The sequence below is a fragment of the Pinus tabuliformis genome, chromosome 6, assembly GCF_031772625.1.
Source record: "Pinus tabuliformis cultivar Carrire ecotype Pingquan chromosome 6, CPIR1, whole genome shotgun sequence".
Taxonomy (NCBI): domain Eukaryota; kingdom Viridiplantae; phylum Streptophyta; class Pinopsida; order Pinales; family Pinaceae; genus Pinus; species Pinus tabuliformis.
The window spans coordinates 884,718,491-884,790,579 of record NC_142292.1 but is presented as its reverse complement, the minus strand read 5'-3'; the positions used below and the strand labels follow the sequence as shown (position 1 = coordinate 884,790,579).

General features: G+C 37.2%; 2 protein-coding genes across 2 annotated transcripts; one reads left to right on the top strand and one right to left on the bottom strand.

The window, feature by feature from the left end:
• The first annotated feature begins 24,641 nt into the window (after window positions 1-24,641).
• LOC149261730 (alcohol dehydrogenase 1-like) lies at window positions 24,642-26,649 on the top strand. Its single transcript, XM_089370773.1, has 8 exons — window positions 24,642-24,771; window positions 24,945-25,081; window positions 25,277-25,323; window positions 25,453-25,778; window positions 25,888-25,970; window positions 26,152-26,227; window positions 26,367-26,428; window positions 26,515-26,649. The coding sequence occupies exons 1-8, from the start codon at window positions 24,732-24,734 to the stop codon at window positions 26,647-26,649; spliced, it is 906 nt and encodes a 301-aa protein (XP_089226899.1). The 5' UTR covers window positions 24,642-24,731.
• Window positions 26,650-26,671: 22 nt separating this feature from the next.
• LOC149261729 (EIN3-binding F-box protein 1-like) lies at window positions 26,672-54,843 on the bottom strand. The gene is made up of 3 exons (XM_089370769.1): window positions 54,785-54,843; window positions 51,117-51,184; window positions 26,672-28,323 (listed from the first exon to the last, which is right to left on the bottom strand). Exons 1-3 carry the CDS (start codon window positions 54,841-54,843, stop codon window positions 26,672-26,674), a joined length of 1,779 nt encoding a protein of 592 aa, XP_089226895.1.
• Between the last annotated feature and the right edge of the window lie 17,246 nt (window positions 54,844-72,089).

The window sequence follows — 72,089 nt, the reverse complement described above, 5'->3', positions numbered from 1 at the left end:
TCCCAACAGTTCCAGGATGTGAGCATCCCGATGACCCGGGGGTTTCTCAGGAGGTTGCTTCCGATGGACATTGACAGTTTCTTTGAGCTGTTTTAGGATTTGAGCTATGATGCTTTGAGTTGAGCTAGATTTATCTTTGAAGATCCTGTTGTTACGTTCTTTCCAAACATCCCAGATCAAGAATCCTGGAATCAGAGCCTAGGCTGTGTTTACTGTCTCATTGTCCAAGAAGTCCTTCCTCCAATTCTTTAAAGTGTCAGTGATGTCACTTTCGTTCCTGTCTGTCTGCTTGAAGATACCAGCTACCCAATTCCATAAGGTGGAGGTGAAAGAGCAGAGGTTGAGGAGGTGATCTATAGTTTCTTCCTGCTATCCACATAATTGGCATCTTGATGGCCTAACAAAACCTCTCTTTCTGAGATTTTCCCAAGTTAAAATCTTTTTGTGCTAGACTAGCCACCTGAACAGTTTGATCTTTGTCTAGTGTGGGTTGTTCCATAGGTCTTTCCATGTCTTATTAGGGCTTGGGTAATTAAGCCCCGTGGCTATTCTTTTGGCTTCTTTGAGGTTGAAGATTCCCTCGTTGCTTTTACCCCATCTTAGAATATCATTCGAGGTAGAGGTCAAAATTTGTCTTTTCTCCAGAATAGCTGTCAGCACTTTAGCTTGGGTCTTCAAGGGGGTTTCTTCACCATAGTCTGGTACCTTCCAAATCCTCCATTTACCAATGTCCCTTGACTAATCCCAATAGTCACTTAATTTTTTCAGTCCTTTGTTAATGGTATTGATTTTGATGATATCTAGTCCTTCTCTACTGAGGTTATGTTCCTGCTGCCAGTTGTCCTCCCAAAACCATGCAAGATTCCCATTTCTGATCTCCTAGAAACTGTGTTTATGAACTAAGGCTCTATTTTCCCATGCCTTGTTCCAAATGTGGGAACCTATGATGTGGCCTGTCATTCTGATGTGATATGTTTCTTGCCAATCCCTTGCATATTTTTGTTTCCAGAGTTTAGCCCAGGGGTTTCTTATTTCCTTTAGCCATCTCCACCAAAGTTTTGCCCCCAAAACTTTGTTTAAAATGTCCGGGTCATGGAGACCAAAACCACCATGGGTTTTGGGTTTATAGAGCTTGTCCCATGCTACCAGAGCCCATTTCTTTTTCTCTTCCGCTTTACCCCAAAGAAAATCTCTTTTAATGTTCCTGATTTGCTGTAATACTCCTGTTGGTGCCGGAAGGGTTGATAACATGAAGATTGGAATGGTTTGTAGCACAAATTTTGTGAGAACTACCCTCCCAGCTAAATTCAAGGATCTGTTTATCCATTTGCTAACTTTATCCTTCAATTTATTGATTGCAAACTCCCAGATTTCCTTGCTCAGCGATTTGTCAATGAGGGGTATTCCCAGATATTTCGAGGGAAGATGATCTCTTTGAAATCCTAGAATTCTGGAGAGATTTCTTTGAATTGAAATATCAGTATTGAAAAAGAAAACTTTAGATTTTGTGAGGCTTACCTCAGTACCCACAGCCATTGTGAACTCATGCAGGATTTGTTTGAAAGCATTGGCTTCCTTGACTATTGGTGTGCCCTGCAGCATAGTGTCGTCCACAAATTTTTGATGGGTCAATGTGTCCCCATTTGGAGTGAGTCTAAGTCCCTGGATTATTCCTTCCTCCTTGGCTGAAATGATCGCTCTGCCCAATCCTTCCATCATGAGTATGAAGAGGAAGGGGGAGAGAGGATCTCCTTGTCTGAGGCCTCTTGATGGCTTGAAGGTTCTAGAAGGAGAGCCATTAAGAAGAATTGAACAACTGGCAGTGGTGACGAGAGCCATGACCCATCTTATCCAGTTGTGGTCGAAGCCATATGCTTTAAGAACTTCCCTTATATAAGACCAGCTTAGCTTATCATAAGCTTTCGCTATGTCCAGCTGTATTATCATACCTGCTTGCTTATTGGTCCTGAGGGAATGCACCACTTCATGAGCTTGAACGATGTTATTGAGAATTTGTCTACCTTCCACATAACCAATCTGCTCTTCTGACACAAGCGTTGGAAGAAAGGGTTTGAGTCTGTTAGCAATTACTTTGGAAATGATTTTGTACACCACATTGCATAAAGCTATGGGTCTAAATCTATCTGGAGTCATGGCTTTTTCCTGTTTGGGGATTAAGGCTATGAAGGATTCATTAAGCGCTCTCAGAACTGATTTTGAATTTCTCGAGTCCTCCACCACCTCCAGGATGTCGTATTTTACTATTTCCCAGCAAGTTTTGAAGAAGTCTACATTGAAACCATCAGGGCCTGGAGATTTCCCATTGTGCATCTCTTTGATTGCTTCATTGACCTCTTCCTCCATTACTGTCCTGTTAAGATTATAATTGTCATCTCTAGTTACCAGTTTTGGAATGTGCTGAGTAAACTTTTAGTAAATAAAGATTTGTCTTCCATGGTCTCTGTCTAGTCAATTTAACGTCTTAAATTGCTCTACATAAATTATCAATCCGGGTATCGTAAACTGATGAAGTGTGGTGCACTATATGTGCTTAGTTAACCTTTCTCTTACTTCGTTGTTTTATAGTTTATGTTGTTTTTGGGGTTTTGTTCTAACATGCAATAATCAAATAATGAGAAAATGACTATGAGACCAAGTATCCTTGCTGCAGCAAAAGGACAAGATGATTCTATCATGTCATTAGTTCATTAGAAGGCTAAGTGCATCACTAATCTACAATCAACTTGAAAGCATGCAGTAATTCAAACTGTACATTAAACTGCAAAGAAAGAGCTTGAAAGAAATAACTTGAAATGAAACTGAAAGCAAAGCATAAAAACCACTTTCTAATGGCACTAGTCACTACTCATGCTGCTGCAATAAAAAAAAGGTAAGAAAAACCACTTTAAAGACCAATTATAATGTTCAACTCTTCCTAACTCTCTGCTTCCAACATATGGGATTATGTGAAACACGATTAAGAAGTAGTGAGAGATAAGTCTAAAAAGTAATCAAAATAAGAAAAATCTACTTTAAAGACCAGTTATAATGTTCAGCTCTTCCTAACTCTCTGCTTTCAACATATGGAATTATGTGAAGCACGATTAGGAAGTAGTTAGAGATTAGTCTAAAAAGTACTCAAAGCAAGCTGTAATTTATCAGTATTCTGATCTCTAAAAGATGAACAACTTATGATAAAGAGACCATCAATATGTTAGCATACAACTTGAGAAACTAAACTAGAAATCAAGCTAGAAAAATAAAATAAAGGCAGCAACTTATGAATATGACAACTGAAAATACCATTAGAGATAAAGCAAATACAACAAAGACACACAATCCTGGGAGAAAATAACTTGCATAAATTAAAATTGCATGAATGAAAATCTAATCTACCTTACATTCTACAAAGCAATATTTACAAAATGAAATCTAATCTACTTACATCCTAATATGCTCCATGACATCTACTTCACATCTCCTTCCATGTTGAGAACATCAAAGCTTTATTCAATTTCTTCAAAAGTACAAAGTACAAAAGCTTTCAAAAGCCATGGGACTAACAAGCTAAAAGGACTAAGAAAAGACTAAAGGAAAGACTAACAAATGAAGGAGAGAGATCTCCTATTTATACAAAAAGATGAGAGCCATCTCATTAATGATAGTCCATGAATCTCTCCCTCTACCTCTAGAGTCCTAATCAAAATAGGAACTGATAAGACACATGTCTTTTTAGAGTTACAATACAATTAGGAGATGTGACACATATCCTCATGATCCCATGATTCTTTCCAACCAAATTCGAATTTGGCCTTAGAGTGCCACATAAGGGTCTTCTAGAAGCCTCCTTTCAACCTACACATGTCAACAAACTCAACCCATTTGTTAGGTATAAGCATATGCACATTATTTTCTAATGTTTAACCACAAATTCACTTAAAAGGCTTAGAAATAATAAAGATTGGAAAAACATAAAGGTGGCCCAATGATAATGAAAGTGGGATGAATGTGGTGACATAGTAGTGAAATGGAGGTGAAATGGAAGTGATATAATGGACGTAATAGTGAAAGTGTAATGCAAATGAATGACATTTTCAAGACTCAACAGTCTCCTCTGCTATACTTTGGAAATGTTGGACCAGAACCGCTTCCATTTCCTTGTGGGTTTTTTGCTCTGTACCCTGAGGATCTATAAGTTTTGTGATTCTATTATGATCTCTGTGCTCCATGGTAGACTTGTGAAAGAATCTAGTGTTTCTCTCCCCTTCCTTAATCCATTGTACTCTGGATTTCTGTCTCCAGAAGATTTCCTCCTGCTGGAATCTTTTGTCCCATTCTTGTTGAAGTGAGTCTGCTTGCATTTTCTTTTCCTCTGTGAAGCCTTCTGTGATGAGAATTTGATTAATTTCCTGCAGTTTTCTTTCCACTTCTCCCTTGGCTTTGAATATATTTCCAAACTCATTGTTATTCCATTCTTTGAGCTTTCTCTTGATGTGTTTGAGTCTCTGATGTAGAAGGAACATTTTTGTGCCTTGGGTGGGTATTTCTTCAGCCCACCACTTTCCAATGTTAGTGATGAAATCAGGGTGAGTAAGCCAGACATTTTTGAACCTGAAAGGTCTGTTCCTTAGGGTTCTAGTAAAGGAGGCTTCCAGTTGGATGGGCCAGTGGTCCGAACCTCCGAAAGGGAGGATGAAAGAAGTCATACTACGACAAGTGAGAAGAAGATCCTCCGAGATTATGAATCTGTCTAATCTCGAGGCTACTTGGGAAGTTCCTCCTCTCTTGTTGTTCCATGTGAAGATGCCATTTATTGTGTCCATATCCACCAGTCTCATATTGTTAAGGAAGTTCTGGAAGGCTATTGAGTCTCTACCAAGTGATCTGGTTCCTCCTTTTTTCTCTGTGAGAGATCTGATCATATTGAAGTCCCCTCCCAGAATCCAGGGCACTGCTAGATGTCTCTCTCTCAACTCTTCCATAGAGGTGAGGAGCCTAAGTTTGTCTTCCAGAAGTTGAGGACCATAGACATTTGTGATCAAGTAGCTATCCTTGTCCCCCAACGGTTGGATAACCATTGAAAGGTGGTTTCTTGATGCCTCAGCATCCAAGATTCCAAATTTCTGAGGATTCCATAGAGTAAGAATTCCTCCAGCTAAATTATTTGCTTTGACTTCTAGATAATCGTACTTAATAAGCCATTTGCTGTGCAGCTCCCTTATTTTGTCTACTGAGCATTTTGTTTCCTAAATAAACACCATATCTGGTTTTTCTTCTTTTATTCTGTTACTGAGATTTATTTGTTTTCTTTTACTCCCTAGTCCTCTAATGTTCCAGGTTGTAAGCTTCATAATGATGGGTTTGTAAAAGAGTAACTGGTGAGATCTTTCATCTTACCTGAATTAATCATGGGTTTTCCACACTTTTTCAGTAGTTCATTCTGTCTCTTACGTCCTCTTTTCTTGCCTGGGTTCTTGGTGGAGTGTCTTGTTATTTTCTCCTTTGATTTAACCCCTCACTTCTCCTGGCTATCATGGTTCCTTTTAACTCCTGCTACCTTTGTGTGAGACCTTTGGAGGAATAGCTATCGTACTCTATCAAACTCCTCTTGTGGTAGAGAGTCTATTCATGTGTTGATTCCCTACTCCAGAAACTTTTCTAGTTCTAGGTTCTCCCTCTCTAGGATCTCCTGTAGGTCTTGGTCCTCCGTACCGTGGTCACTTGGGGTCATCTCAAGGTCCCTTCCAGGTTCCATGATGCTTGGTATGTCCTCCTTTTGTCCATTGTGCTCCTGTATGATTTCCATGTTATCCTCTGCTTCCTTTTCTATTTGATAGTCTTCAGTTTTCTTGTGTGTTCCATTTTCTCCTCCTCCTTCTTTTAAGATCTTGAAACTGTTATAACTTGGTATCTTTCTTTCGCTAGATTTCTTTTGGGACTTTTTTCATCGTCCCTTTCCTCTACCTCCCACTTTGGTGAAGCCTTCAGGGTCTTTTCCTTTGTTGGTTTTTAAGAATTCCTCCCTCTTGTTGAGTGGGCAGTCTTTGAAGAGATGCCCATGTTCTTGACATTTACGGCATCTGAATGGGATGTGTTCATAGTCGACTGCCTGGATACATTCCTCATCATAAACTTCCAGGACAACTTCATCTGAGAGTGCTCCTGATAAGTCCACCTCAACACATATGTGGGCAAAGGAGGTATATTTCCTTCGCAGAGTCGCCTCTGATATCTTTATGAAATGCCCTAATTTGTTACCTATAGCTTTTAAAGATTTCGACAGCCAGTAGTCTAAAGGTAAGGAGTATAATCTAATCCATACCAGGACCAATGTGAACATTTCTCGCTCTGGAACAAAGTTCATCACCCAGGGTCGCATGTAAAGTCCTGCAACAACATAGAAGTAGGGTCCTCCTTTGAAAACTTTGTCTTTGTCTTCTAGGTTAGTGAAAACCACTGTGAAGAAACCCTTGGAGCCAAGATGTAGATTTATTTCTCCCTTCGGTTTCCAGTTATTTCTTATCCAAGTATACAACGCTTTTTCCATTGGCCATATGCCCATGAACTTACAAATAACTGCATAAGTCACGATATGTTCTTTGTGCACCTATAGGGCCGGATCATTTAAGACCACCCGGGGTTTAATGTTAGCCTTGGGCTTACATGGTCCCGTTGCAGACATTTTCTCAGTTCTCTGACTAGTGTCACCAAGAATCTTTTCCCGCCTAGCTTCCTTGTGGGTCCCTTCCTTTTCTTGGGAAATGCTGCTTCCCGGCTTGTGAGTGTCAATTTTCTTTGTTTCTACCTCAGGTGGATTCTGAAAATTGTTCAGACTCGCTTCTTTGCTCCTGTTCGAAAACACGTCACTATAGGAGGGAGTGGAGCTCCCTCCTCCAAGCCCTTCCATCGTTACCTGCTCGCGCTTGTCGCTCCCTGTTCAAAACCCTAGTTCCTCAGAGCTCTCAACAATCCTAGTTTCTACAAATTCTAAGTTATTGTTCCTTGTTACATTTATTAAATTGAAAATTGTACAAAAGCACAACTTTTTTATAGAAATATTCAAAATACCTTAATTCTTTGTAGTTTTTCTCCTAGTTCTGAATCTCTAAGTGTTACATGTTTCCTTAAAATTTTAAAAGCATCTTTTTTAGTTACAGTGTATAAAAATAGACTTGTATAATGTTATAAATAAATGACGATAAGTAGAATAGAAACACACCTCTTAGCAAAGTTATCAATATTTAACTGTATATGTTCTATTTGTGTTCATCTTCCCTGCTTCGAAGATATGAATCAAATCAAATATATATAAATAAGAGAGAGAAAAAGGTTCTAATATCATAGTACAAAAACAATTCATACCTAATTGCTACACAGTGGTAACACATATTGTACAAATGTTTTTAGCACTCTAATATTATCCACTTTTTGAGTTGTAGACTTCATTGCTACAAGGTTGTAACATATATTGTATAAATGTTCTAAGCACTCACATACGAAAGGAAGGACGCACCACTTATCTGACAAAAATATACACGTTTTGTACCTGCATTCGAAATGAACTTGCAAAGAAAATCCCTCACATCATGCAACTACTAGAATGACCATCATACATCTTGAAAAACAAACCTTTTGGTAACCAGCTCCCCTGAAAAGTAATCGAACATATGATGGAAATGTGTATGCTAAAAACTGCGTGATAAACACTTAGCCAATGCTCCTATGGACAACGTAACTAGAACTAGTGGTTACAATTGTCACATTAACTTTTAAAATTTCAACATATGTATTAGATACTAACTAAAGATGATATGTTATTGATGGTATCTTATTTTTGAAAATCTTACCAATGCACTTGCATACACAATAAATATAATTAATAATTAGAATCATCACATTACCATTCAAAATTTTATGATATGTTTTATATACTAAGTAGTAGTAGTAATAATAATAATGACAATATGTTAAAATAATTTGTTAGAAGCTTTATTTTTCACCCAATATACATGTAACCCAAAATTTTCATACCCCAAATTTCAACCATCCAAAATCATTAATTAATTGATTAATATGTAGTTTATAGGAATGTATGCAAAGGTACGTAACATTGCTAAGGAAATCTTTTGTTCCTTTCTCTACACACCCATTTTCCTGCACAACACTTCTTCCTTACACACATTAATAACCCATAGAAACTAATTAATTGGTTAATATGTAATGTTATGTGGAAGCGATACGTGTGCTGAAGTGTGCAAACAAACTTACGGAGGCATGAACATTACGAATGGAAGTTTTTTTGCTTGTTGGACAAAAATTAAGGATGGAAATTTATCTTAAAGGTTAGAAACCTTGGTGAATCTTAACAGTGCCTAATATGAAAACTATAAAATGTTTGGTGATATTTTTATAAAAATATTCAAATTTATAATGATTTTATATTAGTCTCTATCAAATTTTGGCGACTTTTAAGGTAAAATAATTTTATCCTATAAAATTTGGGCGAATCATTTGTAGAAAATATGGAAATTGATTATATTTTTTGTTGGGAAAAAAGCATGGAAAATTAGCCCAGTTGTGAGTATCAACCCCTAAAATTTGCCCTGTTCCTTGTTCCACACACTCATTCTCCCACACAACATTACTTTCTCATACGCATTAAAAAAACACTACATTTAATATAACTCTTTTAACTGACAAATGCGAAGTCACAAATGCACTTAGTATTTAGGAAGCTCAAATAAAACAATCCCACATCAACACTGATCTAGATTGGATCATTATATTGTTTTTCATCCATCTTGATGCATTGAGACTAGAAAAAGTGGAGGAATCACCTCACAAAACCATTTTTACTAGTGGAACCCAATTTGGCAAAATGGGGTGTGAAACCTTCTAGGAGTGTTTTGAGGCATCAAAAAACGTTTTTTAGGGGTAAAACGTTGCCTCTTTAGCGCAAAACATTTTCATGTTGTTCTACACACATCATATTTCCAACGGTGCGAGACGCCTGTCAATCAGAGCCAGTATGCAAAATTTATGCCACTTAGTAGTTGAGCTTCCTTTTTTCACCACCATTTTTCGAGAGGATGTTGCGTCAGCCCCCATTAATCACGAAAAGGGGCTAGCCACATGTTGATGTAAAAGACTCTAGAAGAGTCTATATGGTAAATCTAGTTAAGAGTTGATGTAGTCAAACTTTACCACTAGTAGGCTATCGGGTTGTGTTATAACCAGGCCACTAGGAAGAAGAGGCATTCCATTCTTTCGAGAGTATTTTGTTCCATAGTTGAACAAAGATAGCTAGGAGAGATAGGAGGTAGAGCACACAGATAGGATCCATGCACTGTAACAGCCCACAGACCACCAGCATTATTTTTTTGTACCTAAAACCATATTTTCCAGACATATAAAGAGAGTGACGGAGCCTCACCTTCTAGTTGGGTTTCTCCTGAAAGGGTTTCCCAAAGCATATCTTGTGTCTTATGTGTGTGTGTGTGATTATTTTTTTGTTCTCTACTTTTTTGCATAATTTCCATTCGCATGCATGCACTAATTGCAGTTAAATTTATAGATCAAGAGTTTTAATAAAACTGTAATAGTATAGAACTTTAGAATTTTAATATATTATTTTCAAATTTGTTGTGAAGAGTTGTCCAGTGGAATATCCACGACAAATTATGGATTAAACATAATAGTGAGAACAATTAATTGTCGACCCTTATTTCACACCCAATATACATATAACCCAAACTTTTTATGCCCCAAATTTTAATAAGCCCAAACTAGTAATTAATTGATTAGCATGTAGTATGGGGAAATGTATGCGAAGATGCAAATCATTATAGAGGAAAAATTGTGTTCCTTACTCCACACACCCCTTTTCCCACACAACACTTGTTCCTCACATGCATTAATAAACCAAAATCACTAATTAATTAATTAATTAATATGTAATTTTATGCAAGAGGGAGGTATGTGGTAGAAGTGTGCAGAGGGGGAAAATCTTTTGTTACTCGCTCTGCACACCCGTTCTCCCACACAACACTTCTTCCTCATACACATTACAAAGACACTTCATTTAATATTGGATAATAACTATTTAATTGACAAATGTCAAATCACAAATGCATTTATTATTCGAGAAGCTCAAATAAAACAAGTCCACATCGACATAGTAGTGGGGAAAGTTAATCACGCACCCTTATTTTTCACCCTTTATACAGGTAACCAAAAATTTTCATGTCCCAAACTTCTATAAGGAAAAACTGCCAATTAATTGGTTAATATATGGTGTGAATATGAAACATTGCACAAGAAAGTAGTATTTGGGAACCGTGAATACCAACATTCACCATTTTTCCACAACTCCTTTACATCCCGATATCAAATAAAACATACATGTAAACCAAAATTTTCATGCCCCAAACTTTAATAAGCCAAAATCGCTAATTAATTAATTAATATGTAGTCTTGTCTAGGAAGGAGATACACAGAAGAAGTGTGTGGAGGGGGAATGTATGCAATGCTATGGAACATTCTGAGAGAAAGTTTATGTTCCTTGCTCCACATAATCACTTCCCCGCACAATGCTTATTCCTCGCACACATTAAAAATATAATTCATTTGATATTGCATCATAAGTATTTAATTTAGAAATGTGAGATCATAAATGCACATAATATATATTAATATTGGGTTATGTCAATGTGAGCTCGTTTTATTTGATATCAGGATCCAAAGGAGTTATGACAACACTGCTTTGTCAATGATGTATGTTTCTTCTTCCACACCTCTACACACATTCCCCTCTGCACAAATATTTTAATCAATTATATTAAATTTTTAACTTTACCATCACCTGCACTTGCACACTCTACATAATGAAAGACGTAGGTGTGTGATAGAAGTGTGCAGGAGGGGGGAATTTTCCGTTCCTTGTTTTGGACACTTGTTCTCCTGCACAACAATTATTTCTCATACACATTAAAAAGAAACTTCATTTGATATTGAATAATGATTATTCAATTGACATCAATAGTGAAGTACAAAAAACTTTTTCTTGTTTTTTAACTATATGTTTTAGCAAGATGAGAGGAAATATGTTTTCTTGCAATTTTCTTTAGATTAGAAGATATATCAAGGAAGAAGTCATTGTCATGTACTTGAACCTGTCACATATGTAGTATTTGTAAAACAATACATCTAAATCGTATAAGAGAGAAACAATAACTTTCTATCATTGAAACATTCAAATAAATCTAAGCTTATTATTTCCCTGTCTTGATCGACTTCCCTGTCTTTGATTTATAGTACATATTGCATCCATGTTTGTGTTGTTGGAATTGCAATGGCATCAATTATGTCAATTGGAAACATATATTGACTATGGTACAAATTTCCAATCGTCATATTTGGGAAAAATCAGTACTTGCAGAAACAAGAAAAAGGTTTTCTACAATGCTAGAGCTATTTAGTGAAATAGTTTTACCACAATCACCATTATTATGTTTGTTCTTTGGAATTATTTCAAAATTTATATTAGAAACACCAACATTTGCAATAAGTTTTTCCTCGTGCTATTCAATATAAAGTGTTGGCATAAGAAATGTTATTTTCATTTCTTCTTTCTTATCTATCAAATCTACAAGGAGTATTGGTCTTGTGTTCTTTGCTTTCTTAAAAAAAGTTCGATATGTAACTAACACAATGCTATGGAGAATTCTTCTTGTTATTTTGTTACTGATATATTCGATTAATAGTGGCATGTAATTGATCCCTTTTTTCCTAGCCATGAGCTTTGAATTGAAAATAATTCAAGGAAATAAAAATAAATTTGATATAGAGTTAGCTAAACTGCATAGAACTACCTTTTTGTCTTTGTTTCTTGTCTGTCTTTTGCTCCTTTCGCTATGCTTATTGCGATATCTTCTTCTGTAATTGTGCTTACATTATTATAATAATGGAATTGTTATGCCTCATGTTGCAGTTTGCATAGTACAGAGGTGAGAGAGTGTAGAGAAAGAACAATAAAGGATTTCTCTATACTGCACACATATCATTTAGATATTTTAGATTTTTCCCAAAATTTAATAATACAATTTATTAAACTATTTATTTCTTTAATTAAATAAATTGATCTATGATAGCAAAATAAAGATGTTTTTAAAACTATTTATCCATTCACCCTAATGGCGGTGATAGATTATGGGACATTGGAGAATGTGGCAAAGGCTCTTCACCCTACACCCCACTCTTGACTTGGAGTGAGGTGCCCCTTGACAGTTGGGAAGCATGCATACATTTATGAGGATTCAATCCATTAAGGAAAGCCAATTAATGGTATTTATAATAAACACATTGTCCATGTACCAGACGTGAGGTCGGTGGTTTAGATGGTGGCGGGTTAGTAACCATTGGAATTTAAGTGTAAGAATGTTGGTTGGGATTGATCTTGTATCATTTACTGGGGTATAATCCAAGAAGCATAGTCCCTATCTGAATGCAAGGGAGGAGAGGGGACTTCGGGGTGGTCTTGATTTTAAAAACCAGAGTACGTTGGAGGCTCTGAGTAGTGAGGAATTAATAATTGCACGGAGAGATGGGAGACTTACCAAGTTATATTTCTAATTCATATGGGAAGGGTTTTATTTCAGAGCTTCTTTGGGTGATTCATACCAGGTATAAGAATCCTTGTCCTGTTTATTTATTAGTGCTGGTCGTTTTTATGTTTATTAGTATTTGGAAGGTTAGGTGTGGTGTGATAGTGGTCTAGTTCAAAGAAGGTTGTATCAGTTTTCCCTCTATGGAAGATATGGGAAAATGGGGTTCTCTTGTTTTTTTATAGTGGGTTATTAGACCCCCCGGGTGGGCAGCCCATAAAAGTGGGCATAATTTTAATTTTATTAGGGAAAGTTGCTCCCAATTCTATGGGGGGTCTATTTTCTCTTTTAGTTGTTGGGTCTCGCTAACCTTAACGTCATGTTTTCTTGGGTATGAAGTTTCTTTGTTCCATGTGGAGTGGTGGGTGGGACTTCTCTTCTCTAGGGTTGAATTAGAGATTGGTGACTGGGTCATTATTCTACTACCTACCTCGTTTTCCCCGATGATGATCAGTGATAATTTGTGTGGTAGTGCACATTGGGGGTAGTGGGTACTTGCAATATTCTATAGGTTTAGGGCTTACCCTCGTCCACCTATTATGGTCAAAGGGTGTTTTAGCAAGGGAATTTTCTAGGTTCAATAAGATCTAAGTAAGAAGCAAAACACAAATTCTCAAAGAGGCTAGGTGACGTGGGATGGAGATGAGAAGTGTTTAGTGTCGACGACAACAATATGAACATGGAAAAGGTGAAACAATGGATCCTCATTTTCCCTATTTCCTCCCTCTTGTGGGAAACACTCCCTCAATGGAAAACATTGTTGATATCCTTCAACTGTGCACAATTCGCTAGTCAAGCTTGGCAAGATGACCATAATGATACCAATGAATTCATGAACCACCTCCAATGCAATATGTGGGAAATGCACAACAGGATGAGTTAATATTTGGAGAGGACAAAGGTGCATCTAGGATAGATGGACCAGATGGAAACCAAGTTGGCGCACATGGAGGGCCACATCCAATATGAGTTTTAACCCATCCCTTCGCTGAGCTTAACTCTAGAACATCCTATCCTAGTAAATTTCGATGATATCTGATGTGTGTTAATTGTTTTTTGTGTTGTTGGTCTTTTGGTAATCACTGTTGGTTAGTGTCTATATATTATTGATACTTTGACAATATACTATATATGTGGGCATGCACTTGTTGGCCAACAAATCTAGTAAGAGTGAGGCCAACGGGTTTTTGAAACTGATCTGAACTTAAAAAAGAACACAAAAAATTACAGATGTAACCATAAATACAGAGATGTGGCAGAAATAACACTTCATTTCATTAATATCATAATACTAAAATATGCTTACAAACATAATGGAAAGAAACTAGCTGGAGTGATGGTAGCTTATCTTTGAGAAGATATGTGGCGACTAAATTTCTATGAACTGTGTTGTAATGAGGCTAAAGGGCCTATTTATTATTGAACAACAAGGGAAAACCATAAACAACCAAAACCCTAACCCCAGGAGATGGAACACTAAGATTTTGTGGGCCCTGTTAGGGTTAGTTGGGCAGCCAACTTCCCAGGGTCGTAACTTGGTCATATTATCTTTGTTTGGCATGTACGATACCTTGTTGGAAAGTTCTCTCCTACTAATATAGGATTTGTGGCAAGCTATGGCTATGGACTTGCTGCAAACGTTAAAAAACATTGTTTAGGGGGTCAAAACTTCTCCAGAAGTTCAGGACCCGAAAAACTGCTAAAACTAGTAAATGCTGAAATAAACGAGGAAACAGAGGAAACCAACTGGAGGTCTAGGTGGAATAGGTGGTTGGCCACATATATCCACTTGGACTAGTCCTCCCTCCTTATGAAGCAATGGTCCCCATTGCATGCAGAGCCTGCATGAGGTGAGGAAATTTATGTCCGGTCCCTGGTGAACCACTTGCCCTGGTGAAGGAGTTGGATTGCTTTGAAAAATTGATATAGACGGATCCTCTATTGGTGAGTGTTCTTGATCTATGTTTCCATGAGCTTCTCAGTTGTGGCATGTTCCATGTAGTTTAGGTTTAGCTCTGTTGGTGTTAGTTGTTATGCAATGTCAGATATGTCCAATAATAGTGGAAAGTAAGGTTGAAGGTTGTCTACACTGAACACTAGGTGTAGACCAAGGAACGGTGGGACACTAAGATCGAAGCATCGTCCCCTACAACATTTTTTATGGTGTATGGTCCATATTGGAGTGGGAGAAGCTTATGGTGGGGTCCAATGAGGCACTCCTTCTCCAAATGTAGACACACTTTATCGCCCACCTATAACTTGTGTGACACTCAAAGTTGATCATGGAACTACATGTACTTATCATTGGCTCTGTCCAATATATCATGGACCTACTAGGAGATGTGTTGAATGCTTTTAATGAAACTATTAGCCCTATCGGCTTCGGACTAGACGTGAGCCGAATCTTCTTGAGCAACTACAAATGGTATGGCCACATCAATGGGACATAAGGGCTGAAATCCCAGCCCTACCTGAAAGGGGCTATGAGCCATTGAGCTATGGAGATCTTTGTTGTAGTTGTGCTGGACATAGGGGAAGTTTTCATCCCATGTGCATGGATGCTTCGATTTGTACATGCATAGAATGTGTACGATCATCCTGTTGATGACCTCTATTTGGCCATCAGTTTGGGGGTGGAATGAAATGGACTTAGTAAGTTTGGTATCCAGCATCGACTAGAGACTTGACCAAAATACACTTAGGAATCTGTTGTCCCAATCTAAGATAATGGACTGTGGGATCCCAAAGTGTACCCACACTTTCTCAAAGAAGAGCTTAGTAGTGGCCTCTGTTGTGATACTCTTCTTGTAGGCTGCCATGATGGCCATCTTAGAGAATTTGTCGATGACCATGAAAACACAGTCGTTGTCGTGCTTAGTAGAAGGAAGGTCTGACATGTAATCCATGGAGATGGATTCCCAAGGTCGAATAGGAGTAGGTAGAGGAGTATATAGATATTGCTTCTTGATGGTTAGTTTGGTAATGACACAGGTAGTGCAGGATCTAATGTACTTCCCAACATCCTGACAAAGTTTTGGCTAATAAAATACTTCTGCAATACTGCCACTATTTTATCTACTCTGAAATGTCCAGAAACCCAATTGCAGTGTCCCTCAAGAATCATCTTGGCATGCTCACTTGAAGGAACACAGATGTGTCCCAGGTGGCATATCAGGACATCCTGGAGGTGAAATTTTGGAACTTGCTTCCCTTCCAAGAGTGTCTGATATGTTCTGTCGAATTCTGGATCGCTCTTGTAAAGATGCAGCCACCTCGAAGTCTCATGCCCACAAGAGTTGAGCACAATGATTAGAGCCATGACCAGTAGTCGGCTGAGGCAATTTGCAACATTATTGGTGTTTCCCTTCTTGTACTTAATGTTCAAATGGAACTGTTGTAGGTATGTGGACCATTTCTGATGGCGGTCGTTCTACAAATTCCCTTGTGTCTATATGAACTGCAAGGGTTGGTGGTCTGTGTGGATGACATTTCCTTCTCCATAATGTAATGCTTCCATTGACAATAAGCTTGCATAATGGAATACATTACTTCGTCGTAAGTGGGATATTTTTAGATTGTGTATGAATGTGTCTCACTGTGGTAAGCCATTGGATGGTCTACTGAGTAAGAATTGCAGCAATAACATAGTTAAAGGCATCTGTCTCAATCTCAAATGGTTGTTGCAGGTATGGTAATGTGAGGACTGGTGCAGAGTAGAGACAATGCTTCAACTTGGCAAATGCCTTATATTTTTCTTCAGACCAAAAAAACTTTGCTTTCGCTCCACTTTTGGTGACTTGACTTAAAGGCCAAGTGATATGAGAGAACCCCAACATGAACCTATGGTAGAAATTTGCAAGACCCAAAAAGTTGCGGAGCTCTGTTAGAGTGGTTGGGGATGGGTAATCCCGAACGACTTGGATTTTGGCTAGGTCCACATGCAAACCTTTCTCATCAATGATGTACCCTAGATATTGAACCTAGGTCATGCCAAAAGTTCATTTCTCCAAATTGATACACAGCTTGTGTTGTTGCGGGGTTTGAAGGACCCGCAAAATATGGTGGAGGTGCTCTTCCCAACTCTGTCTCAAGATCAATATGTCATCCAAATACACCACCATGAATGCATTGGTGAAGGGTCGCAAGATGTCGTCCATCAATCTCATGAAGGTTTTGGGGGCATTTGTCAACTTGAAAATGACCAACCATTCGAAAAGCCCCTCCTTGGATTTGAAGGCAGTCTTCCACACATCGGAGGGTTTGATAGGCACTTGGTGATAACTGGACTTCAAGTCAATCTTGTTGAAATATTTGGCCCCCTTGAGCTGGTCCATAAGGTCATCAATCCGTGAGATTGGGTACCTATTTTGGATAGTGATCTTGTTCAATTCTCGATAGTCAATACAGAGTCTCCATGTCCCATCCTTCTTCTGTACCAATACAATTAGGCTCCCACAGGGTAATGAGCTTGTCTTGATGTGCCCTTTTTGCAACAGCTCCTGAATCTTCCTCTTGATCTCATTGTTTTCTAAAACAGAGCATCTATAGATCAGTCCAATGTTGGGTAGTGGCACGCCCGAGGACATATCAATGAAGTGCTTGACGTGACAGTGAAGAGGTACCCTTGTAGGTGAGGTGAAAATGTCCCTGTACTCCTCCATGACCTTGTCCATTTGTTGTTGTTGTGCGGAGGAGCCCTGTCTCGAAGCAGCGACCACAACATTCTTCTTTCCCTGATAGTGAATCATAAGGAAAGCAAATTTCCTAGTCTAGGAAATGATCTTACTACATTTCTTTGCAATGATCAAAGAGATGGCGGTAGGCGGGGCTACCTCTGGTATCATATACAACCCAAAGTAATAATCACAAAATGAGGTCTAGACTCATATATAGAATGGTGCTTCCACAAGTATGGTTGTCCTAATAATACATCACAAACTTCAAGAGGAGCGATATCACACAATACCTCATATGTGAAGGGCTTGATGTTGTAGGGAAGGCGATATTGTTGGCTGACATGAAGTTCTCATCCTTGGTGATGCCACTCGATGGTGTACAACTGTGGATATGATTTCGTCATTATTCCCAACCGCTTCATGGCCTATGCTAAAATGAGGTTCTTTTGGCTCCCGTTGTCGACAAAGAACTACAGTGAAGAACCCTTCACCCACGTTTGGGAGCGGAAGAGTCGTTCCCCCTCCTTTGGATATTTAGGCTCATTCTTCTAGATCTTGGTGGTGGCCATGGTGGCATTGGGCTCCGTGTCAATGATTTTCTTCCCTTTATCATTCCCCTTGTCAGCTCCTGACTCAGAGTCGGAACATGCATCTAATTCAAAAGCCTTCAACTCAGCCACTAATGACTGCTTGGCCCGACACTCACTTGTGTTTTGAGTGGAGCTCTTATGGAACTCACACCATTTTCTCATGTCCTTATTTATCTTCATGGTGTTGTTCTTTGATTGCAGCTTCAGAGTCTTTTCTTGGGTCGCCCAGCCTTGGCTTTGGCCTTTTCTCTGTGGTTTGGGGGTGCCTTTCCCTTGCTTCGGATTCACATATCCAAAGTCTCGCTTCTTCTGTTTAAACTTCTACTCAATCTTGAAAGTGTATCGGTATACCGTGTCGAGCGAGGAGATGTATAAGAACTCCATCTCATCCTAGATGTACTTGTGTAGATAGCCGCAATACTCGAGTACTAAATGCCAGTCAGAATCCCTGATACCCAACTTTGTGCAGAGGCTATGGAAAACATTTGTGAACTGTGACACATCTTGTTCCCTTCCCTTTTGTAGCGTGGTCCACTTTATGTATTTATCTTCATAGTTCCTGAGTGGGTAATATTGTTCCTTGATGGCATCTTGAAAGAATCGCAAGTGGGTTCAACTGCAAACAGTGAGGATTCTCTCTCGCGCTTTTGTTCACAGTAGGTTTCCCACCAGTCCTTGACGTGTGGGGACACTTTGAGAAGTGTAAAAGTAATCTTTTCCTAATTGGAAAAGTCATGAACTGAAAAATATCCTTCCAACAGGTTCAACTATTTATCTACAATGTCTGCATCTATCTGGCCCTCAAATATGAGAATATCAACTTAACTTGTACCTTAAAAGGAGTGGTTCCTCTAGAGTGGTTGCTGGATGAAGATGTGTCACTTGTGGGTAGTCGTCGAAGGATTTGGGCAAAGTTATCCATCATCGCATTCATTTGTCGCTCAAGAGCTTCCTCAAGTAATATTTTGAAAGGATATCCTACCTCCTCATCTTTCTTTTCTTCCGCCATGGGAGGTCATTAGGGTTTGCGAGGTTGGCCTTGCAAAGGTTCAACCAGTTCAAGCCCTAACTCTTTATACGCTGACCTTGTTGGGGACATTCAAAGAAACACAGAGAAAGAGTAGACCACTTTGATACCATTGATCCAAACTTAAACAGGAATGAAAAAAATTACAAATATAACCATAAATAAAGATATGCAGCAGAAATAACACTTCATTTCATTAATATCAAAAAAATGAAATATGCTTACAAACATAATGGAAATAAACTAGCTCGGGCAATGGTAGCTTGTCTCCAAGAAGAGATGTGATGATTACATGCCTCTGAACTATGTTACAATGAGGCTTAAGGGCCTATTTATTATTTAACAACAAGGGAAAACCCTAACCCTATGAGATGGAACGCCAAGAGTTTGTGGGCCCCATTGGGGTTAGTTGAGTAGGCAACTTCCCGGGGTTGTAACTTGGTCATATTATCTTTGTTTCGAACGTAGGATACCTTGTTGGAAGGGTATCTGCGAGTACTACAAGATTTGCAGCAAGCGGCAATGGCCCTGTGGCAAACCTAAAAAAACATCGTTTAAGGGGTCAAAACTGCTCTAGAAGTTTAGGACCCGAAAAACTGCTAAAAATAGTAAATGTTGAAATAAATAAGGAAACAGATGAAACCAACTGGAGGTCTAGGTGGAATAGGTGAGTGGCCACCAATATCCACCTGGATCAGAAACACACCATGAAATGATGTAATCTTTTAAAGTATGGAATTTTTTTATTCACAAAAAAAAAAATAACACTTGTTCGCATATTTCAACATTCCTTTAAATTCACCAAAAGCCAAGGATTTCTCTGAGAACCTTAGGACAACACCCTACATTTGATCATGGTGTTGTACAATATGCTAAATAAAATTGTTTTTGATGCATCTAAGCAATCACTGAAGATCAATAAAGTGTAAAGCATAAGATATTAAAGACTAAAGATGAATTCCAACGGGAAGGGATTAGATACCTTGTCCTAAAGAGACAAAACAATCATCTGGTCAAATTTTCAATAAAAAAATATGCAAATAAAGAAAGAAGAATATATACATGCCATAGTAGGAAAAGTGAAACCTCGAACACTCGAAAACATTGGAATTATTTGTAAATGAAGCTAACTATCAATTGTTATGAACAAGCTTATTAAACATTGACATAGTATGTCAGTAATGTAGGTTCTGGCATTGGTTTCAATATGATGTGTGAAGGAACTTATTAAAAAATTTAAATATACATTGTACATAATGTGGAGATGTCGAGGAAGAAAGCTTGAATTGATATAGTCCCTACTCTTTAACGAACTCCCTCACACACAATTTCTCTGCACATGCTTTCTCCCGCACACCCTTTCTCCGTACAAAAAAATAGTAGCAGCTCGATATTAAATTAATAAATAAAAGCTTCCTCCACATATTTGTTCAAACCCCCACTCCTCTGCTTTTGTAAAGGCCCTAGAACCCCGTCACTTCGGGCATCATTAACTAGAGAAATAGTGGTGTCAGGGATAATAGTGTCAAAGCACTCACCAACATAATGACCACTCACAAAATTAGTCTTTTTTAATTTTAAAATGATTTGTCACACATTAACAAATATCGAAAATAAATTTCCCTTCACGAGGGGAATTATGTCACATTAAGGTGCTCAGCTAATGGAAAATTACAAATAAGATTTTCAGAAATTAGAAAATTATTTTTCAATTTATAGAAAAATAGAAATATTCGACATTTTCCTGAAACTTTGGTTAAAATTGTAAAAAGTTGCCAAAATAATCAAGAGTCTACATACTTTGATCACAAGACAAGTGTTATAGTCCCTAACGAGGCATGGACTAATAAGAAATAATGGATTTTATCCCATCCACCATTATGAATAAATAAAAATTTTCCTTTTAGAAACCTGAGTTATTGGGAAATGTAGTATGTTGCTTGATTGCTTACCTTGCTTGCACTCTCAATAGTATCATCCTGCATCGAAATAATAACATTGTAAAAAATTCTTAAGAAATAAGTCGTAGACCCTAAATTTTCATAATAGCTTCAAATGTAGACTTTCCATTGTCTCTTAATTATTTCTATTACTTCATGTAATATTGTTACACAAAGGTACAATTTTGGATGAATACTACAATGTTGGTTGGTGACATGCATATGGAACTTCCAGATCAACATATTTTAAACAAAGTCGCATAGTTAATGTTCCCTATGACTTAGTTTAATTATTTAACTTTGAAAGATATGAACCAATTGCCACATTTGAACAAGGTCTATATAATAGATACTCTAGCTTAGTTTAAATATAGTTAAATTAGAGTAAATTATTAAACTTTCATTGGGGGTGATTGAGAAAGGTACTCATAATAATGGACAAAGTATAAGCCTTATATGTGCTTGAACCATTGAGTTTGATTATATTAACCTTCAGTTAATCATCCTTTTTAAGTTCGTTGTTTCATAGCTAAAATTCGTTTGACCAAATCATTTTACAAAATCACAAAGTTTTTGAAGTAGAACAATCATAATGTAAAATTATGGTGCTATTAAATTGAAACATTTTGATACTTGTATTTAATGTGGTAAAGCCAAGTGTCTAGTAGTTGGAACATGTAGATGTTAGTTATAATGTATGAATACACTCGTCAAAATATTTTTCATATTTATTTATAATTTAATTTATATAATTATAAAAATTAATAAAACTTGAATCAATAATTGTTTAAAAAACTTGAATCAAAGTAATTTTTTCAACCTTAAATTTCAAGCGATAAAAAGTAATTTTAAATTGATTAATTGTATAATTTACTTTATTTATAATAGAATTTATTTTTATTTAAATTTGTCTAAAAGTAAACATAAAATATCACCAAGATATATCTAGCTAAAATTAATATAATAGTGTGCGGTGATTGATTGGAAGCATATGATTAATGGTGTTTTAATCAATGATATAATACGTATTTAAAAATATTTTAGGATGGGGGATTTACACTTAATCTAGTTCATTTTTGGCAAATTAGAATGGATTCATGAGAGAATTTGATTTTATTTTTCACCGTTGAAAGGGACAAACAGGCAAGGCAGGAATAATAATAATTGATAATGGAGACCATCGGAAAATAGAAAGGAAGTGCATGACAATGTTCAAGTTATCAAGTATCCCAATTAAAGATATGAAGGTGGTAGAATAGAGAGGAAGGGTATCGAAATTTAGAAGTTATGGGTTTATGAGGTAAATAAATTAAAGATGGACAAGTGAGAATATGAATTAGTTTAATTATATAAACTAAATGGTTGAATTATAATTGAACTATATATAGTTGAATAACACTTTTCAGCCATTATTTTAAAGTATTTAAAGAAACTTCACTCCTTATTTTTGAACCTATTAATTTCATATTTAAAATAAAAAAGATTATATATCTCCTTTATAAATAAACCATATACCATAATAAAATATATTAAGTTATAATTTTATAAAACATATTTTAATTAATTTTATGGGAAAATTACATGTTTATCTTAAAAAAACACACTTTGAGCAACATATATATATATATATATATATAAAATTTTAAAACAAAACAAAAAATAACTATTTACCGTTAATTCGTAGATTTAAGGTTTCACATGAAGACATTTTGGAGTTTAAAAACATATAATTTTAAAACAAAACTATAATAGCTATTTACAATTAATGTATAGATATAATGTCTTACAGTAAGATATTTTGGAGTTTTAGGATAATTGTTAGCTAATATACCAAATGACCATTCTATATTATGCATGCAGGATTGTGTCTTGCACCAATAATAATATATATATATATAAAATATTTGGTTACATAATTTTAAAAAAATATTTAAATTTTTTACAAATAACTATTTAAAAAGAAAAAGGAAAAAAATATATATAATAACAACTTTCTATTAAATAATTAAATTTTTCTATAGCTTCTTAATTTCTTTAAATAAATAAAATAAAATCGTTAATTTCTTTAAATAAATAAAATAAAATCGTTTATTTTTTCATTAGTAAATACAAATAAACCCATCATCCCAACCAAACAATAATGTTCCATTAGAGTTGCAATTATCTAGGGTGATGTTGACATGTGAATGGAAATAGCCCCACCCGTCTAGAATGATGTTTCCATATGGATGGAAATCAAATGAGAGTATTATCAAACACACATATTTTATATTTTTTAAATAAAAAATTAAATTTGAATATTAGTATCATTTGGATTATGTTTAAAATGAATGTGATTAAAAATAAATTTTAGTAATGCTTAAAAGGAAGATTCATATTTTTTATATTTCGAACTTAATTTTTATTATTAACAATTTCAAAATTAAAATACAAGAAAATTTAATAATTCATTTAATTAAACAAAAAAATTAAAATTTTCATAAATATAATTTAAAATTCAATTCCTAAAAACATTAAATATTTAAACTAGGTAAAAAATTAGCTATATATATAAATTTCATATTTAATCAAAAAAGTGCCAACAATGATGCTTTCTCTCACGTGGAACCATATTTATCTGTTTCTCGATAGAGATATGATAATCATTTCACGCGCTCAACGGCCTGCGTAATGATTCATTGGAACGAGACGCGTGTTGACAGTCCCGTTAAAATCAAAATTATAGTGATGGGAACGTTTGAGCATGCCACGAAAAAATCAGTGACCAAAATCAAAATAAATCCAAATAAAGTGTTGTAGGCAGAAGACACACGATATGATAGAGAAGAAGCCAACAACATTACCATATGAGAGAAGCTAAAGAGGAGAGTTGTTTGGATATTTGGTTTTTTGAATCGACAGATGAGTGTAAATGAAAAATAAACGGTCAAAAAATTGTATAGTTAATGTACACTTCGGGACAATTGCGACCAAGGCGAAGGAGGTAAGGCCACACTTATTTTTTAGTCTATAGAGTTATCAATGCGATTGAGTTATATATGTCTATTTTTCAGTCCATAGAATTATCAATGCGATTGAGTTGTATATGTCCATTTAGGTTGTATATGTCTATTTTTACATTTATATTTGTTTAAATTTAATAATTAAACATATACAACTTAACCGCATTAATAATCCTATAGATTGAGAAATATTGGTTGCTGAAAAATAAACAACTATAAACATACACAACTACAAACTACACAATTATAAATGTACAATCTAATTGCAAAAAATCATCATTGCCAAATAAAAAGCCAACCCGCTCCACTCATCAAAATACATATAAATAAAATTATATATATATATATATATATATATATATATATATATATATTTATTTATTTATTTATTTATTAGGCCGATAGGCCTTCCTTTGAAAGACCTTTTTCGTCGTCCTTTTGTTTGTGAGACTGACACCTGGCATCCACATTCAGCGGGAAATTGTTCAAGCGTTTCTGTTAGTAGTTAAGTGGAAAAACGCAAAACGCAGACTCGGATTTCATAGATCCTGTATGGCTGATAGGTAAGGCCACCAGATAACCATGGACTCCATAAATATTGCAGATAACTATGCCCTCATTAATTCAAACTAATGACATGGAGGCTTATCCGGACAAATATGGCATCCCTGACTTCGCAACGCCTTCACCGCATTCGATTATCAGTGTTTCAAGGGAAGTGGGATATAAATTCAAGAACTATATCTGCCTTCACCACCAACGCAAGAAGCAAGCCTTTGTTTGTCCTGCATAATACTACCATAGCGAGAGAAGACCATTTGCGCAGAAAGGAAAATGGCGAGCTCTACTGCAGGCCAGGTTATCAAATGCAAAGGTAATTACTCCAGTTGAGTTCAGTTCAGTGCAAAGAGTCATGGCCACATTCTATTTATTTCATGTATATCATTTCAGGGCAAAATTGAATTTCAGGGTTAAGTTGGATTTATGCAAACTGTATGTGTGCTTCTTGAAATCTGATATATTTTGATATTTGTATATCTGTTGCAGCTGCTGTTGCCTGGGCAGCAGGGGAGCCTCTGAAGATTGAAGAAGTGGAGGTGGCTCCCCCACAGGCAATGGAAGTCAGAATTAAAATTCATTACACTGCCTTGTGTCATACAGACCTTTATTTCTGTGAAGCAAAGGTATGCTTTGAAAAATTATTGGAACTAAATTTATTAAACATCAATAAAAATTAAAGTCTGGATATGTGGCATTCCCCTGCACTGTATGATACATTAGCTTCCTCTTTATACAATTAAGTCACTACAAACATTGATTATTACATATTTTCAACAGTGAAATTAAATTACTGATACTCATACTGCTTTCTGTTGCAGGGCCAAACCCCTCTCTTTCCCCGCATTTTGGGACATGAAGCAGCTGGGTATGCACTCTGTTTTTTATTCAAAATAAATTAATTAGTTATACTAGTAGGCATGTAGAATTTCAGAAGGGAAAACGAGACAGAAACTTTGTGATTTATTGTTCACTAACTATAGGTTGGTTGACACAGGGTTGTTGAGAGTGTTGGAGAAGGGGTGACTGACCTCAAGGAGGGTGACACTGTGCTTCCTGTATTTACTGGAGAATGTGGAGAATGCAAACACTGCAAGTCAGAGGAGAGCAACATGTGTGATCTTCTGAGAATTAACACTGAGAGAGGGGTTATGATAAATGATGGAAAAACAAGGTTTTCAAAAGATGGGAAACCGATTTACCATTTCCTTGGTACATCGACTTTCAGCGAGTACACTGTTGCTCATGCCGGTTGTGTTGCCAAAATTAATCCAGAGGCCCCTCTTAACAAAGTCTGTGTTATGAGTTGTGGTGCCTCAACAGGTAACTACTTCATGCGAACTTCTTAATGTACTTGGTTGATGATTGTGAAACCCATGATCGTTTCCTAGATTAGAAATGTCATGCAAACTTCATTTTGCTGTGGATTCAGGGATGGGTGCGGCTTTGAATGTAGCCAAACCCAAGAAGGGTTCAACAGTAGCAGTATTTGGCCTTGGGGCTGTTGGGCTTGGTGTAAGTACTAACGAAAAGTGTACTCTCTTTATGTTCGTGTCAATACTCTTATTTTACAGTCATTAATGGATTATGATGATTATTTAACAGTTCAGCACTGTTCCTGAATATTTTGGGACCAATATCATGAGTGTACCCTTTAGTTTTCTGTTACGCATCTTGTTTGGGTTAATCTATGCAGGCTGCTGAAGGGGCAAGAATTGCAGGAGCTTCTCGAATAATTGGAATCGATTTAAACAGTGAAAGATTTGAAAAAGGTTGAAAATTGACCATTTCCACCATTTGTTAATCAGTGTATATATGTTAAATTGCCCATTTCCGTCATTTGTGAGTCAGTGTGTATATGTTTGACTGAAGAATTGCCTTTCCTTTCTAATTTTTTTGATCCTTTTACAGCAAAACTCTTTGGTGTAACAGAATTTATTAACCCACTGGACCACGCCAAGCCTGTTCAAGAGGTCACTTAGTTTATATTAATTAACTTTTAAAGCTGAATACAGTTTTACCTTGCCTTGCAAGAACTGCTGATTAAATTCTTTTACAGGTTATTGCTGAGAAAACTGATGGAGGGGTGGACTACAGTATCGAGTGCACGGGGAATGTTAAGGCCATGATTCAAGCCTTCGAATCCTGTCATGACGTATTTAGTCTGCCCTGCCTTGCCTTCCCTCTCTTCTGAAATTGTAAATATACGCTCAGTTTTAGCAACTATGCATATGCTGATCACATGGGTATCCCGCCTGTCTATTGCCGTATGTGTCTCGTGTCTCGTCGAGGTCGACAAGAGTCCCAAGCCCATGGCATCTTGTGCCATGCCTGCAGAGTCCCAGTAAAGCCAAGCATCCATTTCCAAGGAATGGGAATGAGCGAATATTAAGAGATTTCAAAGATTCACAGGTGGGTACTGAAACTTCCCTAAGTCCAGACTCTTTGATCCCGGTGCATTTTTCAAGTGTGAGCACCTTCAGCTTTCCACTACAGCTTCCTAAAGCATCTATCAGGCCAAAGTGAGATATCATATTGCGTTCCTCTAACTGTAAATTCTCAAGCGAAATTGCAGTTTTGGTAAATGCTTTCAAACCTTTGTCAAACAATAATTCACACTTGCGCGCACTAGGGCAGCCTTGTCCTATGGACTCCAAACCCGGGTCTGTTAATCCTCGACAACAGGTAATTGACAGTAGTTTCAGCTTTTGCATAACTGAAGAATTTCCCAGAGCTTGAAAACCCTTCTCTGTGACTTTCTGGAGATTTACAAATGTTAATTTAGTTAAATTCTTGCAGTAAAGTCCGATAGCAGCTAAAGTATGATTAGTAACTTTTACGGCCTGCAGCTTCACCTTCTCCAACTTTGTTGAACTTGACACTAAAGACATAATCCCTTGGTCACCAACAAGAGAACAATCACTGACGGATAAGGATTTAAGATTGGGACAGTGCTGCCCAACTGCTTCCAGGGACTTGTTTCCGATTTTTGGGCAGCTTTCTATGTTGAGGGTTAATAAGCCAGGGCAATTTTCCACAATAGCTTCCAAGCTCTTGTCTCCAATCAATGGGCAATTGAACAGGTTAAGCTTTTCCAACAGATGACAGCCCTTAGCAATTGCCAACAGTCCCTTACCGCTAATTAAGGGGCAATCCCAGAGAGATAAGACCCTGAGTGCTGGGCATCCAAGACCAATTGTACTAAGACCTAGATCACTCACCCCTCGGGAAGGGTGATTTCCTCGGATTTTGAGCTTGCCTAGTCCTCCTCGACCACCCATGCCTATAGAAATTGCTGCAAGCCTAATATCAGTAGCTCTCTTTCCTTCCAAACACCTGGACAGGTCTCTAATAGCCCATCTTGGCTGCTTTTCACCTGTTCCTTTCCATCCTACGTCCAACTCCGTTGACTCTGACTCTAAATATTCCACTTCACCAAATCCATCATCGGAAAACTCTTCAAAATTGTTCTCAGTAAAACTTGCATTCTTTTGACACAGTTTACATTGTTCTGAGCAGTCTCTATTAGGTGTTTCTCCACAAGTTTTGGGGCTTGGCTTGGATCTCTTGATTTCACTTCTCTGCATGCTGCTCTGGAGCATAAGCCAGCGCTTCGACACACACGCGGATACGCTGCGGTCTCGAGCTGCTGGTAGATGTCTGAATATTTCAAAAAGACATTCATCAGGCAGCATGCTAATAAGATCTTTCTGTTCTTGCCTTCGCTTTGTCTCTCTGAATGGTATGATGAAATTACCACGGAGGCTTTTCCGAGGAGGGAAAAGTACTTCCATTCGAGGTGCAAGAGACAAGAAAAGATCTGTATCCACATGACCAGAAAACTTAGGCCTTCCAAAGTCTTCATCACCTGCAGATCCAAGGTATAACACCCTCAGCACAAAAGATATATAGCACCAGTCATTTTTTTACTACCTCAATGGCAAATAAACCAAACATAAAGACTGAAATTTAGCTATAGCACCCAACAGATCACAACCAACCCTCGTAAATCATCTACCATACTTGAAAAGTTGAAACAAACCCACAGATCGTTCAGAGAATAATTCCAGATTGATGAATAGAGTGATAATACGTTTATCCCTTTTAAGTTAATATTAAGATTAATTATTCAAATAATTACACAGCAGCTGAAGGCCTAAAACTAGACAAAACCAAGGCTCCTGCTCCTAAGATGCTAAATGATAGTCAAAGGTTGCCTTAAACCCAGCAAGAACAAGCAAAAGCACAAGGTAAAATGGATGGAAAGAAACGTAGCAAATGATTTAAAATCCACAAATCAAAAGTCCAAAACATTAAAGCCCCGGACACCCATTAACGATAGCAACAGCGACAACCGAAGAAGAAAAGTATTATGAATTTGAGGTTGAAGATGCAGAGGACGAATCAGATTCTGATGTTGGGGAGATAAAGACAACCAGCAAGTAAAGGGCAAGGGATTGAGGTGGGCTGATGTAGACGACAATGGATTGGATAAGATGCAAAAAAAGGCTCATAGAAGCTCTGCCTCCAAAGTTGTCTGGAAGGAGCAAGGCCTTGATGAAACATATAATTTGTTTATCAGAAGAGGATGATCCATCTGAATTAATCATGAAGTGGGTGAGAATAATGAAGCCCAAAAGAGTAGATTGGCTTGCAGTCCTCAAACAGATGGAGGAACAGAACCTCAACCATCCCCTCTTCTTCAAGGTCAGTGGCTTTTCAATTATTATAGATGTGCTTCTTAAATATAGATGGACTGAGTAAATTATTAACCAAGTTGATCTGTATGACATTTTATTTTCAGTCCACAAATGCCTTTACTGCTCTGCAATTTATGCCATACGAAGCTTCTTGGCAGTGTTATTAGACTCTTCGCAGTCCAAGTGGAGTCGGGAGTTTGACTATGTTTTAAGAGGAAACGGAGTCTAATCAGCTGAATCTGAATCAATCCCGACTTATTCTTTAAAGTTTAACTCATAAATATCACCCAAACTCACTGTTACCACTCAAATTATCACCTAGGAGGAAAAGTCCTAACCTCAATGGGACAACCTGGACGCATAATACGCAAGCCACTCACTGTCACCTTGATGGCCTTGCCCGACCAAGGAGACTGCCTATCCCAGGGGGAATCCGCATGATCAATTTAAACTTAGATTGTTGGGAGAGAAATTGGAAAATACTAGCATGACACCTTGATGGCCTTGCCCGACCAAGGAGACTGCCTATCCCAGGGGGAATCCGCATGATCAATTTAAACTTAGATTGTTGGGAGAGAAATTGGAAAATACTAGCATGAATTGACTACTCTTATACTTAACTCAATCAAATCAATTCATTCGTCAAAGATGTGAGAATTTGCAAATGTTGAGATCAAGTGTGAAATACCCCCGAAGTGAATGCTTAAATGGTTACAAACAAGTAGATTAATGTTGAGAACAAGTGTGAAGTAATCCCAAAGTGATGCTTAAATGATTACAAAATGTAGATTAATGTTGAGAACAATTGTGAAGTATCCCAAGTGATGCATAATTTGTTATAAAATTAGATTGATTCAAGTCACAAGGTAATGCTGAATCTAAAACCCCTGTTTAGATAGAGACCATTCACGTATGGAAATTGCAACAAGTAATCCATAAAGGCCAATTTTAAATACCATTCAAAAATTGCAACTGAAGACCATAAGATTTTGTGATAAATCATTTTTGCTTCATGTATTACTCCTTAAGAGAGTGATCTTATTCACAAAAATGCAGCGAATTTGAGTCATATCCAATATCTCTAGAACCAGTGGGTATTGACACGCTCAAATAGCGCTTATCAAAGTGTTAGGTTGTAAGTCGTTGTGGTTATCAATTTGAAGCGTTGTCTCAGTACGTGTGTATGCTCACAATATAAGCAATGAGATAATATTTCAAAGTATGGCATATATCAATGTTATCATAAGAAATAGTGATTGCAAATGAATGAAAACAAAAACATCTAAAATGCTATACAAATAATTCCAAGTGAAGTATTACTCTCTTGATTCTGCCTTAAACTGAATATGCCCTTAAATAGTATAGCCTTAAGAAAATATTCCAACCATTAAACTATTAAACTGTCAACTGAAAATTTTGAATGAAGTCATTTGGCCCACTCTTTGTAATTCGTCTCAAAGTAAAAACATCCATTCCTTTTTTAGCAATATTAAACCGGATCTGATATAATCATTGCAAGTGCAAATGTTGTGATATGCTAAAGCAAGGTCTAGAATTATTGCCAGTATTTAAGATATTTACCATTAGCAAAACCTAAACCCTAACGTCCTCTTATTGGAGAAAGACTGACCTTCTTCAAAGCTTATATCAGTTGGAAAAACAATGGCAATCCTTGCAAAAAAACCTAGTCATCGATAAAAGAGAAACATAGAGCGAAAACCTCACATTGAATTTGCCCCTTAATTGCATTCTCCCAAATGTTTTTCAACTAAGCTTGTAGAGGAACTGCCACAACTCCAACCGTGACTTTAGCAAGTGAATCCTCTTTTCTATTTATAACATTCAAATTAAAACCTGAATAATAAAATAATATTTCTTTACAAAAGACCCTGGTATCCTCCTTTTTTTCCCTTTGAGTGAATAAAATAGGCCCACAATGCTACTTGTCATCTCCATAAGGAAAGAGCTAGCCTCTAAATCTGTAGAGAAGACCTCAACATTGTGTCCTTATCCCAAAACACCTCAAAAGGTGACATATGCTTTTAAATATGTGACAATGGATTAAATAATGTGTCCTCTTTAGTTGGTGGTCTGCACTCATATAAGCGATATTCTTCTCTTCTGGAAACTTTCCAGTTTTGTCCCTCAACATTCTTGTAGATGTTTTCTTCCAAATTGTAGGATATAATTTCAGGTGTAATTTCCAGCATTATATCTCTGTGTGCCCATAAATCAACACTGCAATGATTGTAGTGATTCCTGGTGTTGTCTTTTGAGTCACTAAGCAGCGGTGAAAGTCATATTTCTGTTCGTTTGCCTTTCCTTGGTTTTCCATTTCCCCACTTACTGCTGGTTTTCTGTTCTTGTACTCAATAAATAGAGCCTTCTTACCAGAATCATTAAGGTTCTTTACTTCAAATGGGGTAAATTCCTTTCTGATGTAGCCATGTAGTTCTCCTCAATTTTTTATCAACGTTTGAGGAACTTCTACTTTGAGATTTAGCAAGCTTGCTGATTTCTTATATTCAGTGGTGTAGTCCTGAACAATTTTTATTATTTTAAACCAAAATACAATTCTTTCAATTTAACATTTCTATCGGCCTCTCTTTGCACCTTTTGGGGCAATTGCTAGTTTATTTGTATTCATTTGATTTTTAGTCAACTTTGAATTAATTCAAGGATCAACCCATCACCCAATGCGTTATACCGCGCGGATAATAATAGTGTGATATGCATTATGATGTATGGTAATATTTGGGATGCGTTAGATGCTCACATTCATATATCTGGATTAACGTGTTATTAAATGCCCAACATTTAATTTATGAATAGTTTGTTATAAAATGTATTTTTTTGGTTAATATTATAACTAAATTTTCAGTGATTAAAATTTGTTTAATTTTAATTTAGTTAAATAACTATTTTAAAGTTATATTTTAGCATAATAATATTTCAATTCAAGAGGCCAAGAACATACCACTTAACAAAAGTTCAATAAGCATTAGTTCATCCACTACGACCAATGACCCATGATAGATCCACGAGAACATTAGACAATTGACATAATTCATCCATGGTTATTTCCTGCACCTTTGTACGAGACTCATTTCCTGTGATCTACTCCGATTGCTAAATTCAGTTATCCTTTGTAACCTCTCTTTATAATTTTCGTGGACCTTTCATGCATTGGGAACATTTTTTTTTCCTTTTAGTTTTTATTTTAACTTTATGACGATTGGGAAGTTTTTTTTTCCTTTTTAGCTTTGATAGATATTTTGAATAAGATGGAGATATTTAATTGGGAAAACTTGATTTTAGTGGAATTAAATGGTGCTTTGGGCTTTAGGGATCCCTATCTTATGAGCAAGGCTTATGCAATGAAGTTGTGGTAGTTATGGGTACAGGGAGGTAATCAAGTCTGGAAAAAGATTTGGGAGAGGAAATACTTGATTGTTGTTTGACTGGAAGATAGATTACAACTACAAGATTCTATAAAAGGTTCACAAATATGGAATTGGGCTTATGAGGTGAAGGACTTGGTGAAAAAATATGTTTTCTAGGAGATAAGAGATAGTAAAATTGCTTTTTTTTTTTTGGGAGGACTCATGGCAACAATATCCTCCCTTAAGTGAAAGAAGACATTTTAATGAAATACAATTGTGGATACAATCCCAAGGTTTTTTTAAAGTAGCAGATTATTCGAGTCCTTTGGAACCACTTCATGGTTGGAGACAATGGAAAACTCAATTTGCATGGGAAAATTCAAATAATTTCTTTTCTTGGGTCGATCTTCACAGATACTTGCAACAATTAAGGTTAAGATTCTCTTCTAAAATTAATATACTGCATTGGGGGAAACAATAATCAGGTACCTTCTCTATAGGAGACGCATACTCTGTATTACTTGGCATGCAATCTTAGGGGGATAATCACATTTGGGGTAATATCTGGAAGAGCTGTGGATGGCCCAAAGTCTCCATTTTTCTTTGGATGATAGCGTGGGGTAGAGCACTCACTTGGGGAGTTTGCAAAGGATAGGCTTTGAGGGGCCATCAAGATGCACATTATGTTTACAGAAAGAGGAGACAACAAATCACTTGTTCATTTCGTGCACCTATTCGCAACGAATATGGAAGTTTTCTCACGCCCTGTTTAATCGATATTTTCCATTTTCCAACTGCATTGGATATCAAAAGTTGGATGATTGAATGGTTTCAAACAAAGCCTAAGCATCCATGGATACTAAGGGCTTGGAAACCAATTTTAGGTTTCTCAATATGGAATTTATGGAAAGAGAGAAACATAAGGCTATTCGAAGGTAGATGTAGACCTTCTCATGTGGTGCAAGAAACAATTTGTACCAATAGCAGAGGGACCTTGCTAGCACACCCGCCAGATTTGGGAGATGGTAATATGGATGCATAAGTTTTGTTTGTTTAAAAAAAAATTAAAATTGGAAGTTGACAAGGTTTTTCCTTCATATATTGTTCACAGTCCATGCTTGATTGAAAAGAGCTCTCTTACATCCCCCTACAATCCTTTTTCGTTTTGAGTTTTGATGGCGCTACAAAAGGTAACTCAGGTGAAGCTGGGTTTGGTGGAACCTTGCGAGATGAAAACATGATGTGTGTTCATGTTTATGCTTTCTCTTGTGGGGAAACTTCTAACAATTTGGCATAATTTTGGGCATTAAAGAAAGGCCTTCAAATCGTTGCAAGAAAGGGGATATGCTTGTTACAAATTGATGGGGACTCTCAAATAGTGATCAATATGGTGCAAAAACTCCTTTTAGGTCATCCACTAACAAATTTATCAGCAGTTGGCACCTTCAGGAACCTGCAAATAATATAAGGGATCTATTGTTAACTTTTGACTATGTGATCCCTGTCCACACCAAACAGGAGGGTAACAAGGCTACAAATTGTCTAGCTAAATGGGGAAGTTGTGAGAAAGAATTAGCACTGGATGAGGAATGGTTGAATAGAAATGTTGCGACTCTATCCAGAAACTGCAACAATGGGTGGATTAGGATAGGAACAAAGGCCACATGATGTTCCTCGATAGGGGTGTTTCATTGAAATTCAATCGTCATAATCACCAAAACCTACAGTTTCTGGCATCAGTTCCTTCCTCTTGGTAATGAGTGGCATACAATGGGATCGTTCGGCCAAGTTGGAGGCAACCTTCTGAGTGAGAGGCATGACCTCCACTTGGCCTAAAACAAATCATGTGTGGCGGGGAATTAATTCACACATTCCTGTTGTATGTTGTGAGGATTATTGCATTAAATTTGCAACAATGGGGGGCGGTGTATCTAGGTTTTCTAAACTATCTCGACATTCAATCTACTTCATCGTTATAAGTATGGAGGTGCTACAAAATTTTGGGTGATTGGATGTGGCTCAGATGCTACCTGATAGTCGATCACGAAGCATTAATGTCTTAATCATATAGGTTATTGGTATGGATTATCCCAAGGAGAAGAAGCACACTTAGCATTTTTGCTACATCTTCTCTCACCACGACTTCATGTTCTCTATATACAGACTCCAATTTTGTAGCCTTGTATCTTGTTTTGTTTGATATCCCAGGGTGGCGAACTTCCATCGTGTATACATGGTGGCAATTATTGTCTGTATTCCACTCTAGGTGTGCTTTGGTAACTTGTTCCATGTCCTCCTCTCTTACTCACTTACGTTCTCTTAAGAACCTTTGTGGGTCTTTAGTACGGGAACATTCTCGCTACTGGACTATGAAAATCACCACATTGTCTCTTATTTCACTATCTCTCGCCATATAAAATATAGGAACAATTACTGGTGTGTGTTTTTTCAGTCGATTATTATTCCATTGTAGCCCTGTGGCAAGAAATATTTCAAGGAGTCTCATGGGGTTAAGCGACGATCACCAATGTTCTTTGTTTTTTCCTAAATAACTCCTCCTTTGGTCCCTCCTTTGAGTTGGTTGTTGTTCTACTCTTCATAGAGCTTCAAACTATCAAGCCATTAGGAATAACATTTAATTGTCCTGCCTTGGTTGTTAGAGCCTGGTATAGTGGTTCCTTTTCGGTTTGTTTTTAATTGTCATCTCAATTTCATGCTACAAGGATCAGTCCAGAAGGGACATAAGATTATTCTCTCGTCTCGATTGTTTTATTGCGACTATACTTCCTATTTTGGTCTGGGCGTAGTTGGTCGTAGGTTCCTCGATGATATTAGTCTGGAATTTCTAGTTGCTCACTTCACCCCATACATCACTTATTACTTGGTCTTTAAGGTAATTTTCTTACTATTTTGGCCTATTATGAATTAGCATCAAGTTTTTGGGTTGTTTAAATTTCTCTTTGCCAATATTTCGTGCATGTTTTTCTCTCACATGGTACCATGTCAAATTCTTCTTAGTCAAAGAGGAAGCACACGAGGGGCATCTACCTCCAGGCATCATTGCCTCTTTGGTTGGGAGTCAGTGGAATTTTTTTTTTGATATTGTGCCTTTGAAAGTTCGAAAGGAAATTCACACCCTTGAAGCAAAGGAATTTGGAGATGGCTTGTATTATTCAAATTCAGAAGTCATCTGTAGTGGCAACACCAATTGGGTACCCGATCCAGGAAAATGGAGGAAGAGAAGATTATATTTTTTGCACTCAATTTCAACTGATAAGAAGATGGAAACTCTTCTTCACATGGTGCTACGAGACATGAAACTAGACAATTACAAGCTATTTGCTAGTCAAGAGGAACTGAAGAGGATCCTATAAGATATTCGTTATGATATGGATGACATAGTGGTTCGTCTGAACAAAATGGAGTGACATATAATTTCAGATTCTGATACTGATTTAGAGGCACCTCAGAATGGGGAGGCAATGATTAATCCTCCTCCACTCAACATGGCTACAACACCTCCTTACCCAGATCTCTTGGTAATTATCTTAGAGGTTGAATCCATAATTATTTATGTTTATCGTCAAATGTTTGGAAACTATCTTTTCTATCTTTTTGTGAGCTGGTTGCATAACATTTGGAATAAGAACTTTGGATTACAGGGTTTCGCTACTTCAAATAGGTCATCGTCGCATTTTCGCTATATTTTTTTTCTACAAAGCTTCAGTAGCTGAAAACAAAATACATTTGAGGTGAAGTCGTGGTGAATGTTGTCACTGAATCTCAAACATTTTATTGCTATAGTTTCGGAGATACAAGCCGAGGAAGTTAGGGGTTTTGCAGGCTTCAGAATTCCATCTCAAACAGGTGACCTTGGGAAAATCGTCATAACTTTCTCTCTGACAATTGGATTTGAATTTCATAAAATTGAAAGAAATAGGATGAACCTTGGTTTGTTGGGTATTGTTTTCAGGGTTGAAGGTCAAAAAAGTGACACGTGGCACTTCATACAAGTTCAGTCTACTGAACTAGTCAATAATCAGGTCATCGTGGGAGATTGGGCATAACTCTTTCTTGGAGAATACAATTGTGATTTGAATTGTGGGGTTGGAAAGAAGAATCAGAGGGCTACCACAAGACAAAATTTCAGACCTTGGAGATCCGAAATTACAGAGATACATCAGATTCAATATCACGATCCTACAAAGCGAAAAAAAAGGTATGTAGTTTTTTTAAATCTGCATAAGTTTTGTTTAAAAAAGTAGTTTGAAGTAATTCAAAGGCCATTGTGAAGCACAATTATAATTAATTGATGACCCAAAGAAAGAAAATGGAAACACCTAGTAAGCAACCCGAATTATATACAATTACACATGAAGAAGAGGAGGAAATGAAACATGATATATCAAAATTACGAATCCAAGTGCAACAAGTTTCGCTCTCACCAAAAGTCACTGAAGTTAAGATGGATGGTTTAAATAATGGAATGGAAGCTAAGATGGATGGTATGGGCACTAAGATAGATGGCATGGAAGCTAAGATGGATGGCATGGAAGCAAAGCTTAAAGGAAACATAGAAGATTTGAAGATAGATTTGACAAAGTTGCTACAATAAATGCTTCTTAATGGCGAAATGGTAGTAAAGGAAACTCATGATGAGAACAAAAGAAATATTAATCATGATTTCATAGACTCTAACTTTGGATTGAAGACCCACCATGTTTCAAATATTGATATGAGGAAGTTTGATGGCAAGGATCCCGTAACATGGATACTACAGATGGAGCAATATTTTGATCTCCATAATGTGCAAAACACACAAAAGGTACGCATTGAAACTTTATATTTGGAACCCAATCAGTTCGTATAGTATCGATAGCTTTTCCCCCGTAAAAAAATTGTCACTTGGTCAATTTTTACAAAGGAAATGATAACATATTATGAGGATACGAAGAGCAACACCTTCTTTAGTCAATTGATGAATCTCAAACAAAAGGGTTCAATGGTGGAGTACATTGAGGACTTCCAAAAATTGAATATAAGGGTAAATGATATTCCAGAGGGGCATAGGATTGATGTGTTCATAGGGACTTTAAAGGATAAGATCCAACATGAGGTTCACCTTTGGGAACCTAATTCATTGGAGAAGGCATTTAGGTTGCAAGAAAAATTGAAAGCAAAATTATGGCCACAAGGAAGCCTACCACTCACAACTATAAAGAGGGAAGTGTTGCTACCCCTAGCCTTCCACAACCGACAAGGTTGACACCACAACAATTGGAAGAAAAAAGAGCAAAAGGGCTTTATTATAATTGTGATAGCAAATACATTAAAGGTCATAAGTGTGTTGAGAAGAAATTATTTTACATAGATGGTGAAGAGGAAGAAGAAAAGGAACAAGAAACGTCAAAAGAAGAGGATATACACCAGGAACAAACCCTAGAGAAAGAAGAAATTAATACGACATATCTTGTAATGCATTAGCAGGAATTACCACTCCTCAAACTCTCAAGATAGAAGGACATATCAAGAAAAAAACGTAAGAGTGTTGACTGATTCAGGTAGTACCAATAATTTTATTCATTGTAAGATAACCAAGGAATTGAATTACTTCCTATATCCAGCACAAGTGCATCAAGTGATTGTTGAAAATGGAGGAATCATAAATTGCTAAAGAAAGTTCCATAATATCAAGCTATCCATGGGAGAATATGTATTGAATAGTCCAATGCTTTCCATTCCAATGGGTGGTGTTGATGTTGTACTAGGAGTCCAATGGGCACAATAGCTTTTAATTTTCAAGAAATTTTTTTGAGAATAAAAGGAAGTGGAATTAAGGGGTATCACAAGGAAATCGGGAAAGATAATCAGCTCTAACAACATGACAAATCTTCTAAAGAAAGAACAACGAGGCATAATTTCACAATTATGTTCACTAGAGGTTCCCACATTGAAATCATCTATTTCTCCAGATCTTCAAAAGGCCTTGGATAATCATTCCAAGGTATTTGAGACTCTTAAAGGCCTCCCACCTATTCATGATCATGACCATGCTATTCATTTGATTCCAGGAAGTGGTCCTCCAAATATCTGGCCTTACAGATATCCATATGCCCAAAAGAGTGAAATTGAACGTATGGTTGCAGAAATGCTAGAGGCTGGTATAATTCAACCTAGTCAAAGTTCTTTCTTTGCTCTATTAGTATTGGTGCACAAGAAGGATGGATCATGGCACATGTGTCTGAATTATAGGGAGCTTAACAATCTCACTATTAAAGATAAATTTCCCATTCCATTCATTGATGAATTTTGGGTGAATTACATGGAGCAATTTACTTCACCAAGTTGGATCTTCATTCAGGATATCATCAAATTAGAATGAAGACTGAAGACATTTCAAAAACAACATTTAGAACTCATGAGGCTCATTATTAATTCTTTGTCATGCCTTTTGGCCTTACCAATGCACCTTCTATATTTCAAGGTTTGATGAATTCTATTTTCAAACCCTTCCTTAGAAATTTGGTGTTAATATTTTTTGATGATATACTAATCTACAACAAGTCTTGGAAGGATCATGTTCAACATGTTGACAGGGTGCTCAAACGATTGGAAGAGAATCAATTATATGAAAAAACTTCCAAATTTTTCTTTGGAGTATAGGTGGTGGAATATCTGGGTCATATTGTATCCCATGAAGGTGTTAAGGTAGACCCTAGCAAAATTAAATCCATTAAGGAATGGAAAATTCCCACATCCATAAAGCATCTACGAGTATTTATCGGGTTTACAGGGTATTATCACAAGTTTGTTAAGAATTATGGGAGAATAGCAGAATCTCTAACAACATTACTGAAGAAAGATGCATTTTCTTGGACTCCAGAAGCAACGAAGGCCTTTCAACATCTTAAAGAGGTAATGTGCCAAGCACTAGTATTAGCTATGCCATACTTCACAAAAACCTTTATTAGGGAATGTGATGTCTCAGGAAATGGAATTGGTGTTGTTTTAATGCAAGAAGGAGGATCCATTGCTTTTGAAAGTCGTCCAACCAAAGGAAAGTATTTACACAAAGCTATTTACGGGAATGAAATGTTGGTAATATTACAAGCACTTAAGAAATGGAAACCTTACCTAATGGGAAGACACCTCAAGGTAAAAAAGTATCATGATAGTCTTAAATCATTTTTATAACAAATATTATCTTCAAAAGAGAAGCAAAAATGGGTCACTAAGGTGTTGGGGTATGACTTTGAAATCATCTACAAAAAAGGGAAGCAAAATGTTGTTGCAGATGCACTCTCAAGAAAGGGTGAGGATGTGGAAGCATTGCTTTGTGCCATTTCTATTATCCAACCAGATTGGATAAATGAAGTAAGGGATTAAAGAAAGAATGATGAAGAAGTGTGGGCACTCATTCAAAAGTTGCAGCAAGATCCCAATACATCTAACACATTTATCTGGAAAAATGATTCGTTATGGTAAAAAGATCACTTATATCTCTATATGAATTCCCAACTCAAACAAAATATTCTTCTGGAATTTCACACCTCTCCATTAGGAAGGCACTCAGAATTTTTAAAAACATACCACAGGGTTAAGAAGGAATTTTTTTGCGATGGCTTTAAATCTGATATTCAAAAATTTGTGGTGGAATGTTTGGTTTGCCAAAAAAATAAAGTTGAGACAATTAGGACCCCAGGTTTGTTACAACCTTTATCCATTCCAAGTCAATGTTGGGAGGAGGTTTCAATGGATTTTATCACATGTTTAATGAAGTCTAAAGGAAAGAGTGTCATCATGGTGGTAGTTGATATACTTACCAAGTATGCACACTTTTTTTCATTATATCATCCATTTAAATCCAGTACAGTTGCTACTGCATTTATGGAAACAATACAAAAGATACATGGAAACCCAAAGCTTATTGTAAGTGACAGAGATCCCATTTTCACTAGAAATTTTTGAACGAAATTATTTTCTTGTCTGAGCACTCAGTTAGCTCATAGCTCATCTTATCATCCTCAAACTAATGAGCCAACTGAGATAGTGAACACATGTTTGGAATGATATCTTTGTTTCTTTGTATCTGATAAACAAACACAATGGGCCAAGTGTTTTCCTTTGGTTGAATGGTGGTATAACACTTCCTTCCATACTGCAGCAAAAATGACCCCTTTTATGGCACTTTATGGATATCATCCACCATCCATCACATCATCTTTAAGAGAAAATTCTAAGTTCCAAGTAGTGGAAGATCACATCGAGCATCAAGAACAAGTTCTTCAACTCTTAAAGGATAACCTCACTTTGGCACAAAATAGAATGAAACAAAATGTAGATCAACATCACAACTAAAGAAGTTTTGATGTAGGTGACTAGGTATTTCTACGACTACAACCATACAAAAAAATGTCCCTCAAGGAAAAATGTTTTGAATTTTGTGGGTATTGTTGAATTGGTTGAATCTCTTTATAATCTAATCCAAGTTAGGCAGCTATACATTATTTCAAATGGCACATTTAAAGAAGCAAACTCAAACTACAACCATCTAAAGAACAAATGGGAGATTTACTTGTTTGTTGCATCCACTGTAAATCTATGTTTCGTAGATTACCCAACCTTTCCTTATCAGAGATTTCATTTCAAAACTATCATTGAAATCAAATCTGTAAGCCCAAATACCAATGTAGATTTCATTGGTGTTGTTAGTTCCACCTCACCCGCCTCAAAAATTCGATGAAGATATGGAACTGAAACACTAAGGAAAACACTCACATTAAAGGACAAGTCGGGTTTTAGCATTGATGTGGCACTATGGGGAGATCATTGTGACTCTATAAGATAGAACCTTGATGAATTGTGCTCTTCTAAAACCTACCAATCCTTTCAATCGAAGGAGGTTGTGTATATGAATTTAATGGAATCACCATAGGGACAGACTCAACTAGCACTCTCGTCATAAATCCAAAAATTGAAGAAACTCAGCAAATCCATACATGGTTTTGTGAAACAGGCTATAGCTCTTCCTCTCCATCTTTGAGTAGAAACTACGGTGTTGCTTCCAAATGAGCCCTAGCACAAAAGACGATTCATGAAATTACTTGCATGCAAGCCTCTGAGAAAGCAATATGGGTTTTGTTTCGTGCAATTGTGACTGCTCTTCACATGGACGACTTCTATTTTCTTGCATGTCCATTAAATTTCAATGGAAAGCAATGCATGAAAAAAGTGGTTCACCATTCTAAAAATATCTAACATTGTACAAAGTGTAAAAGACTTCCCAGAATGTGACTACCGTTACAAACTTAAAATTGAGTTACATGACCACACCGGGCACCTAGAAAACATCACAACTTTCAATAACATAGGAAATGAGCTCATGAGCATCACAACAAAAGACTTGTTCCTTGTTTTTATCGAACCAACTGATCTCCAAGAAATTTGTGGCCGGATTTCAAGCTGCTGCTCCCTACTGACACTTTCCATCAAAACAAACTCCTTCAATGGTGTTGAGCACTTGCAACCAATACTGGTTAATTCAGAAGAAATTCAATATGACTTTGCATGCAAGGAGGTCCTCAAGGACATTCAAGCAATTTCTACTATGCAACGACCTGTTATTTGCCGCCTTTGAATTTTCTTCATGGTTGCAAGGAACGCTACTGTTTTTTACATGAAGTATCATTTCTGCATAGCTCATTGTTCCATAATATTGTAAATTACATCCATGTTGTTGTGCTACACACTTTCTTTGACAATACTATTTTTCAATAATTCCAAAATATGTATGTTTACCCCTTCACAATTTACATAATATAGATATCAACATCTGTAGAAACTTCAATTCATTATTTTCCTCCATTGTTTATATGTCTATACATTGATCTTTTGCTTGTTTATCTATTCATGCTATCATTTAATGACTCTCAAATTTAAAAAAAAAAAATTGAAAATTTTAGTATGTTGCTCTTCTCCTATCAATGTTTGATGCTACAATAGCATATATTTTGGCAATACTCTTGTTTAATAATTCCAACATATGTATGCTTACCCCTTCAAAATTTACATAACCTATATATCAACATCTGCAGCAATGTCAATTCATTCTTACTCCATCATTTATGTGTCTATAAATTGCATGTTTGTTTGTTTACCTATTCTTGCTATCGTTCAATGATGTTCAAATAAAAAGATGGAATTCTAAAACTTGTAACACATTTTCTATGCATACAAAACTCGTTTATGATTCACTCTAAGTTTCTTATGTCTCCAAACTAACGACAAAATATTTCTACTTGCTTAGGTATGCCAAGCAATAGTCACAATGCGAAGAAAAATGAACGAATACGCCTTCTTTATGCACAACACAAAGATACAATAAATGCACGCCGACGACTTCTTTATAAAAACTGCAAAAAACCTACTACTTCCACTACATCCCTTCCCACCTCAAGTGCTTTCCCAACTATGCAAACCAACTCATCTCACCTTCCTCAAACCAATATAACCCCCCCTTAATGATGAACGTTGTCGCTTTCAACAAAGAATAGATAAACTGTCCACCATGCATGTTTGCACAATATGCAAAGAATCATACCTAGGTATGAAAACAATGCTTTTAATGGTATCCTTTCTTGCTTTCATTGTCCATCATCTAAATCTACCAAACGTTTTTCTCATATGAACAACATGGACGCTAGTAAACAACCATATGTCCTTCAAAATTTAACACAAGTTGAGGAAATTCTCATTGCACATGTGAACCCCATTCTACAATTCACTCATGCCCATGGTGGTCAATACAAATAGAGTTTTCATACAATCAGCTTCCCTCAAGACATCATTGTTATAGATCCATTTGGGCACATCAACCTCGACTTACAGATTAGTACTATTAAGGCCCATCAAACCCTAATTAAGTTGTTACATGCCCTAAATGAAGTCAACCATCAGAATGCCTCCTTCCCAAGAGATTCCATGACTGAAATCATCCAAAAACTGCCTCTAAGAAGATCAGCACAGGCAGGCCTTCATCAGGGTGCACTGCAATGCAGTCCAGTACACTATTAGGGTGCTATTCAGTGCACTTGCACCCTCTTTGGCCTGTGCTGGGCAAATTTGAGCAAACTTTCATTGGGGTTTGGGATATTCTTATCCATTGGATGCATCTAGAAGTTTCCCAAGTTTATCTACTCCTTTGGGCTCGAATTTGGATGAGGTAGGGAGTTAAGGAACATCAATCCCTTTATCCCTTCCTCCATGTAACTAAATTCTAAGTTTGGGAGGGCATTCATTGTCACCATTTATGGTATAACTTCCTTCATTCACCTATAAAAGACCACTCATCTAAGTGATCAGGGGCTGGAAATCATTGAATTATAGGGAGATGTTGTTAGTATGAGACTTGAGTTGATTTCAAGTATTGTAATGATGTCAAAATGTCTTGCTTGTTATGAGGAGAGGATGGGATTGAACTGGAGGAGTGATGCTGAATCAAGCAAATTGGGTTGTAACTCTTCCTTTTACTAATAAAGTGTTCAAAGCTTTTTCCATATGCTTGTATTGTCCATTGATGCTTTCATATGTGTATTATGTACTTGATTCCATGCTATGTTTAATCAATAGATCATTATCATATGCTTTGATCGGTTTTTGTCTTCTGTCTGTGTGCAGGTACTTTTCAAGTGGATTAAGTACAGAGAGGAGCGACAGAATTGGTCAAGGGAGATAAGGAGTAAGCGGAAGCTTCATGTAGGCTTCTTTACTGTCTTATTTAATCTATTGGTCATAGAAAAAGTAGAGAATGCTTTGCACTGTTGTTCTAGACTTAGCTACTAGTCTAGGGGTTTAAGCGTTTATCCGTAGACACTAAAACTTCCCAAAACAAATTGGCGACTCCACTGGGGAGCGATCATCCATATTAGTAGCTTATCAGCCTCTTAAGACATTTCTACATACTGTACTTGTGGTCGTTGATTGAATTTTAGTCTTCTTTCATTGAAAATTGAGCCAAAATTGTGTCAAATTGCCTTCAAAATGGCTCACTGTCACCAGCACAACCCAATGAAGGACACAGTGCACTGCAATGCACTTCCCACATAAATCCAGTGCACTGAAGCGCACTGTCTCTCACTGCTACCTGCACTGATCCCTTGAGGGTCAATTTCCCATCTAGGAGCTGAAGTTTTTTGCCAATTTTCTCCTATTTGAATGATTTGCTGAATGTCAATGATGTCTTGTGTCTAAAAATAGTTTTTCATCTCCTTACTTGGCCCTACTTAGACTAGGATTTATAAATGTTTCTTATGTATTTACTTTGTCATTTTCAATAGACAAAAGTTAGTTTTTGGTCGATTGATCTTTAGCGAAAGAAAGTGTCGTAAAATCATCTTTTCCTTCGAAAATTGAATTGTCGTAAAATCTTCATTCATCAAAGATCGATTGATTGATGTGTGCATATGATTAGTATTTTTGTTGAAAGTGTCTTAATTCCTCATTCCTTTGAAAACTAAAGTGTCGTAAAGTCTTCCTTTCCTTGAAAAGAAATTGTCGCAAAATCGTCATTTTTATGAAAAGATTTTATTGATCGATTGTGCATTAGTTTTCCTTTTTGTTCATTCACATTAAGGGAAATCGAAAAGAAATACATGCATGTTGCATTGGAAAAAGTTTGTGTGTGCTGATAGGAATAGTGTAGGGAATTTGCATTTAGATTGTGCTCTTTGCTCTTTGATCAAAAGAAATCTGATTGCTCTATCCCTAAGTAGCTAGGATTTTCATTGTTAAATTGAATGGAAAGAATGCTTATCATGATAGTTTCATTCCTATGAATTTCAGAATACATCACGTGGTGAACTTGAAGGGAAAATTCCTAAGCAAGTTCAACTTAAAATAAACATCAATTTACCTAATGGAGAATTTCCATTAACGAGAACATTTATTAGTTCTAGGCTAGAGACATGTTTCAGCGTCGTAAAACAAAGCAGTTGTCGCTAACTTGTCTACAATACATCCCAAGTGTGATACCTCATTCCACGTACATGAGTATATCGTAGCTCGTCCACGTACCTTCGGGTATATAGGGTGGTGTTACAGTACATAAAGTATATGGGAATGCTCTCACTACCCTGTTTTGCATTAGACAATGCTTATACGAACTAGACCTCCACGTACCTTTGGGTATATATGGGAGGACAACTCTAGGTTGCTATCCATCCTTAAGTAACCGAGTCGGCCACCTTGTAAACTGTGATACACCGAACACAACATTCGGGGAGATTTCTTACCCGTACTTCTTGGTTCGCCAGGAGGTATTCTGCAGTTCATAGTTTCTTGGTAAACCTTTTACCTAGTGTACCCCTTTCTGTTTATTTCTTTTTTGATAATAAAATTAATCAGCAATCGTGGAGGAACATCAACCCATACCCCATCGTTCGCGGAGAACAACAAGCAAACCACCTTTGCCTCCCGAAGCGACACCAATTCAGGCAAAGCGGTCTCGCTTAACTGAGTCTAGTACATCAAGAACTCCTAGTTCTTCATCTGAGTTACCTGAATCATCTATTTCGGTAAGTACAAAGACTCCAATTACTCCAACTATTTCTGGTACATCCGTTCCTGAAGAGGAAGTTTTACAATTACCTGAGGACATTAGTACTGATCCTACTGAAACAGTAACCAAAGTTGTTCAAGAACAAGTTGATCCTCAACTTGAAATTTCTCAATAAGAAAGTACTTCTGAACTTGAATCAGTTCAACCAGAATCTATCCCAGTTCAAACAGAAGTTACATCTGAACCTGAAGTTGTTCAGGAACCTCTCTCTAAAACTGTTGTTCATTTACCCGAACATCTGGACTTCGAATTTGAACATTCAGAAATTGTTACTTTACCGGAAGACGATCAACCAGTTATCCCTTAGACATCAGTGACTATTGAAACTTCAACTTCATCAAGACCAGAAATATTTTACGGACCTGACGGTGAAGTTCTTCCACCAGGTTTAATTATCATGCTCTATTTCGTGAATTTAGAGATATTTTTGCATGATCTTACGAGGAGATGCCAGGAATTGACTCAAGCATTATTTAACATGAGATTAAAATGTACCCTGATGTCAAACCAGTACGACAGTGGCTTCGACCTGTTCATCCAAAGAAAGTCATTGCCATTAAAGCAGAGGTTGAAAAACTTTTGCGTGCTAGCTTCATTTTCCCTGTACCTCTTATCGATTGGGTATCTAATATTGTTCCAGTTATGAAAAAACAACGGACAATTCAAGTGTGCGTCGATTATAGGGATGTAAATCAAGCATGTCCAAAAGACAATTATCCTACACCTTTTATCGACCAGATTATTGATGAATGTGCCGGATGTGAGATTTTCACATTCATGGATGGATTTTCTGGCTACAATCAAATCAATATCCACCCACAGGACCAATCAACAACTTTTATTTGTCTGTGGGCCACATTCGCCTATCGCAAGTTACCTTTTGGTTTGAAGAATGCAGGGGCTACATTTCAGAGGACAATGAATTATTCCTTCCATGACATCAAGCACATTGTTCAACCTTATCTTGACGATTTGCCTGCTCATTCACGAAAGCGGACTAATCACCCGCAACATTTGAGAGCAATATTTTTACGGTGCCGACACTACAAGATAAGACTCAATCCACACAAGTGTGTGTTTTGTGTTGGCTCTGGTCGATTGCTTGGATTCGTGGTCTCAAAGGATGGAATTCGACTTGATCCAATTAAGGTTCAGGCAATCCTTGACTTGCCTCCACCTTTAAACTTGTTACAGTTACAGAGACTTCAAGGGAAGGCAAACTTTCTGAGGAGGTTCATTCCAAACTATGCTGAGTTGGCTAAAGATTTTATGCGTCTATTGAAGAAAGGGGTACCCTTCCATTGGGATCAGGTTGCACAAGCTTCCTTTGATGCTCTTAAAGATTCCCTGATTAGAGCATCATTAATGTATGCCCCAAACTATCAAAAAGACTATTACCTGTATCTCGCCGCTGCAGATACAACCATTGGCATGGTTTTAGTCCAAGAAGAAAGTGGAATTGAACATCCTATTTATTACTTGAGTCATAATCTCAACGATATAGAAAGTAAGTATTCCTATGTCGAAAAGTTAGCTTTGGCAGTTGTTCAAGCTATGCAAAGATTTCGTCATTACATCCTCCTCCATAAAACTACTATTATATCGGATTGCAACCCTATGACATGCATTTTGTCACATCAATTGCTGGGGGGGAAATATTCCAAATGGATAGTTATTTTGCAGGAGTTTGATTTGGAATTCATCAAATCTAAATCAAAGAAATCTCTTGTTTTGTCGAGTTACTTTGCGACCTTCCCTCATCCTCCAATGATTCAACATTAGAAGCATCAATCTTGGATGAGTCTCTGTTTCTTATCTCGTCAAGTGATCCATGGTATGGAGATATACTGGTCTATCTCCAGACCCAAGCTTTTCAGCCTAATACCTCTCACTCTGAACAATGACGTACCCGATACCAAGCCAAATATTATCTGATCATTAGTGATACGCTTTATCATTGTGGTGTCGATACGATTTTATGTAGGTGCCTCACTCATGAGGAAACTGAGAAAGCTTTGAATGAATGTCATTTAGGTGCTTGTGGTGGACACTTATCTGGATATGCCACCACGCAGAGAATTCTTTGTGCCAGCTACTTTTGGCCAACCATATTCAAATATTGCATTATTACTGTCAGAAGTTGTCATGCTTGCTAGATATTTGACCGAAAAACCATATTACCACCTACACCACTGCATCCAGTCATTGCTGTTGGCCCATTCACCAAATGGGGCATTGACTTTATGACATGTAACCCCACCTCAGCCAAGGTCATGGGTATATTATAGTTGTTGTTGACTATTTTACCAAATGGGCCGAGGCGATGCCAACATTGACCAACAGTGCCGAAACGGCTGCTTTATTTTTCTTCAACCATGTGGTTGCCAGATTTGGTGTTCCACAAGCCATAGTTATAGATCATGGATCGCATTTTCGCAATCACATGATGGTTGAGTTGACCACCAAGTTAGGACTGTCACATGATAGTTCTACTCCATACTACCCACAAGCTAATGGACAAGTTGAGGCCATCAATAAAGTCCTTAAGCGCATGTTGCAAAGAATGATTGGAGTTCATAAAAGAAATTGGCATTTAATCCTGTACTCGGCTCTATGGGCATATCGAACCTCAGTGAGAAATGCGACCAGATTCACACCCTTTCAGTTGGTGTATGGTTTGGAAGCAGTCTTACCAATTCAATGTGAAATCTCGTCTCTCAAACTCGCGATTGACCTGCTACCCGACACTTCTGAAGAAGAAGCACGTTTCTTAGAGTTAATCCATCTGGATGAAACCCGTCGTGATGCCGCATTGGCTAACGAAGCGCATAAGAAACATATTAAGGCGTAATATGATAAAAATGTCAAGCCTCGTGTCTTCTCAGAAGGTGACCTGGTCTTGATTTATGATCAGGAGTCTGATAAACTTGGAGCAGGAAAATTTGAATCGCTATGGATGGGCCCTTATACTGTTAAGCGTGTTTTAATGAAAGGTTCCTACGAGTTAGTGGACTATGATGGGATTCCATTGTCATAGCCCCACAACGGGTTGTACCTTAAACGTTACTATGCTTAGTTAAGTGTAGTAAAACTCACTGTATATATGCTTTGATTGCATGTGTGTGTGTGTGTTTCTTTTAGAGTTCTTATTTGGTTAAGTAATCCACTTTGCATTTGTTCTAGATGTCAAAATTTTCGGAACCATTTGTTGGTTACACCAATGGGGCTAGTCGTAGTACGTAGAATCTATCATTTGCAGCATGGGCCATTTTCGCTCCAAGTGGCGAGTTAGTGAGTTTTATAAGAATTTGTATTAGTCGATTGACAAACAATATCGCTGAGTATAGTGCGTTGATTGAACTTCTCTCTGATGCCATTTCACTTGGCATACGTCGAATCATCATTAGGCTAGACTCACAACTCATTGTACTACAACTTACTGGCATTTATACCATCCGAAACCCAGTAATTCATCGCATGTTCCTTAGAGTTCGTATTTTGGAAAGGTATTTTGATTTTATTCAATATCAACATATTTCCAGAAATCTAAACACATTAACTGATTCTCTAGCGAATTATGTGTTAAATAGACATTTGTGACATATGTAAAGTAAATATTTTCAATTCACATCATCAGTTGAATAGGATTGCATCACATAACCATAATAAAACTTTGAAAGTAAAATAGATAGTTGTTTTAAAAGTTTTTACAAACAGTTTGTGTCCAAGACAAAAATTGGTCATCTGACCCAAAAACTCAAAATGTATGCAGAAAACATCTAAGTAGACTAGTGGTGCTCATGATAACAGGTCACAGCCTGTGCTATCATGCGTAAAAGTCTCATCTAATGACTTGGCACACCAATGGTGTGGCGCTGCAGTCACATAGGCAACTCCTTGATCCGGATATTCGGAATGCCTAGGGTCAAACCCTCTATGTGGTCCTGTAGTTCAGCCAATGTCTCAGCTAAATCTAAGTCTCGAAGAACTGCTCTCCCAACAGGTCTCTGTGTTGGCCCACCTACCTCTCATTGGTGCCCCACAGGTTGAATAGGTCCAATGTCTGCATAAATTAAAAATGGTTTTGTTTAGTCTTGGAGATAATCAAAAAACACAAAAAAATGTAGAAAATTTAAAATCAAAAAACACTTTGGTCAAATAATTTACCTATAGCACCCCACTGTGCTCCAACTGGTAACATTAAGTCTGGATCTCCGCGGAAATCCATCCCTAAATATGGATACTCTGCAATGGCCATATTCTGTCGATAAAGCCACTCAAAGAATGCAGGGTTAAATGAGATCAATGACTGACCAGCATGCCTAGCCATAAGATCTACCCATCTCTGCATCTGCGGATCCCTAGGTCCAGATACACCCAATGAAACATGTTGTGGCTACAAAAGTGGAATTCTCTCTAAGGAGAAAGAAATCAGGATCGACCCATAGCCAAAATTATTTGTCCTTCCACTTTTCACTTTGGTCAGTTGTTCTTTCAAGGATGAAAGTACTGCCTCACACCAGTTGAACACTTTTGGCTCTAAACACTCTAATGCATATTGCATGTATGATCTATTTGCCAAATGTAGTGTTGCGCTGCCAGCAAGTTTGGCAATGGTAAAGAGGATCATCCTCAATGGTAAATCACTAACATCCCTGATGTTAATCTTTCTGTCCCTGCTAGGTTGTGCACCTGGCTATATGTAATATCTCACTGATTCACCCCCTTTGGCAAATCCAGAAAGTGAGATGGGGACATCTCGCCTCGACAGTCTGGTAAGAAAGTATATGTCATCAATGGTAATTGAGACAACTTTGTCTCTAATGTGAAATGTCTGATCAGTAGGATCCCATGAATGAACAAGGAACTGCAAAAGCTCCATTTGCTGCCTCATACCAAGTAATCGAAAATATTTGAGTGACCCGCAATTCCTTAAGGCCTCAACCATGCCCTGGTTATTTACGGAAATCATATCCTGTTCTTTGTGCTCTCGTTATCTCCATGTAATCATCATTCTGATCCGATGAATACCTGAAAATACAACCATAAGATAAATTAGGATCCAGTTCTTGCAAAAAACAGAGGAATTTTTGGGTAAAAACAGCTAAATGAAATTAGGTTTTGTGCTTAGCGCAGCCCAGCCTTAGAGACAGAGCACTACAATATAGGTAGCCTTTTAGGTAAGTGCACTGCAGCGCACCTTTCGATGATGAAAGGGTGCGTTGATCCCAGATTTGAAAATTGAAACCATAGGGGCCCCAAAAACCCAAAAATTTTGCCTGAAACTGAAAATGAATGATATGAAATGAAAGAGAACAGAGATAGCTCCTACCTAGTCCGGACGGCACGAGGAATGGTCCACTGAATCCTCCGCAATCAGCTGGTGAACTTTGAGGTAAAAAACTGCTCCAAAGCACGAAAATCAAAGGGTGAATGTGAAATGGTAAAAATGAATGGTAAAACTTGTTTTTATGTTTATTTCTTGCACATTAATCGAGTAAACATTAGTTTTTATTCATTTTATCCATGAAACATGTATTTTTAATCTATGTTGATGATGTTTTGAGCAGCTTTAACAACTGACATGCAGAATTTGACGTGCTCAATTGTAAATTGAACATCTTTGACCACAAAGCAAACTTTTATCTCTTTTTCGAGCTTTGTTAAAAACGAAAAAGGAACCCCCTTAGAGTCCTCTTTAAGATCTTTTCAGACTCTCTAAACAAGAAAAGATTGCCGAGCGCTTGTGCTTTCCAGCTCGTTAAAGGATTGGAAACGATATCTCTCTTGTATTATTTTACGCTCTGTCGGACTTGAGAGATTATTTTACGAAAAAGAACTTGTGGAGTTTTCTTTTCGTCCCTTTTCAAACTCTCTAAACATGAAAATGACAGAGTTATCTTTGTCGTTAAACTCGTTAAAGACATCAAATAGCGACAAACTTGTCCATCTAGACAAGACCGAGTTTCACCTTCACTAGACTTGTTAAAACATCAAATAGTGATGGATTCACCCGAAGGGTGAAATTATACAACAAGTATATGTTATCCTCCTCAAGCTTGATTAAAAATAAAGAGGTATTGGTCAGCAATGACTGGGGAAAATTGGAGAAAGGGAAAACACTTTATGGTAGCAAGTCGTTGTTGAACGTGACACTTTCACCTCATCACCGTGACTATGTGGGTTGGGTCATTCAGCTTGATGGTTATCACACCGTTGGTCTATCATACCATCCATTACTTTGTTTTGGTTCAATGATAACAATTCATCTTAGTGTCGCCGACATGTTCAAGAGAAGTCATTGAGTCAAACTTCATCCTTTGCAATACCGTAAACCTTCATTTTCATGACGCCATTCTTGAACCTTGTGTCGTTAATGGATTTTTCATCTCCAAAATCATTTACCTCATTTCGTTTCGTTGATTTGGGATACATCAAGGCCCTCCTGCAACGAGTCGCTTCTTGTCGACATAAGCACATTATCCAAGAAGTTGAGTTAGAAACACCCCTTCAGTGCCTTGAGGCTTGCATACATCAATGGCAGGTTTCTCGCTTTTGGCGATAGGTTGACATCACTGGCCTTCGACCGAAAGACTTTGTATGGTGTTCGACATCAAATCATTTATTCACACCATGCGAAATGTATTGTAGTACCTTGAGGGTCATTATCATTATCGGTGATTCCTCTCGTGTCTATTAACGACTTACATCATTGGTTGGTAATCAGATGATGTCTTCCCATGTTTGACTTCAGATCATCTATTCACATGGTTAGACTTGTACTTGAGCGAAAGATTGAATGAGATGAAGACCTCGGATCTAGTTTTATCCATCTGAGCTGCAATATTTTCAAGAGTACTAAATCAAATGTACAATGGCCTTACATTCATGGTCATCCATTCATGGGTCTATATCTGTAGATGACTATATTTGTACATGTAATGAAAGTTTATAATCTGAGCATGGGTATGCCTTCCCTCAATGAGTTCATGAGAAAAAATTAAATTATCATGATATATGTATTGTAATTGATGTAGGTCACCTTCCGCTTCAAAACCTCCTCTCCACATGATAAATCATTTCACTTGACATACATATTTACAACTTCATGCTTTAGGGGGCAACTGTTACAGATCCATTTGGGCACATTAACCCCGACTTACATATCAGTACTATTAGGGCCAATCAAACCCTAATTAAGTTGTTACATGCCCTAAATGAAGTCAACCATCAGAATGCCTCCTTCCCAAGAGATTCCATGACTGAAATCATCCAAAAACTGCCTTTAAGAAGATCAGCATAGGCAAACCTTCATCAGGGTGCACTGCAATGCAGTCTAGTACACTGCTAGGGTGCTATGCAGTGCACTTGAGCCCTCTTTGGCCTGTGTTGGGTGAATTAGAGAGAAATTTCATTGGGGTTTTGGAATATTCTTATCCATTAGATGCATCTAGAAGTTTCCCAAGTTTATCTACTCCTTTGGGCTTGAATTTGGATGAGGTAGGGAGTTAAGGAACATCAATGTCTTTATCCCTTCCTCCATGGAACTAAATTCTAAGTTTGGGAGGGCATTCATTGTCACCATTTATGGTATAACTTCCTTCATTCACCTATAAAAGACCACTCATCTAAGTGATCAGGGGCTGGAAATCATTGAATTATAGGGAGATGCTGTTAGTATGAGACTTGAGTTGATTTCAAGTATTGTAATGATGTCAAAATGTCTTGCTTGTTATGAGGAGAGGATGGGATTGAACTAGAGGAGTGATGCTGAATCAAGCAAATTGGATTGTAACTCTTCCTTTTACTAATAAAGTGTTCAAAGCTTTTTCCATATGCTTGTATTGTCCATTGATGCTTTCATATGTGTATTATGTACTTGATTCCATGCTATGTTTAATCAATAGATCATTATCATATGCTTTGATCGGTTTTTGTCTTCTGTCTGTGTGCAGGTACTTTTCAAGTGGATTAAGTACGGAGAGGAGCGATAGAATTGGTCAAGGGAGATAAGGAGTAAGCGACAGCTTCAGGTAGGCTTATTTACTGTCTTATTTAATCTATTGGTCATAGAAAAAGTAGAGAATGCTTTGCATTGTTGTTCTAGACTTAGCTACTAGTCTAGCGGTTTAAGCGTTTATCCGTAGACACTAAAACTTCCCAAAACAATCACTACTATTGCCAAATAATTACCTAGAATGGTTTCTGAATTAGACATCCTCACTGTGAAAAGGAACAATCCTTCTGAAAAGGCTTATAAATTCTTCGCTTGCAAGTCACTTATACTTGTGGCACTTGAATGCAAACTAACTAATGATCCCTACTATAAGCATGTCCAACTCAGCCCATCTGTAATTTATGCTCTGCTAGATCAACCCACAGATATTTCTTCTCTTCTTCATAATGTAACCACCTCCTCTTTTGAACCCCATCAAACCATTGTTGATTCTACTTATGATCCTGATGTCATGCTAAATCCATTAGATATCCAACCTTCTTTTTTTGTTCCAATACTTTCAAATTCATCTATTGAACTTGAGCACATTTGTGCTTATTTGCACTTAACCCATCCAAATTCAACAAGCTCGGTTGAAATGGCCTGCAATATCTCTATCGGCTATGAATGAATACAGCATCGAGGGCCTCTTTTCTATGGCATTCCCCACACTATTTCCTACAAGCATTTCCATTATCACGCAACCAAGAATTACAAAAGTTAAGATGCATGAATATGATTTGCACTTGTTGCACTACCATGATAACCGATTTGGACAACATCCAAGATTCTGCTACTACCTCTATAACATTCTAATGCGCCACCATAGCCAAGAAACTACTATTGTTTTTGTGAATAAATACATTGAGAGCAACTTGCCAACAACTATTTCAGATATACGACAATGTCTTCATGACTTCCTAGATTCAAAATTTCCCAAGCAAGTCATGCGCTTTGACTCAGGCCTATGAGGAACACTATCTTTCTGGAACAAGCAACAGTGTGAACTAACTGACATGATCACACAAATAGGAATCTTGACATTCTTCTTCACTCTCAGTGCAGCTGATACGAAATGGAATGAATTGCACAACCAATTCGAACAACCACTTCCAATGGAGAATTCAAGACATAATTAAAAACCCACATCTAACATCCAAATATATGCATTGTAGATTTACAATTTTCCTCAAAGAAGTCCTACAAAAAGGCCTCCACACAATTGATTATTGGAACAGGTATTTTTTAATAACCATTTATCTCTGCATTAATTTATACATTACAAATATGTCTGAACCAACTTTGACTTTCATATTATATTTAGATAAAAATGGAAACATAGAGGATTTACACACATACATGGCTTCCTTTGGTTGCAAAATTAACCAAATATGGACCCTCTCGATTGGAACAATGAAACATAAGTTGTCGATGCTAAAAAATATCTTGATCACTATGTAACTGCCTGGAATCCGTGACCGCCCCAACATCACAATCTTGCGCTTCACCAATCCGGAATTCATAACCCATGTCTTCTTGACATAACATCAATCTTCGATTCAACCCAGTCTGAAGACTATGAAGAGCTTGTCAACTGCGTTCAACATCACACAAAGTGTCATGAATCTTCTTGTCTTCACAAAAAAGACAATGTTCTTAGTTGTCGATATGGAGTATCGTGGGAGTTAAACTCCACATCTTCATTGTTCATTAATGATAAAGGTTGAAAAACCTATGTCCCTACTTGCAAATATGATAGATTGAATATCCACAATGTCGATCTACTTTCTATTTAGAGAGGAAATATTGATTTTCAACTAGTTTTATCCCACCATGCTATGTTAATCTATATTTCAAAGTATACAGCAAAAGTAGAAACAAGATTAGAGAGCTACCACCAAATGTTATCACGTCTCTCACACAATGTGGCTCTAGAAGCACCTACTATTACTGTCATCTGGAAACTCCTTACAAAAACCATTATAGATAGAGATATTGGTGCACAAGAAATATGCCATATGTTACAAAAACTACCCCTCTCACTCTGCAATCGCACATTTATTTCTTTGAATGTTAATAGAACTATTTTTGGATGTGTTTCTCGTGATTCTGAAAATCCCCTTTCACCACCGACCTTCATTCTTGCATACATGAATAGACCCGCATCATTGGAATCGTTTCCCCTCCTTGAAGTTGTTATAGATCTGATCTAAAAGTATAAGATAATAGAAATATACCCAGAAATAATAAGATCGAAATAGATAGAAATGGTTCTTTATTAATCAAACCCTTAAGGTAGGGCAACACCATATATTCACTCCTTAAGGAAGGAGAATACTCCACAAGCCATATGCTTGTCCATACAATATTATTTGACATATCTCAATGGGGAGTCTCTAGCTTCTATATAGGCCTCATACATACAATACCATGGGTCATTACCATGGTTCCCTCAATACCATCTATCTAATACCATGGGCTTATTACATTATTGCTAACTACTTCTGGTCCCTTACATGATACGGGTTAACCACCTTATTTATTACTATGGCCCATCCCATTATTACATTATTCCCTTGGGTACCTCCCTCTATACCCCATACTATCCCCCCTAGGTATACTACATTCCACCCCCCTTAAACATGTTTCATCCCCGAAACATAAGAAGAACACAAATAATAAGATCTACTCAAAAGAGTAGTCCACTAGTACCATGCACGAACATCTAGCCATCCAAGAGAAAGGTGAACCCTTGATCTAGCTGGTGCCTCGCTCTCTTGAGATGGAAGTTGATCCTGGCAGCTCTTTTGTGTTGATGTGTAGTAGGTGGATTGGTGCCTCTCTCTATCTGTCATGCGGGGGTTGTTGTCCTTGTGGCTAATTCGTTGCCATCTTGTTGGTTGTTTTCTTGTGGGGTGATGTGGGTGGTGATATGCTGAAGTGTTAACCAACGATGTATCTTTCTTTAATTCACCACCTAATGGAGGTTGATTGGTATCTAGTACATGTTGTGGTGCCTGCTGTTGTTTCTTATCTTCCAATATTACTTCAATCACTGAGTCCTCATCTGATGTATCAATACCTGTAACATTTTCTGCTTCAGCCTCCTTGGATTCTCCCTGTTTTTTTGGTACTTGGTTCGATGTTTGTGTTTGGTTGTCGACCATTAAAGGCTCATCATCTGATGTGTTAGTGTCATTAGAGCTTTGTGATTCTGCCTCCATAGTCTCTGCTTGGGTCTTAAAAGAAATATCCTCCAATGTAATTTTCTTCTTTTTATACAAGAGTTTCATGAATTTCTTCTGCACATTAATATTGACAGTACCCACAGATTCCATCCAAGGATATCCCAAAACAACATCCATGTTATCCATATTTGAAGTATAAAAATCACAATGCAACACATACTTATCCATAAAAAGCTTCAAATCTTTATAAACTTGAACATCCTCATTATCAACTTGTGTGTTTTCAATGTGTTTTGCTGGAACTTGCAATTTTTTTGCCAAATTAACATTGATAAAATTATGCTTGCAACTAGGATTTATAGACACAATGATATTCTCCTTCTGAATCAATCCATGAACCTGTAATAAGGATATACCAGCAGAAAATAACCCTTTAGGTTTCTTGGTTTCCTTCTTTCTTGTAAAAATAAAATCTTTGCTAGGTTTTGTGCCTGTCTGTCTGAGCTTAGTAAGATGACCCAAAAAATTAGATTCATGGTCAAAGCGGTCACAAATGGATTTTGCGAACATCTGCCAAGTAATTGTCCTTGGATAGCATTTAGAATGCCCCTGCCACCATTGCCATCTTTCTTGGTCCAAGTAAAGGTCTCCCACACGTAGTTTAGTTTCATCATCTACGATGTGATTCAGAGTGAAATATTGTTCCATTTGTGCTACCCATATTGCCAGATCAGAGCCATCAAATTTGTACATCTTCATCAAATTCCGATCTAGGCATTGGAATTTTAGATTTGCGCTTCAGCTGTCCCGCCGTCACAAAAATTTCTTAAAAAGGAGCTGATTTTAAATCAGCGAGATCTCCCTCATCTAGACTCTAATTCGACTGATTTTTTTTTTAATTGGGTATTTTTTGCAAAGAACCCAAATCTGCAATTAAATTCTACAAATGTTGCCACAGAACGTACAGATCTGATATGAAAACTTGTCGCCCCAAAAAATATTTGCAAGACAGCTGATTTTTAAATCAGCGATATCTCCCTCATCCAGACTCTGATTCAACCGATTTTTTTTCAAATTGGGTATTTTTTCACCAACAACCTAGATCTGCAATTAGATTCTGCATATTTTTGCACTAGAACATACAGATCTGATCTGCAAACTCACCGCCCCGAAAAATGTCTACAACACAGCTGATTTTTAAATTAGCGATATCTCCCTCATCCGGACTCTAATTCGGCCAATTTTCTTTTTTAAATTGGGTATTTTTTGGCCAAAAACTTAGATCTACAATTATATTCTACAGATTTTACACCAGAACGTACAGATCTGATCTGCAAACTCGCCGCCCCAAAAGGTTCCTAAAAAAAATCGCTTCGCCCAAGAAAGTGCTCTGATACCACTTGTTATAGATCTGATCTAAAAGTATAAGATAATAGAAATATACCCAAAAATAATAAGATCGAAATAGGTAGAAATTCTTTCTTATTGATCAAACCCTTAAGGTAGGGCAACACCATACATTCACTCCTTAAGGAAGGAGAACACTCCACAAGCCATATGCTTGTCCATACAATATTCCTTGACATCTCTCAATGGGGAGTCTCTAGCCTCTATATAGGCCTCATACATACAATACCATGGGTCATTACCATGGTTCCCTCAATACCATCTATCTAATACCATGGGCTTATTACGTTATTGCTAACTACTTGTGATCCCTTAGATGATATGGGTTAACCACCTTATTTATTACTATGGCCCATTCCATTATTACATTATTCCCTTGGGTACCTCCCTTTGTACCCCATATTATCTGCCCTAAGTATACTACATAAGTTTCTCGCTCTTGGTCATTTTCTGCTTGCCGAAAACAAAACCAATGGAAACACCTCCAATGATTGTACATGTCTTGCCACGATACACTGCCATCCCTTCCCTTAATGATCCTTGCTATGCCACTTTTTGTTGGAGTGAACTACTATTGTACTTCCCTTTCCGCACACTCCACAAACTCCACAAACCAAAGATCAATCTACTCCTATGGCTACCCCTCCTGACCCCATGCAAATGAATGAATGGAAAATCCTCTCTCACCTCCACCTAGGCTACAACATTGAAATTGATGACCTTGAAATGATTGGCCATCACGACTTTGATGCTAACCACAATTGGTCGCATACTTCTATCCCTCTCCACTTGCAAGAAACTGCCATAAATTTCATCGAATTCAACTGCCCAAATACTCAAAACCAACATCATCATTTTTCAACCCTCCCCCAAGATCACACCTTCTCTCCCACCCAACAAACAGATTTTACCATTATTCTTTCTCACTTCAAAAACCCTTCACCAAAACCCCCACTTAGAATAATCATACAAGGGATAGCTGGGAGAGGAAAATATCATTTAATTAAATTCTTGCAACATGCATTTATGGAAGACTCCCCAACAAGCACAAACCCTTTGTTGTTACTTGCACCCACTGACATTGCAGCTTTCAACATAAATGCCCTTACAATCCACTATGCCCTTCGCATCCCTACCTAATCAATGCATCCTCTTGAATGATAGTCGCTTTTACACTTGTGAGAGCAGCTCTGCCATTTAGAGTACATCGTCATTGATGAGATGAGCTTCATCGGTCTAAAAATGCTTTCTCACACTGATGACTGCTTAAGAGAGGTACTCCCCCTTCATTGAAATGCACTATTTAGAAATCACTCCATTATCGTTATTGGAGATTTAGGCCAGCTACCACCTATGAAAGACATTCCTTTATATGCTGGCACATAATGTGGCACTGCACTTTGGTGCAACTTCAACACATTCGTAACACTTTCAACTATTTTTTGCCAACAAGGTCCTAACCCTTCTCAAGTTGCTTTCCACCAAATCCTCACAAACCTCAGAAATGGAACACCTACACTTGAAGTTTGGAAACTCCTAATGTCAAGGACAAATTCCTCTCTTACACATGAAGAGTAACAAACATTTCAAGACTCCATGCACCTATATGCAACAAACAGCTTAGTTGCTTTGCATAATAAAACAATGCTAAAAAAATTGAACATGCCAGTGACGGTTTGCTCTGCAGAACAACAAAGGCAACAAACTTCTGCTACAACAGAAGATGAACATCTAGACACAAAGGTACTCTTATGCAATGAACAAAAAATTATACTCACCAACAACTTGTGGGTACATGCAAGCCTTGTTAATGGCACACTTGGCAAAGTCATTTCAATCTTTTATGCACCTGACTCGAAGCCCCCAAAATTGCCATCCTTCATGGTAGTCGACTTCAACCAATACAAAGGAACACCATGGGACATTTCACACCCAACATATGTACCCATTTCCCCTATCATAAGGGGTGCAGGCTGACAGATACCACTTCGAATGGCATGGGATTTAACAATACACAAGTCACAAGGAATGACATTAAACAAAGCAATAGTAAACATTGGCCCCAAAGAATGTCAAGTTTAACGTTCACCGCCATTTCAAGAGTAAGGTCATTGTCAGACCTTCGAATCAATCCAACATTTCCATTCTCATGCATCTCACGCATGGAAGAGAATCCATATCTAAAATGTAGACAACAAGAGGAATCATTGTTTGCATCAAAATTTGTGTAGAAGAATACACTCTAGTCAACCATACATTGTTTCTTCCAAATCCTAAACATCACTCGCTACTTATCCAAATTTCACATACGATTGCTTGCTATTACATTTAACCTCATGTTGTTTTACTCTTATTTAGAAAAAAATGTTCATGTTTACTTTGACTTTAATTTTTATTTATATATATAATGCTTTCACAATACACTTCCACTAACAATTAATATTTCTCTTTTTTCATGACCAACAAATATGGATACAAACTACTTAAACATGCTCTATGAATATTGCCAAGAAATTCAACAACAAGAACTTACCTTGCAAGATATACAAATGAGGTTCTTGCCCCCACAATCACTGCCTCTTTATTGTTTGCGTCCAACTATTATCTTGCTATGGAAGATAAAGAAAATACTAAAGAAAAACAATCCACATCCATGAAAGAGATGCACAATGGAAAATATGGGTTGAATGGCAAGAACGACTTTCACATCTTGGAACCACAATAAACATCAATTGGTGTTGTTGATGTCATGCCTCATCATGTATATATGATTAGTTACTCATTGTCAATTAGATTTATATGACAACACATACTTTTATTTTACACATGTTTAGTTATTCACCATCTAATACATCTCTATGTATATAAGTCTTATTCCATTGAACTACTAAGCCATTATGTATAATTTCAAACAAAGCCATTGCATAGCATGTATACAATTGTTGCTACTTTTGTGTTAATGATGATCAACCCTATATATGTCTCATCTTCCATTGACAACACACATACTTACTACTGAATACTTGTTAATGTTGTTACTTTTAACTAAATCTCTTTACATACAAGTTATTATCATCAAGTTAATGACTAAGTTTTGAATGTTTGTAATTACAAATGATGTATATCTCATTTTATGTTGTTAAACTTGTATTTAATCTCTTAAGTTTTTATATGTATATGGAAACCATAGTTTGATTTGCAATTAATCAACATCAACTTTGTCATTAACATGATACACTATAATCTCAAAATTCAAAATGTAAAAACATATAGCATCAATTCCTACAAAAGCATTGCTGTTACAACTTTTCCAATTTCAAAAACCGATTGATATCTCTTTGCACCTTTTAAAACCATTGCTAATTTTACCAGAATTGAAAAACATAGGAGTAAATTTCACTTTTGTAGCTCTAAAAGAACGTAATGATATCTGTGCAGAAATTAATCCGTCTAAATGTTATAAAGAGGAGATCTGACGACATTAAACAAACACTAAGATAAGAACAAACTAATTTTTGATACACATCTTACTTCGATACGATTGCGTATTGCGCTGATTGTAAAGGAAGACTCAAAATTCTGCTGGACCCCTCAGCAATTGATATCATAACCAGAGGATACTGAAAATTGAAATCCACTTTATCTGTAGAAGATAACTGTTTTTCGAACTAACAATCATGGAAAATTTTAGGGGCTAATGTTCGCCCAGTGGGCTAATTTTCCATGATTTTTCCACAAAAAAGATTCGCCAATTTCCAATTTCATAAAAGACGATTCGCCCAAATTTTAGAATATAAAATTATTTTACCTTAAAAATCGCCAACATTATATAGAGACTATATATAAAATAATTATAAATTTGAATAATTTTACAAATATATCAATAAACATTTATAATTTGCATATTAGGGATTAGTGAGATTCGCCAATGTTTTAAACTTCAAGAAAATTTTCCATCCTTAAAATTTTCCTTGCTAACAATATCTAATCACCCACCACTGACATTCTATTTTGAAAATATAAAATGAAATGGAGTTGTCTATAATGCGATTTTTTGGAGATTCCGGTGACGGAATCCTGCGGAAGAAATTGAGGTTAAATCTTGATTTGTTGCAGTTAAAATGGTTTTTTAACTGTATATTTGGATTCAACACCCTGAAAAACCCCTTAGACACTTTCATTGTGCACAAACTAGCTATCAAACTTGCGATTCCAATAAATTCCTGCCGGATTTCGACTGGAAAAACCCGCCGAAAAAACTTTCAAAAAATCGCGTTATAGACAACTGCAAATGGAATCTGCACAGACAGTTCATTGAACTTAACAAAATGTTATCTTGAATCTTGATACATCATTCATTATCCCCAGTGGCTCTCTGCAGCGATGACTCGGGTTTCTGGGACGTGACTCGGGTTTCTGGGACGTTTGGATGATAGATATACCACGCCGTCCAATGAGTCCTACACGCTGGTCGCTTTAAACTGTTAATCGCAGCGATCATGCGTAAGATTTAAAAATAAAAACAATAATAAACTAAATAAACTAGTAATAAGGTGATGCTTTCCAAGTAATAAGGTGATGCTTTCCACGAAGGCCACAAATCACGCGTACGAGATAAGGATGGATTTGGACATGAAATGCAAAACCATCTGCCAGCACGGACAGCAACTTGTTTTGCACTTGCAAGTTGCAATGCTCGGAGATGCGCTCTTATGACTACCTCTGTTATTTAAGAATAATTAACTGCAAGGGAAGGTACCGTGATCGAATCGCACACTCTCTAAAGTCTGAATTGTGTTCCAGGTTTTGAAGCAGCAACGTAATAATATGGCAACTCCTGCTCCTCTGCTGGCGAAGCTTAAAACATCTGAAGAAGGAAAAATAGGAAAAGAGGAGAAAATTAATAGTGGAACGATGGAGGTGAGCGACTGCCTGTTCCTCAAGGAACCCCTGGATATGGCCTCTCTCCTCATACGCATCCGGCGGAAGCGTAAGATGGAAAACCTTCGCAGAAATGCAGAGAGATTCCTATCCGGTGCGTCTCAGGGCGCGGATCAATTCATGGATTGCTTTTCCTCTCCCTAACCAAGAAAGGAAGGATTGCTTTTCCACTCCCTAACCAAGAAAGGAAGGATGAAGTTGTTCAATCAAATGAAGTCTGTGTTTGCAGGCCTCGAGAGTTTTGTTAAAGATTTCTGCCCGTTGCCTCTCAGGGCGGCGATTAGCGTAGCCCTAAATCACATCTCAAATTGTGGTATTCTCTATTTGTGGTGTTGCCAATATACCGCATTTTCTGTTAGAGAAATATGTTTATTTATGCAGTAAAACAAGTTTGAAATTAAGGATTAGACAATCAGGTAAAAGTGGTTGTCTTTTCATCAACTTTGTCACAAGAGTGTTGTATTTTGGAATTTTGATTTTATTTTGGGTTAAGGGAATTCAAGTTTAGTGCATGTCGTCATTGTCCACCCATGAGAAAAATATCCCAATTTTCTAATAATGAGAAAACCATATAAATGAAAAGGAAAATGACAGTTTTTCTGAGTAGAAATCTGATATTAGACAGTGATTTATCAAAAAGTAAATCTCCTGAACCAAAAATTCAAAAGCATGATATTCGATACCAGGCTTGTCGCATCCCTATCTTATCCTATTAAGATATAAATATATATATATGTACTATTCCATAGATGTCATCACGGTTGGAAAGGTACAAGAAACAAAATAGAAATTTTATACGCAAAATATGATTTTTACAATGAATTTTGTGAAGGTATTTAAATTTTTTCGATTAGTGGTTGGCCTAAAATATTTTGACGTGCAACTACACATTAAAAATTGTTTATTACTTAATTTGACTTTACTCAATACTCACTTAACTAGTTAATTGACTCTCCACGTTGACCTAACTCCACGTGTCAGAATAATTACAATTTCTAACACTCTCCTTATACAATGATATGATTCAACATGACTCAACTATGCCTGCTAGACCAATAAAAATTGACTCAATTATCACTCAAATATATTGACTAGTCTATGTCTCAACTAAGCTTACATCTAACTTTATTATTTAAATATGTGACAAAGACTAAGAGCATTATTTGACAAAGAGAGAGCCGGGGCTGTCATGTATACAAGAAATAGATCAAGGGCAGAAGTAATCTGTCATTTTATAGATGGCCGAAGAAGAAGGCGACGAAACAGACAACCATCTTTCTACTTTAGCAGCAACACAATTCTTGATAGTATTGTTTTCCACTCCTCCCACAAACTCTAACTGATGAGTTGTAGACTGCGATCTCAACGCCGACGGTTGCTCAGTACTCGAATGCCCCTGCTGATGCTGCTCCCCCTTTTGTGAGGCGCGGTCACGCAGCTTCTGCATCTCTTCACACCAAATTAGTGCCACGATCGACATTTTTTCCCCAAGTGAAAACAGAAAGAATGAATATTTAATATCCTCGCTCACAACACTCGCAAAATCCTGCTATCTTGCTAATGAAATGCTGTTCTTGAATTGATGGACGCTCTGACGAGTTTCCCTTGGAATTTATCGGCGGCTCCATGGGCAGATGGCGCCTTTTTCTTCTATGTGCGGCGAATGGAAACAGGTCCGCTGGTTTTGGGTTTACCGGAAGGAAATTGGTTTATGGCATCCGGTGGATTGAAGGTGACACGGCAAGCAACGTGGATTAATCTTCAAACTTTAATTATTAAAGTAAATTGCTGATGCACGGAAAAGGAAATGCGCAGATTATCTTTAAGATGGCAATGGTGCGTTTTTATTATGAAATTGTCACTTGACATCGAATTGAATAAAGTAATGGTTGGTACCCATTTAGATTTTCCATACTTATTTAGACGGCGATGTAAAGAGGAAGTGGATACATATTTCAAACATGCAAATTTAGTTGTGGGGAAGACATGATGTTTTACAGGATATACGGATTCCATCGATTTAAAAAAACATAGATGGTTTATATTTAGAATTTTATTTTTGAGGAAGTGGATAAGTTTTCAATTTAATTCTCGATAAGACCTTGTGTGTTATGGGAGATGTGGATTCCATGGACTTCTAGAGTTGCAATTCATATTATTAAATCTTATTAAAATATTGATTTTCTTTTAAGATTATAGGTATGTATTGAATTTTATTAAAAGGTGGTTTCTTATTTAATAGGTTTATTATTATTTTTTTATTTTTTTTAAATATATATATTAAATTATAAAAATTTTGATTATATTTTTATTTTGATTTTTTTTCAAATTATTTTACTCATTTAATTAATTTATTTATTTTACCAAATTTATTAACATATTTAATTATTTGTAAATATTATATTTACTAATTTTAATGATTTATTTTATTATCTCATTTTTTCTAATTAATTTTAGTTATTCCAATGTAATAATATTACATTTAAATTTTTTCTTGGGGTTTTTACTTGGTAACGTGTGTCCCCCAAATTAAGTGACTTGTATGCTAAAGTAAGGCAATTATACTTAAAATTTATAGTGGTGCTCCAATTTTATGTCAGAAATAAAAGTCTACTCTAGTTAAATTGTCAATTTCTTTGGTATTAAAAAAACATTAAATTTTAATAATATTAATTTTAAATTTTTTTATTAAAAAAATTAATTTAAATATAAATTTTATATTAAAATAATAAAATTATAATAAAATCTCAAGAGCTCTACTAGGGTTTTAGTAGGCTATGGTTTGTTTGCAATGTAGCATAGGCTACGAACCAACATGATGCTATATCTAATCAGTTTGCAGTGGACGGAGAGATCAAGGTGCTTGTCTAATTAGTGAATGAGTGACCCCTTGAGGGGAGGGAGGGCCTCCTCTTCCTACTACAACATTGTACATGGCATGACAAGACAATCGAGAGGAAACTCCAATATGTCGCAAGGAGGAAATGAGATGGAGGAGATGTCAACGATGGGAGCTTAGTGGCAAGCAGATACCTGTGGTCGATGCTTTCCAAAAGCTACTAAGAACCCAAAATTTGTGATCCCCAATAATAGGTTCAAAAAAACTCGGCAGTATATGGAGGATCATGTTCTCATCTGCAAATTTATGGGTATTTGATCGAAGGAGCAAGAGATTGTATAATGGATCCAAGCAAAGCGGAACCCAAAGGGTCCGATGGAATTGCGATTGCGGGTAAAGGGGTTCTTCATAGTGATACTCGAGGATTTGATGGATCAAAATTGGGTTTTTGACAATGGGCCATACTTAATGAACAATGCGGGCTTATTCATCCGTTTCTGGGAAGACTGTTATAACCTTGAGAAAGAGCAACTTCTGGCAACTTCTATTTGGGTTTGCTTATTTTCATTGCCATAAGACTTTTGAGAACCAAATATCCTGGAAGGAATTGGCAATGCCATTGGGCAATTTTTGAAGATCTTAGAGATCACAAAAAGACGATGGCATGCGACATATGCACAAATTTGTGTTCACATGAACATTTCCAAACCCCTACCAAAGTCCATCAATATGGAATATCACGATACAATATGGACACAATCGTTGGACTAGAAGCATGTGCCTTTCAAATGTCAAAGGTTCCGTGAATACAAACATCTCTTCTAGGATTACTCGCTCACCATGGTCGAGGAACAAAAGAACAAACAAGTGGTGGATGAAGAAGGATTCCAACAGTAGGTCTAAGAAGGGGTAAAAACAACCACAATCAATAGGGGAAATAGGGGAACAAAATGACTGCAAATGCCAAAATGCAACCCAAGCAGTCCATGACTCAAACTCACCAACAAAAGACACAAGACAGTAATCCATTGAATGTCTTAGGGTAGCTGGAGCAATAGATGGTCATAGAAGGGGATTTAGAGAAAATGGCCCCCCAAATCATGGAGGTAGATCAGACGAAGAACTCAACAGTGGATAAATTGCACCAAAAATGAAAGGCTCTGGAGGATCTAGAGGAGGACAAAAGAATTAAAGTGATCCTCATCCACACTTGAAAACTTCTACAGGTGGAGGAGAGAAACAATAGGTTAAATGTGGAAGATAAAACAATGTCAGAATTCTTTCGGGTTTGGGTAAAAGCAGAGGTGAAGGACATCCCCTCCAATCAGTTGGCCCACTTCTGCAACCTATTTAGTCAATGGTGCGCACGGATATCCAAATCGGAAGGAGACCTGAAATAATCATTCATAAGAAGAGAGGGGGGTTCTAAGGTCCTTCTCCATCAGATCCATCGATATCTAAGAAAGGAAAGAATGATAGAAAATTGACAAAAGAGGCATTGAGGGAAGCTAGAGAATTCTTGCTAAACTCTGGTGAAATGAGTCAACTCACAGAGTACTTCCCCCGCACCCCATAACTTACCCAATGAAAATGTATCATGGAATATTCGGGGCTTGAATAGCCAAGGAAAGCTCTGTTATTTATGAAATAAGATCAATAGGGAAAAACCAGAGATAATACTGCTACAAGAGGCTAAAGTGTCAGGGGGTAAAATGGAATATATAGCAAGAAAATGTTGGAAAGGAAGTAAGGTGATTGCTCTGGATGCTAAAGGAAATGCAGGAGGCTTAGCGGTGATCTGGGATCCATTGTTGGTGGTATTTCAGGACTAAAAAGCCACTCCTTTCATCTTGAAGAGGATAATCAGGAGTATTGGGGTGGAGGAATGGACATTTATAATGGTTGCCTATAGACCCTCTACCCCCAATCAAAAATATCAATTCTTGTATGATATGAGAAGGCTAAAGGACCACCTCCTAGATCAGTTCTGGATCACAGGCGGTGATTTATATGATCAATTCTTTGGAAGAGAAGCGAGGGGAGGTACAAAGACTAGACTTAATATCAACCAAATTTAATGATACCATCCAAGACTTGGGATTAGCAGACCTGGAGACAAAAAATTGTATTCATACTTGGAATAACTGTAAGGGGGGGTGGGGGTGGCGGGGGTGCCAACATGTCACTAGCTAATTAGATCACTTCCTCATATTTGAAGAGATCCTCATGCGAGATTATTTCATAGAAGCCATAATCTTACCTAGCATTGGTTCATATCATTGGCCCATTTGATTGGAGATAGATATGCAGACGACTCCTAGAAATAATCCTTTTCAATTTGAAGGATTTTGGTTGTACAACCCAATATTTGTTGACAAATTAAACAAATGGTAGCAGGAGATCTCAGTCCCTGGGAACAACATAATACAAAAATGCCAGAGAAAGATCAAAGAGCTAAAACTAAGAATTAAAACTTGGAACAAAAACAAATTTGGGGACATCTTCATAGAAAAAAGGAAATGGGAAGACATAATGGTAGCAATACAAAGCCAAGTCATTTTTGAGGGAAGATTAGAAGATCTAGCCATGGACGAAGGAAAGGCCATCCATGAGATAAAAGAGAGATGAAAGCAAGAATAAATGTTATGGCATCAAAAGTCACGAATTAAGTGGTTTAAAGAAGGGGATAGAAACTCATCATTCTTTCATCGTTCAATGATTGGACGCCAACAATCAGATCTTTTCCCTGACATCCAAGTCACGCTCCAGAATAGTGAGTCATAAAGAGACCAAGGAAGAGATTATTAGTTATTACTCTGATCTACTAGCAGAATAAGACAATAACCGCTTTGAAGCAATATATCGAGTAACTACCAATATCTTGTGACTAATCTCTACAGAGCATAATGAATCCCTAATGAGAGAAATCTCGTTGGAGGAAGTGAATCAATAGTCAAGGATATGCCCAACAACAAATCACCAGGACTTAAGGAATTTACTATTGAATACTTTAAATCAGGTTGGAATTTCTTCAAAGAAGATGTTGTCACTCTCATGGAAGAATCCTGACGATTGAAGCAGGTATGGTCGGGGCTTAATGCCAATTTTATTACATTGATCCCTAAATCAAACATTGCTTCTGATCCAAGCAAGTTTAGACCCATAGCATTATGCAATGTGGTTTACAATATTATATCCTTGGTGATAGTGCGACGACTGAAGCCCCCGCGAGCCAAATTATAAGTCCAAAGAAAATAGGATTCATGGAGGGTCAGCGAATCCTCAATGGGATAGTAGTAACGTAGGAGGTTATCCACTCCTTGAAATCAAATAAAAAACCAGGTATGTTGGTAAAGTTAGACCTTTTAAATGCCTACAATCGAATGAGTTGGTATTGTAGGTTTTAACCCCGTATAGAAATTACCTGCATACGAATTCTAAAACATAGAAAATAAACAATAGCGAGAGCATAACACATAAAACACATATACACAGAGATTTTCACCTGGATCCCAAAACCAAGACTACCAGCTTGATTTTTCATTATATTCCTTTCAATGTTACAATACATATTTATACATGCTGAAGCATCCAATACCATGGACCGAAAACCATCACGTCCAAAACCATGGACCGAAAACCACCATGTGCAAAAATCATGCACAAAACCATAGGTAGGTCCGCCGAACCTAATATAGGGTCCATAAAGTGGGGTTACCTGCACCCCTCAAACCCCCTGTGACCCCCTCGTTACGTAATCGGCACAATGAAAGGGGGGCGGGGGGGGCCTCCATCCCCCCTCTAACCCCCCGGTTAACTACGTGGGCTAGTCGTGGAAAGAATATAACACAACCCAACATTCTCCCACTTGTTGTTTTCTTTCCACAGGGGGCCACAAGAGAGCTTAGTCATTTATCCAACCCTGCAACGCCCATTGTTTCTCTACACCAAGAGAACTTCTCAGAGCTCACAGATTTTGTCAATGCATCTGTAGTATTCTTCAAAGTGTCCACCTTTACCAACGACACCTTTTTGTCTTCTATCATATCCCTCACAAAGTGATATTGAACATCAATGTGCTTTGTATTTGAATGATATGTAGGGTTCTTTGCCAAGAAAATTACACTTTGGCTATCACAGTCTACCTTTATAGCTCCCTGTACTAACCCCATACTTGAACACAATCTCTGCAACCAAACTGCTTCCTTGGTTGCATGAGTGGCTGCCATGTATTCTGCCTTTGTAGTTGATAGTGCCACTATAGATTGTTTCTTACTTATCCAACTGACTGCACCTCCAAATAGGTTAAACACATACCCACTTGTAGATCTTCTCTGATCTATATCTCCAACCCAGTCTACATCAACAAAGACACGAATATCCAACACTCTGTCCAATATTGGTCTTCCTTGGTAGCACAAACCATAATCACTAGTGCCACGCAAATACCTGAAAACTTGCTTCACTGTTGTCCAGTGCTCCTTCCCTGGTTTTGACATAAACCTGCTCAATACTCCCACTGCATGTGTAATGTCTGGTCTAATACAAACCATTGCATGCATCAGGCTACCTACTGCACTTGCATATGGAACACGAGACATGTCCTCTTCCTCTTCTTGTGTCTTGGGACACTGTTCAACAGATAAACTCACACCTACAAGAATAGGAACCTTCATCAGTTTACTATCTTGCATATTAAACCTCTACAGTATTGTCTCGACATACTTCCTCTGGTTTAACGAGAGCTTCCTCTTTGCCCGGTCTCTTTTAATTTCCATGCCCAAAATATAGTTTGCAACACCAAGATAAGTCATGTCGAATTTGGAGGACAATTGGGTCTTCAAATCTTGGATAATTTCTTTATCATTTCCAACCAGCAACATATCATCCACATACAAGACCAGATAAATAACACGGTCACCAATTAATTTAAAATACGCATAGTGATTTGCTTTGCTTCTGGTGAAGCCAAGTCCCCGTATAAATGTATCAAATTTCTGATACCACATCCTTGGTGACTGTTTTAACCCATACAAAGACTTCTTTAACTTGCATACCATTTCTTTCTTACCCTTCACCGCAAAACCTTCAGGTTGCTTCATGTAGATCTCCTCTTCCAGATCCCCGTGAAGAAATGTTGTCTTCACATCCATTTGTTCTACCTCAAAATCAAAAGCAACAGCAATAGATAAAAGTAATCTAATAGAAGCTACATTGGCAACAGGAGAAAAAATATCACCAAAATCAATTCCCGACACCTGGGAATAACCTTTTGCTACCAACTAAACTTTGTATTTCTCCACCTTTCCTTCTGCATTTGTCTTCTTTTTGAACACCCATTTGCTGCCAATGGGTTTCCTTCTAGCCGACAACTCCTCGAGATCCCAAGCCTCATTTTTGTGCAAAGATGTCATTTCATCAACCATGGCCTCTTTCCAGAGTTTTCCATCCTTTGAATCTACTGCTTCCTTCACAGTTCTGGGATCATCATCAATAACAAATAAAGAAAAATTTGAATAGAAAGTAGATGGACTATATCATTCCGGTTTCCTTCTTTCTCGAACT

Excerpts from the sequence above, each read along its gene's own strand:
- LOC149261730 (XM_089370773.1), top strand. The coding sequence starts at position 24,732 with ATGGCGAGCTCTACTGCAGGCCAGGTTATCAAATGCAAAG. Across the intron at positions 24,772-24,944 it reads CCAGGTTATCAAATGCAAAG|CTGCTGTTGCCTGGGCAGCA; the intron begins GTAATTACTCCA and ends TATCTGTTGCAG. Across the intron at positions 25,971-26,151 it reads TTGGGGCTGTTGGGCTTGGT|GCTGCTGAAGGGGCAAGAAT; the intron begins GTAAGTACTAAC and ends TAATCTATGCAG.
- LOC149261729 (XM_089370769.1), bottom strand. The coding sequence starts at position 54,843 with ATGGAAATGCTTGTAGGAAATAGTGTGGGGAATGCCATAGAAAAGAGG. Across the intron at positions 51,185-54,784 it reads GAAAAGAGGCCCTCGATGCT|GTATTCATCGGATCAGAATG; the intron begins GTATTCATTCAT and ends TTGTATTTTCAG. Across the intron at positions 28,324-51,116 it reads AAGAACAGGATATGATTTCC|GTGATGAAGACTTTGGAAGG; the intron begins GTAAATAACCAG and ends TTGGATCTGCAG.